The sequence below is a fragment of the Staurois parvus genome, unplaced genomic scaffold (genome assembly GCF_062004578.1).
Source record: "Staurois parvus isolate SC_StPar_1 unplaced genomic scaffold, SC_StPar_1.0 ptg000921l, whole genome shotgun sequence".
Classification (NCBI taxonomy): Eukaryota; Metazoa; Chordata; class Amphibia; order Anura; family Ranidae; genus Staurois; species Staurois parvus.
The window spans coordinates 17,980-90,068 of record NW_028318717.1 but is presented as its reverse complement, the minus strand read 5'-3'; the positions used below and the strand labels follow the sequence as shown (position 1 = coordinate 90,068).

The following is a 72,089-nucleotide window of genomic DNA, read 5'->3' as shown; positions in this document are numbered from 1 at the left end:
AAGAAGAAGAGGATGAGGATGAAGAAGAAGAAGATGATGAAGAAGAAGAGGATGAAGAAGAAGAAGAAGAAGAGGATGAGGATGAAGAAGAAGAGAGAGAGGATGAGGATGATGAAGAAGAGGATGAGGATGAAGAAGAAGAAGTAGGATGAAAATAAGAAGAATTCCAGTCCAGCAAAAAGTATCTCTGCAGAGAGCTCCGCTATTTCTGACAGTTCTCTGACAGTTCCTTCACATTTACAGCGGTTGAAACATTGTATCTATTTGTTTCCGAATAAAAACATCTGTATCCTAAATGGAAACAAATAGATACAATGTTTCAACCGCTGTAAATGTGAAGGAACTGTCAGAGAACTGTCAGAAATAGCGGAGCTCTCTGCAGGGACACTTTTTGCCGGCTCTAGACGGGATGAAAATCGGCCGATTTTTTTTACCATTGATGGTAACGTCGGCCGCTTGAACGACCGAATTTTCGTTTTTTAAAAGAAAAATCTGCCGTTTTTTCTCCCCATCTATGGCCTGCATTAGTCTGAGTCATATATAGCACTTTGATTTTCTAGTTTAGTCGTTAATTGTTACAAATCTCATGATCCCATCTCGTTATCCCATCCAGCTACTGCCGGCCATACGCGGGTCGAATTCCGAAGGAGTTTTCTTTCGAAAATGTTTTCTAAGAATTTTCGTTGGAATTTCACACCATTGGTGGGTCACAGAAACGGACGATTTTCGTGTGACCATCGAAGTTGAGTGATCGGGCATGTTGGAAATTTTATGAAAAATGAACGAATTTCAAATCAATGATGGGAGGATCGTGCGGGAAGTATAAATGAAAAAGAAATGAGTTGTGACCTGGAAATAAAAGAAAATTCTTGGCCACGAAAATTCTTTTCTGTAGCAACATGAGGGGGAATTGAAGGCTTGATTGGTTGAATTTTGAAATCAATGGTGGTGCCATCGGGTTATAAAACACACAAAATTTCAGATTTTCGAAAGAAAATTCGTTCGGAATTTGACCCGTGTATGGCCTGCATTATGCAGGCCATAGATGGGTCGAAAACCGGCCGTTTTCTTTATAAAAAAAAAAGAAAAATCGGTAGTTCGATCGGCCGACGTTACCGCAACGGTAAAAAAAAAAAAAAAATGGCCGATTTTCGTCCCGTCTACGGACGGCATTTAATTACTTCTGTCCCTGCAGAGAGCTCCAGTATTATATTTGACATGAAAAAGTATTGCGGTTGCAACAATGTATCCATTTTGGATATAGAGGTTTTTATTTGGATACAAATAGATACATTGTTGCAACTGCAATTTTTTCTTCCTCCTCCTTCATCCTCCTCCTTCCTTCTTCCTCCTCCTTTTTTTTTTCCAACTTTACCGATAAAAAAATGTGCCGAAACCCTGAAAAACAGAAAAAGAAGAAGAATTAGAATTCCAGTCCGCTATTATATTTGACATGAAAAAGTATTGCGGTTGCAACAATGTATCCATTTTGGATATAGAGGTTTTTATTTGGATACAAATAGATACATTGTTGCAACTGCAATTTCTTCTTCCTCCTCCTTCTTCCTCCTCCTTCTTCTTCCTCCTTCCTCTTCCTCCTTCTTCCTCTTCCTCCTTCTTCCTCCTTCCTCTTCCTCCATTTTTTTTTCCAACTTTACCGATTAAAAAAAATGTGCCAAAACCCCGAAAAACAGAAAAAGAAGAAGAATTAGAATTCCAGTCCGCTATTATATTCGACATGAAAAAGAAACGGCCGATTTTCGTGTGACCATCGAATTTGAGTGATCGGGCATGTTGGAAATTTTTTTTAAATCGAACGAATTTCGAATCAATGATGGGAGAATCGCGCAGGAAATATAAAGCTGTGACCTGGAAAGAAAAGACATTTCTTGGCCACGAAAATTCTTTTCTGTAGCAACACGAGGAGAAATTGAAGGCTTGGTTGGTTGGTGGCGCCATCGCATTACAAAACACACAGAATTTCCAATTTTCTAAAGAAAATTAGTTCGGAATTCGACCCGTGTATGGCCTCATAAGTCAAAGTTTATTGAGTTTCCACTTGGAGCCAGGAAACCACCTGAAATTCCAGGATTAGATGTGAGTCATTCCTAAATCCCTCCCGGTGTTTGATCTCCGGAGATGACATTTTTCCTCTTTAGGTGTTCAGTGTTCCTGGCCGACACAGGTAAGGGCTCTTCTCTTCCAGCTTGTAGGTTTATATTTTTTATTACTATACAGGATCTACTTCGTGCCAAACATAAAAGGAGACTGCACAGTTACAATAGAACTGAAAACAAGAGGGTCAGGAGGGCCCTTCTCATGGGAGCCCTCAGGAGGGGAGAAGGCAATGACTGTTGGGGATGAGTGGATGGAGAAGGTTCTTCCTTCAGTAGTTTCAGTTTCTAGAGGTAAGATAGGCTTCCATGAAGAGATGAGTTTTCAGAAATCACCTAAAGGTGGACACAGTGGCATAGCATGGTGGGGTGGGGACTGGGGTGGGGGGGGGGGGGGCAGCCGGTACGGTCGCCCCGGACACAACATTGTGAGGGACGCAGACTGTGCTAAAGCCTCCTGTCCCTCAGCATAGACCACATCCAGACATGCCAGGCCTTTCCCCCACACAGAATCAGCAGCACCCTGAAGTCCCACCATTGGCCGGGAGCAGGCTGGACAGAATGAAGGGTGAGCAGGGTTCGATTGTGACACCCGATGTCAGAATTTGCCGGAGTTGTTGTCCTGGAGGTGATCATGGGTGGAGGTGAAGAGGAAGCTAGAGAGCAAGGAGGTCTTGGGAGGAAAGGAGAAGAGATGAGGTTAGTATGTTATGATTAACTTTTGAAGCCTTTTTGTACAGCAGGTATACCATGGCCAACCCCGGCAATGGAACTCAGGGGAAATTTTTCTACAAAAAGTCCCCTTTGACAAACAAGTCTAAGCTGGCCAAAGCTTTGGTTAGATATCAGACCTTTCACAGCAGGGTTCGATTGTGACACTGGGTGTCAGAATTGGCCGGAGTTGTTGTCCTGGAGGTGATCATGGGAGGAGGTGAAGAGGAAGCTAGAGAACAAGGAGGTCTTGGGAGGAAAGGAGAACAGATGAGGTTGGTATGTTTTGATCAACTTTTGAAGCCTTTTTGTACAGCAGGTATACCATGGCCAACCCCGGCAATGGAACTCAGGGGAAATTTTTCTACAAAAAGTCCCCTTTGACAAACAAGTCTAAGCTGGCCAAAGCTTTGGTTAGATATCAGACCTTTCACAGCAGGGTTCGATTGTGACACTGGGTGTCAGAATTGGCCGGAGTTGTTGTCCTGGAGGTGATCATGGGAAGAGGAAGCTAGAGAACAAGAAGGTATTGGGAGAAAAGGAGAAGAGATGAGCTTGGTATGTTATGTTCAACTTTTGAAGCCTTTTTGTACAGCAGGTATACCATGGCCAACCCCGGCAACGGAGCTCAGGGGAAATTGTTCTACAAAAAGTCCCCTTTGACAAACAAGTCTAAGCTGGCCAAAGCTTTGGTTAGATATCAGGCCCTTCACAGTACAGGTATGGTTTGGATTGGTTGTCCTGGGAAAACGAAACAATTACTTTAAAGTGGACCCAACATCAGTCATATTTTTTATAATTCATGCCAGTAATGTGTGGGGGGCATTCACCAGCTACAGTAAAGGTCACGTCTTTTCCAGGTACGGAGCCGACCAATACCGCGCCACAACCGGGCTATTCACTACTATAAACAAATATGGCGTCCCATCGGAACTGTCCTGGCAACAATAAAGGCTTAAGTGCCTCCTCCAGACATGAGTTTGGAGGAGTCCAGATTCTAATGAGATCTTTATTGCTGTCTGTGACCCAATCAGGGAGATGTCCCCTCATGTCCTGTCCCTGTGACTACCTGCCCTGTGTAGGAAAAAGAAGGGTAGCAAGAAGTCTAACTCTATGTCGCTTTACCCAAGTTTGATTTTGTCTGCTTAATCCTTGGGGAGATTTCCCCTCATTTCCTGGCCTGACATGAATTGTGGTGACCTCCAAAGAGAGATTGGACCTTGGAGGGCATGTACCAGGTAGGGACAGTGGCGTAGCGTGGTGGTGGGGGCAGCCTGTGCAGGAGGTGTGATCAGAGTGGAGAGGTATCTGGGGGTACGATCAGGGTGGGGGGGGGTATCTGGGGGTGTGATCAGGGTGGGGGAATTGTGACAGACCCAACCTGTCCTGGTTGGGTCTGTCATAGGTATCTAAAAGTCCACGAGTAGTTATGGGGTGCAAATTTGCTTGCCTTGCACCGGGTGCTGACAACCCACGCTACACCAGTGGGTGGACCGAGTAGGAGAAATCCCAACAGAACGAGGTGGGGAATTCCAGAGGATGGGAGAAGCCCTGGAGGTGATCCTGGGAGGAAGTGAAGCGGAAACTAAAGAACAGGAGGTCTTGGGAGGAAAGGTGAAGAGATGAGGTTGGTATGTTATGATCTACTTTTGAAGCCTTTTTGTACAGCAGGTATACCATGGCCAACCCCGGCAATGGAACTCAGGAGAAATTGTTCTACAAAAAGTCCCCTTTGACAACCAAGTCTAAGCTGGCCAAAGCTTTGGTTAGATATCAGGCCCTTCACAGTACAGGAATGGTTTGGATTGGCTGTCCCGGGAAAACGAGACAATTACTTTAAAGTAGACCCAACATCAGTCATATTTTTTATAATTCATGCCAGTAATGTGAGGGTGGGGGGGGGGGAATACACCATCTACAGTATATTTGAAAGGGAGCAGCAAACCACAAAAAAAAAAAATACAGTAGTTTTCACCAGAACATGAATAGAAACTAAATCTTCCAATGGTAACTCTACTCTGGTGACAACTAAAAGGTGACTCACCTCACTTTGGAGAGATGGATCTCCTCTCACTTTTCATTGGGTCTTCATTAAGGGAAGCCCTTCAATGGGACACAGATATAGTAAAAACAAAATGCTAGGGGCTGGAACTCTTCCATCCATAATGTTTAAAAACAAAAAAAGCTAGTTTAATCTAAAATTTAAAAACACAAGTGGATCCTCGTAGTCACTCCCCTCTCTTCTTTTAGACAGTTCTGTTCGAAGATTCAATTAGAGATAGACTGTCTAAAAAGGAGACTTCTGTTGCGATGGCCCATGTTCTGGGATCATGAGCACCCCCAGCATTCGATGTTTAATAAACGTTTTATATAAACAATAAAGACTTTGAAACGGTTTCAAAATGTTTAAAGAAAGATACTTAAAATAAAACTCACCCCACACCGTGTAGCTTCACTTTAACCTCATCCTTGCCACAGAAACATGACTCTAAACCAGCAATGGGCAAACTACGGCCCGGCGGACCTTTTAATCCGGCCCGTGGAGCGTGATACTGTCAGGATGGCTGTCAGGATGTGTGTAGGCGGGGCAGCGTGACGAACGTGAGGGGAGCTAGGCTCCTCTCACAGTCCGCCCTGAAGACCGGAACGGCGCAGGAACACGGCGAGAGGAACGCGTGGAGCAAAGGTAAGTGAATTGACACAGGGGGGACTTGGCTTACTACTTGGGGGGGAATAGTACTATGGGGGATGAATTACTATATGAGGGATGAATTACTATGGGGGATGAATTACTATATGGGGGATGAAATACTATATGAGGGATGAATTAATATGGGGGATGAATTAATATGGGGAATTAAATAGTATAGGGGGGATGAATTACTATATGGGGGATGAATTACTATATGGAGGATGAATTACTATATGGGGGATGAATTACTATATGGGGGATGAATTACTATGGGGGATGAATTACTATATGGGGGATGAATTACTATATGGGGGATGAATTACTATAGGGGGGATGAATTACTATAGGGGGGATGAATTACTATAGGGGGGATGAATTACTATGAGGGATGAATTACTATATGGGGGATGAATTACTATATGGGAGATGAATTAATATGTGGAATGAATTACTATATGGGGGATGAATTACTATAGGGGGGATGAATTACTATAGGGGGGATGAATTACTATGGGGGATGAATTACTATATGGGGGATGAATTACTATGGGGGATGAATTACTATAGGGGGGATGAATTACTATATGGGGAATGAATTACTATATGGAGGATGAATTAATATGGGGAATGAATTACTATAGGGGGGAGAATTACTATATGGGGGATTAATTACTATGCTTACTATGGGGGAATATTACTATACTTACTATGGATGACACATACACATCATTCATCTACTCTTGGTCCGGCCCCCGGGTCCAATATATGAACCCATTGCGGCCCTCAAGTCAAAAAGTTTGCCCACCCCTGGTCTAAACCCAAGCCCAATAACGTGAATCTAGCCTCTACACCAAACCCATAAAGTGAAGATACTGTGAACCAGCCTTTCTCAATCTTTTTACCCCAAAGGAACCCTTTAAAAAAAAATCAGGACTCAGAGATCCCCTGCTAGGAGGTAGGTGAGAAGAATGGTCGTCAGTCCAACCTTACCGACAGCTAAAAAGATCATTGGTGTCATACCGTTGGCTCTTCCAAGGACCCAGAACTTTTCAGGCACCATCAGATGGGAGGTTGATCAGCCACAGCACTTGCTTCCACAGAACCCGGGTTGAGAATGGCTGCTGAAAACCCAAATGCTAGGTAGGCATGAGCCAAAATGTCAAGTCGCCAGAGTTTCACAACAAACTCTTCTATCAATGAAATTCATAGAAGTCAGTGAGAAAAAAAATTGCACCCACCGGTCACTTTTTTTTTAGGTCCACCTGTTCATTTGATTAGTAACACAAAAAGCTAATCAGCCAATCACACGGCAGCATCTCAATGCATTTAGGCATCTAGATGTGGTGAGGTCGACTTGCTGAAGTTCAAACCGAGCATCAGAACGGGGAAGAAAGGGGATTTCAGTGACTTTGAACATGGCATGGTTGTTGGTGCCAGACGGGCTGGTCTGAGTATTCCAAAAACTGCTCATCTACTGGGATCTTCACGCACAACCATCTCTAGGGAAATGAGGACTCGTCAGACCAGGCAACGTTTTTCCAATCTTCTATTGTCCAATGTTGGTGAGCCTGCGTGAATTGTAGCCTCCGTTTCCTGTTCTTAGCTGACAGGAGTGGCACCCGGTGTGGTCTTCTGCTGCTGTAGCCCATCTGCTTCAAGGTTCAACTTGTGAATTCAGAGATGGTATTCTGCATATCTTGGTGGTAATGAGTGGTTATTTGAGTTACTGTTGTCTTTCTATCATCTAGAACCAGTCTGTCCATTCTTCTCTGACATCCACAAGGCATTTTCCACCACACAACTGCCGCTCACTGGATATCTTTTCCTTTTCGGACCATTCTCTGTAACCCTGGAGATAGCTGAAAATCCCAGCAGATCAGCAGTTTTTGGAGTCCTCATTTCCCTAGAGATGGTTGTGCGTGAAGATCCCAGTAGATGAGCAGTTTTTGGAATACTCAGACCAGCCCGTCTGGCACCAACAACCATGCCACGTTCAAAGTCACTTAATCCCCTTTCATCCCCATTCTGATGCTCAGTTTGATCTTCAGCAAGTTGTCTTCACCACATCCAGATACCAAAATGCATTGAGTTGCTGCAATGGGATTGGCTGATTACCAATTTGTGTTACTAATCAATTGAACAGGTGCACCTCATAAAGTGGCTGGTCAGAGTACAGTCCTTTGAGGCATTTTTAAGATTTGTAATTTTTTTCCCATTTTCTCACTCCTTTAGTGGATTTTACTGTTGATTTTTGAAGCTTGTCACGGGCACAACTTCAAGTTACCAACTTTTTTTGCCAATTTTGGTAAACATTTTTTTGAACATAAATATACATTACAAATATCGCAAGAAAATCAAGTATGACAAACTGTAACACTCATCCCTAATCTTGCTGATATATGGCGCTCGGAGGTATCCACAGTTACCTGGTCAGAGTTGTCCACAGATCTGCCTGGTTGCCCGGTTTGTCTGTGGTGGGCTTCAGGCACCATCATTGGGCTTTGATCCAGGGGAAACAAGCATGTGCTGACCATCCCACCTCCCTTTACGGTTCTTGGCTTTTATTGGACCAGCTTTGGGCAGCTTAGACTTGTTTGTCAAAGGGGACATTTTGTAGAAAATTTTCCCCTGAGCTCCATTGCCGGGGTTTGCCATGGTATACCTGCTGTACAAAAAGGCTTCAAAAGTTGATCATAACATACCAAGCTCATCTCTTCTCCTTTCCTCCCAAGACCTCCTTGTTCTCTAGCTTCCTCTTCCCCTCCTCCCATGATCACCTCCAGGACAACAACTCCAGCCAATTCTGACACCTAGTGTCACAATCGGACCCTGCGGTGAAAGGTCTGATATCTAACCAAAGCTTTGGCCAGCTTAGACTTGGTTGTCAAAGGGGACTTTTTGTAGAAAAATTTCCCCTCAGCTCCGTTGCTGGGGTCGGCCATAGTATACCTGCTGTACAAAAAGGCTTCAAAAGTTGATCAAAACATACCAACCTCATCTCTTCTCCTTTCCTCCCAAGACCTGTTCTCCAGCTTCCTCTTCACCTCCACCCATGATCAACTCCAGGACTTCTCCAGAGATTCCCCCATCCAAGCACATTGCTCTTTTGCTTTCTTGTCTTTCTAGATCAGCCTACTTTCGTTTCAGTTTTCCTGTAGACCATAAGACGCTACAGTCAGTTTCCTTCAGGATCTCACGCTCCTCTAGTTCATCAATGGGCCGAAAAAAGGCCTCCCTGCCAACAAAACTCTGCAACCTTCTGGAACTATCTTTATCTGACTTGTGGATTGTGATAAGACACGACAGTATTAATGTTACTCATTTCTTTCCAAAATCATGTAACAATACAAACTTTGACTGCACACAATGGAGCACTGTTCTGTGATGAATGTGTCCTTTGTTCACAGGGAGGCAAAATTAAACCTTGACCATTGCTCATGCAATCAAAGTGCGTCATGTAGGCACAATTCTATCATCTTCCATGACTTTAATTACAATTATTTTGACAGAGTGAGATATTTTATCTAAAAGATTGCCTGTTCACAAAATTAGCAAAATGTGATTCAGAGTCATATCCGTGGTAGAAATGACCCGGCCCTTGACTGGCACCAGAGTTTTTGAACCCGGCTCTGCTCTTGACCCTCTCTCTACCTTTCTCATTACACCCACCACCGGGATATCACACCTTCCAACAGGACTCTCCATAAAGTAGAATAAACTCTGCTTCTGACTTTCTCTGTCCTTTCTGACTACACCCATCACTGGGATATCACACCTCCAATGTGACCCACCATTAGATAAAAAATACTCTGCTCCTGACCTTCTCTCTGTCTTCTGATTACACCCACCACCGGGATATCACACCTCCAATATGACCCACCATTAGATAAAAAATACTCTGCTCCTGACCTTCTCTCTATCTTCTGATAACACCCACCACCGGGATATCACATCTCCAATATGACCCACCATTAGATAAAAAATACTCTGCTCCTGACCTTCTCTCTGTCTTCTGATTACACCCACCACCGGGATATCACACTGCCAACATGACCCTCCATAAGGTAGTAAATACCCTGCTCCTGACCTCCTCTTTACCTTTCTGATTACACTCACTAACAGTATGTCACCCTCCAACATGTCCCTCCATAAGATAGAAAATACTCTCCTCCTGACCTTCTCACTGATTACACCCACCACCAGGATATCACACCTCCAATATGACCCTCCATAGGATAGAAAATACTCTGCTCCTGACCTTCTCTCTACTTCCTGATTACACCCACCACCGGAATATCACAGCTCCAATGTGACCCTCCATAGGATAGAAAATACTCTGCTCCTGACCTTCTCTCTATTCTCTGATTACACCCACCTCTGGAATGTCACACCTCCAATATGACCCTTCATAAGATAGTAAATACCCTGCTCCTGACCTTCTCTCTACTTTTCTGATTACACCCACCACCGGTATGTCACCCTCCAACATGTCCCTCCATATGCTGGAAAATACTCTCCTCCTGACCTTCTCAATACTTTCTAATTACACCCACCGCCATGATATCACACCTCCAATATGACCCTCTATTACATAAAAAATAAACTGCTCCTGACCTTCTCTATACTTCCTGATTACACCCACCACCAGGATATTATTATTATTATACAGTATTTATATAGCGCCAAAGGGTATGCTCAGCGCTGTACAGTAGCAAGGGGGACGGAACATGAGACAAGACAGTAACAATACAAAACACGAGGGGTTCGAGGGCCCTGCTCCTTGGAGCTTACAATCTAGGAGGGAGGAGAAAGTGGTACAGGAGGAGATGGCGGTGGTGGGAGGAGTGGTGGGTGGAGTGGAGGAGGTTAGTTGTTAGGTGAGGTCGGGTGTTAGGTGAGGTTGGGGTAGGCTTCCCTGAAGAGGAGGGTTTTCAGGGTGCGCCTGAAGGTGAGGAGGGTAGGTGACAGTCTGATGGATTGGGGTAGGGAGTTCCAGAGAATGGGGGAAGTCCTGAAGTCGGGTGTGGGAGGAGGAGACCAGGGAGCTAGAGAGCAGGAGGTCCTGTGAGGAGCGGAGGGCACGGGTAGGGTAGTATTTGGGTATCGGGTCAGTTATGTAGTTCGGGGCAGCATTGTGAATGGCTTTGTAGGTCAGAGTTAGCAGTTTGAATTTGATGCCTTGGGCAATCGGGAGCCAGTGAAGGGATTGGCAGAGGGTGGTGGAGCCAGTGAAGGGATTGGCAGAGGGGGGAGGCAGATGTGGAGCGGTTGGTGAGGTGGATGAGTCTAGCCGCTGAGTTTAGGATCGACTGGAGTGGGGATAGCGTTCATTTGGGTAGGCCGGTGAGGAGGGAGTTGCAGTAGTCCAGGCGTGAGATGATGAGGGAGGCCAGTGAGAAGGGAGTTGCAGTAGTCCAGGCGTGAGATGATGAGGGAGGGTACGAGTTGTTTGGTGGTGTCTGGGGTGAGGAATGTGCGTATCTTGGAGATGTTGCGGAGGTGGAGCCTGCATGATCTAGATAGCAGTTGGATGGGGTAGGAAGGAGAGGTGGGAGTCCAGGGTGACACCCAGGACTTTGGCGTGTGGGGTGGGAGAGATGGTGGCGTTGTTAGTAGTGATGGAGATATCACATTCTCCAATATCACCCTCTATTAGATAAAAAAAATACTCTGCTCCTGACCTTCTCTCTACTTCCTGATTACACCCACCACCGGGATATCACACCGCCAACATGACCCTCCATATGATACAAAATACTCTGCTCCTGACCTTCTCTCTGTCTTCTGATTACACCCACCACCGGGATATCACACCTCCAACATGACCCTCCATAGGATAGAAAATACTCTGCTCCTGACCTTCTCTCTATTCTCTGATCACACCTCCAACATGACCCTCCATAGGATAGAAATACTCTGCTCCTGACCTTCTCCCTGTCTTCTGATTACACCCACTACCGGGATATCACACCTCCAACGTGACCCCGCCTAAGATAGAAAATACTCTGCTCCTGACCTTCTCTCTATTCTCTGATTACACCCACCACCGGGATATCACACCTCCAACATGACCCTCCATAGGATAGAAAATACTCTGCTCCTGACCTTCTCTCTATTCTCTGATTACACCCACCACCGGGATATCACACCTCCAACATGACCCTCCATAGGATAGAAAATACTCTGCTCCTGACCTTCTCTCTATTCTCTGATTACACCCACCACTGGGATATTACACCTCCAACGTGACCCTCCATAGGATAGAAAATACTCTGCTCCTGACCTTCTCTCTACCTTCTGATCAGGGGCGGACTGACCATTTGAGCATTCGGGCACTGCCTGAGGGCTCGGGGTCAGTAGGGAGCCCCATGAGATGCCCCTGGTACCTTTTCATTGGCTTTTTTATAGGCTTTTTTGGGTGTGGGTGAGAACACAGGGACCCCATGATGCCCTATTGCCCGGGGGCCCCATGAGTTGTCAGTCCGCCCCTGCTTCTGATTACACCCACCACCAGGATAACACACCACCTCCATTTTTTATGTGTTTCTGGATGCATTCCAAATGGTTTTTTTCCTTTTTTTTTGTTCACTGTACTTGGGTCTAGAGCTTTTTTTGATGCTTTTTACTGTGCACTTTGCACTTTTTCAGTTCCAGAAAAAAAAAAAAAAAAAAAAAGGTACTAATAGTAAAGTTCACGCCAGCTCAGTGTGTTCCAATGCTTTTCAGTTCCAGAAAAAAAGTACACCATGCTGTGGTTTTTCCTGCACAGAACTGTACTGGAACGCAGTAAAAAGCACCGGACAGTGAACTGGAATGTACTGTGCTGGTGTGAACTATACCATTAATACCCATATAACCTACTTTTCATTCTTTTTCTGCATCAAAAAAGCATGGAAAAGTAGGATATATGGACTCCAATGACATAGTTCACACCAGCACAATGCATTCCAGTGCTTTTCAGTTCCAGAAAAAAAAGTACAACATGCTGTTGTTTTTCCTGCACAGAACTGTACTGGAACACAAAAATAAGCACCGGACCCAAGTAGAGTGAAAGAAAAAAAAAAAAAGAAACAAGGAGGAAAAAAAAGCATCTGGCATGCATTCGGAAACGCACCAAAAACGCGTTAAAAAACGCAAGCAGAAAAGCATCCGGAACGGATCTGGAGGACTTTTTTGTGGCCCTTTAGTGCTTGTTCACGCTGGAGCACCGCATTCCGATCACAATGCCCTTGCGATCTGCCGCGGGGGTCGGTTAAAGTTGACATCCCTAACACGGGTCACAAACGCGTTCCTGTGCGATTCATATCGGCACACAGTGTGATCCGGCCCTTAGAGTCTCTGCTGGGGATCTGGATGACCTCCAAACTCCGGTATTTATTGCCCCTCCAGGCACCACAGCATTTCCCAGAAAGAGAAAGTTGTAGCAGAGAAAACAAGAACTGAGAACCTGCATCTTGTGTAATCGTGGAGGAGGAGGATGAACTATTTACCTGTTTTGTACCCTCAGGAACTTTGTGTTTTTTTGCTTTGCATAGAAAAAGTACGGATACTTTGTTGGAGAACCTCATGATAAACCTACTACTTGAATCTCCCTTAAAGTGCCCCCTTGTCTCTTCACTAACTAGGCAATCACTGGACTCCAAGTGTGTAAGAACTTACCTCCAGACTCACCCGTGCCACCAAACTTCTCACTGCTCTTGGTGGGAAACTGACCCCAGGTGGGAAACCGACCCCAGGTGGGAAACCAGTACTTCCGGGAGTGTCCATCTCTTAGGTGCACCACCACTCTCAATGGTTCCTCCTGCTGACCTCCACCTCATTAGGGAAGAGGGCAGTGATGTGGGAGGAACCAAGTACAGGAAAGGTCAGTTTCCCAGAAGACTTTAGCAGATGATTTCTCCATCTGCATCCACAGAGTCCTGACCTCAACCCCATAGAACACCTTTGGGATGAATTAGAGCGGAGACTGTGAGCCAGGCCTCCTCCCCCGACATCAGTGCCTGACCTGACAAATGTGCTTCTGGAAGAATGGTCCAACCTTCCCATAGACACCCTCCTAAACCTTGTGGACGGCCTTCCCAGAAGAGTTGAAGCTGTTATAGGTGCAAAGGGCGGGGCCAACTCAATATTGAACCCTACGGACTAAGACTGGGGGACCATTAAAGGTCATGTGCATGGAAAGGGTGGGGCCAACTCAATATTGACCCCTACGGACTAAGACCGGGGGGCCATTAAAGGTCATGTGCGTGGAAAGGGCGGGGCCAACTCAATATTGACCCCTACGGACTAAGACTGGGGGGCCATTAAAGGTCATGTGTGTGGAAAGGGCGGGGCCAACTCAATACTGAACCCTACAGACTAAGACTGGGAGGCCATTAAAGGTCATGTGTGTGGGAAGGCCGGCTGGCCAAATTCTTGGGGCAATATAGTGTATATGTAATAATCAGGGGCGGACTGACAACTCATGGGGCCCCTGTGTCCTTGCCCAAACTCAAAAAAGCCTATGCAAAAGGGTACCAGGGGCATCTCATGGGGCCCCCTACTGACCCCGGGCCCTCGGGCAGTGCCCGAGTTTCCAAATGGTCAGTCCGCCCCTGGTAATAATAGTGTTTGACTGTGGGGGGAGGGGACATTAGAGTGTAAGCTCCTCTGATACAGAGACCTATGGGACTGGCTCAGTGTTCTCTGTACAGCGCTGCGGTATATGTCAGAGCTATATACATGTATAATAATAATACTGTGTGACTGTGGGGGAGGGGACAGTAAAGTGTAAGCTCCTCTGGTGCAAAGACTGATGTGACTGTGGGGGAGGGAACATTAGAGTGTAAGCTCCTCTGGTACAGAGACTGATGTGACTGTGGGGGGAGGGGACATTAGAGCGTAAGCTCCTCTGGTACAGAGACTGATGGGATTGTGGGGGAGGGGACATTAAAGAGTAAGCTCCTCTGGTACAGAGACTGATTGGACTGTGGGGGAGGGGACATTAGAGCGTAAGCTCCTCTGGTACAGAGACTGACGGGACTGTGGGGGGAGGGGACATTAGAGTGTAAGCTCCTCTGGTACAGAGACTGACGGGACTGTGGGGGCAGGGGACATTAGAGCGTAAGCTCCTCTGGTACAGAGACTGATGTGACTGTGGGGGAGGGGACATTAGAGCGTAAGCTCCTCTGGTACAGAGACTGACGGGACTGTGGGGGAGGGGACATTAGAGCGTAAGCTCCTCTGTACAGAGACTGACGGGACTGTGAGGGAGGGGACATTAGAGCGTAAGCTCCTCTGGTACAGAGACTGACGTGACTGTGGGGGAGGGGACATTAGAGCGTAAGCTCCTCTGGTACAGAGACTGACGGGACTGTGGGGGGAGGGGACATTAGAGCGTAAGCTCCTCTGGTACAGAGACTGATGTGACTGTGGGGGAGGGGACATTAGAGCGTAAGCTCCTCTGGTACAGAGACTGATGGGACTGTGGGGGGAGGGGACATTAAAGAGTAAGCTCCTCTGGTACAGAGACTGATGGGACTGTGGGGGAGGGGACATTAGAGCGTAAGCTCCTCTGGTACAGAGACTGACGGGACTGTGGGGGGAGGGGACATTAGAGCGTAAGCTCCTCTGGTACAGAGACTGACGGGACTGTGGGGGGAGGGGACATTAGAGCGTAAGCTCCTCTGGTACAGAGACTGATGTGACTGCGGGGGAGGGGACATTAGAGCGTAAGCTCCTCTGGTACAGAGACTGACGGGACTGGCTCAGTGTTCTCTGTACAGAATGCACTGAAACGCAGTGCAGTGCACATAAAAGATCAAAGAAGGAGGAAGGGTCCTCGAAGGAAACGCAAGCTTAGGAAAAATGTACTGTAAATGAGTGTTAAAAACCCACATATGAATGTGCGCTGCAACAGCACACGCAAGAATGCACAGTCTGGTGTGAAGGGGCCCTAAGTCTAGGTTCACACCTATGCAGGTTGTGTTTGAGCCGTTTCTGCGTTGCGTTTTGCGCTTGCTTTTTTTTATGCGTTTTTTAAATTTTTCTTGTTGCTAGGCAGATTTAAAATGCAAAACGCATTAAAAAAAAATGCAGCAAAAACGCAACACATGCTTTTCTGCAGTGTTTCCATTGAAGTCTATAGAACCAAAAAACGCAACATGTTGCATTCAAAAAAGTCCCCGAGCCTTGCCAAAAAACGCACCGGGTGAAAACGCACAGGTGTGAACGTGTCCCATAGTCAATGGACTGTACTGCGTTTCTGCAAAACGCTGCAAAAAAAAAAACCGCCTAGGTGTGAACCCGGGGTAGATCCGCTAGAGCAACGCTGCATGGCTCTGGTTTATGAATTCTTCAGTTGTGTCCAGGGGCGGACTGACAACTCATGGGGCCCCCAGGCAATAGGGGATCATGGGGCCCCTGTGTCCTTGCCCAAACTCAAAAAAGCCTATGAAAAAGGTACCAGGGGCATCTCAAGGGGCCCCCTACCAGGGGCGGACTGACAACTCATGGGGCCCCCGGGCAATAGGGGATCATGGGGCCCCTGTGTCCTTGCCCAAACTCAAAAAAGCCTATGAAAAAGGTACCAGGGGCATATCATGGGGCCCCCTACTGACCCCGGGCCCTCCAAATGCTCAGTCCGCCCCTGGTTGTGTCCGATGGGTTACAAAGATGAGACGCTCACACATACAATCGTCATTTGTGTGAAGAGAAAGCAAAGCAAACAATATGGAAGAAAACGGAACAATGTATAAAAAAAACAAAAAAAAAACATCAAAACAAAACACAAAAAGAAAACTTTTTTTTCATTTACAGGATCTGGGAAAGTTTTAAAAAAAAACCTTCTGAATAATTACCTTTTACTCCCCAGATTCTTCCTGCTTCTCTGACAGAAAAGCCCATTTTCCTCTCTAATGCTGACGTGACATTCAGGAAGCAGCTTTCAGGATGTTCTAATGTGAATCTTGGAACAAAAAGGTATTTCTAAAGAAAAAAAGAGGCTGCAGCACCTTGAAAAAGTCTTCTTCCCCCTTGAAATGTTCCCCGTGTTGTCATGTGACAACCAGAACCGTCAGTGTATCTATTGGGATTGGATGTGATGGACCGACACAAAGTGGCTCATCATTGTGAAGTGGAAGGAAAATGGGAAATGGTTTCCAACATTTGTGACCGATAAACCTGTGAAATAGATGTCTCCGGAGAAAGTTCCAATCAGACACATCTGCTCTGCCATCTCATCAGCTAACCCATAGTCCTCTGGGGATCCTTTGTCATGGGTTCACTCTGTATTGTGCAAATAGAAAACAAACATGGCATATTTAGCCCATTTTTTTGCCTTCCTCTGGATCAACTCTGGGTGTAGGATTATAACTTTTTTTTTTTTCTATGGCTGAACTGGATGGACTTTTGTCTTTTTTCTTTTTTCAGCCAGACTAACTATGTAACTATGTAGAAGGGAAGGCTTTTAGGAGTGGCCCTCCCAAAACAGGATTTTGAACGAAACCTGTAGGTAAATAAGAAACCAGAACCTTCGCTGAGCGGGTTTCATAATAAAGTTGGCGTTGCCCCCCCCCCCCCCACCTCCAGTCCAGAGGGGATTCCCTTTCTGGGAAATGAATCAGTCATTTGATCAAAGTAATTGGAAGCAGAAGAACTACTGCAACCAGCATGCGACATTAACCATAGGTGTATACAGTGCAGGAAATGTGTATTTGCTCCCCGGCTGATGTTGAATGTTCTCCCCTCACACAGAAATGATCGGTCTAACAATGGAATGTTCGCCCCTCACACAGAAATGATCGGTCTAACAATGGAACATTCACCCCTCACACAGAAATGATCGGTCTAACAATGGAATGTTCGGTGTAACACTGAGAGACAGAATACAACAACAAATTCAGCAGAAATGCGTCTAACAAATGATGACTGATCTGCATGTTCATGAGGGAAAGAAGGATTTGATCCCCTATCATTCAGCAGGATTTCTGGCTCCCAGGTGTCTCTCATACAGGTAACAAGCTGAGATTAGAAGCAGTCTCTTAAAGGGAGTGCTGCTAATCTCATTGTGTTACCTGTATAAAAGACACCTGTCCACAGGAGCCATCAAACCATCAGATTCCAAACTCTCCACCATGGCAAAGACCAAAGAGCTGTCCAAGGATGTCAGGGACAAGATTGTAGACCTACACAAGGCTGGACTGGGCTACCAAACTATGGCCAAGCAGCTTGGTGAGAAGGTGACAACAGTTGGTGCAATCATTCGCAAATGGAAGAAACACAAAACAAGTGTCAGTCTCCCTAGGTCTGGTGCACTATGCAAGATCTCACCTCGTGGAGTGTCAATGATCATGAGAACAGTGAGGAATCATCCCAGAACTACACGTGAGGATCTTGTCAATGATCTCCAGGCAGCTGGGACCACAGTCACCAAGAAAACAATTGGTAACGCACTACGCTGACAAGGACTGAAATCCTGCAGTGCCCGCAAGGTCCCTCTGCTCAAGAAAGCCCATGTCCAGGCCCGTCTGAAGTCTGCCACTGAACATCTGAATGATGCAGAGGAGGACTGGTGGGAAGTGTTGTGGTCAGATGAGACCAAAACTGAGCTCTTTGGCATCAACTCAACTCGCCGTGTTTGGAGGAGGAGGAATGCTGCTATGACCCCAAGAACACCATCCCAACTGTGAAACATGGTGGTGGAAACATTCTGCTTTGGGGGTGTTTTTTTGCTAAGGGGACAGGACAACTGCACCACATCAAAGGGACGATGGACGGGGCACTGTACCCTCAAATCTTGGGTGAGAACCTTCTTCCCTCAGCCAGGGCATTGAAAATGGGTGGTGGATGGGTGTTCCAGCATGACAATGACCCAAAACACACGGCCAAGGCAACAAAGGAGCGGCTCAAGAAGAAGCACATTAAGGTCCTGGAGTGGCCTAGCCAGTCTCCAGACCTTAATTCGATTGAAAATCTGTGGAGGGAGCTGAAAGTTCACATTGCCAAACGTCAGCCACCAAACCTTAATGACTTGGAGAGGATCTGCCAAGAGGAGTGGGCCAAAATCCCTCCTGAGATGTGTGCGAACCTGGGGGCCAACTCCAGGAAACGTCTGACCTCTGTGATTGCCAACAAGGGATTTGCCACCAAGTACTAAGTCATGTTTTGTGAAGGGGATCAAATCCTTCTTTCCCTCATGAACATGCAGATCAGTCATCATTTGTTAGACACATTTCTGCTGAATTTGTTGTTGTATTCTGTCTCTCGGTGTTACACCGAACATTCCATTGTTAGACCGATCATTTCTGTGTGAGGGGCGAACATTCCATTGTTAGACCGATCGTTTCTGTGTGAGGGGCGAACATTCCATTGTTAGACCGATCGTTTCTGTGTGAGGGGCGAACATTCAACATCAGCCGGGGAGCAAATACACATTTCCTTCACTGTATATAGTGGTATAACATTGTCTTCTTGTCACTGGGAGGGTGCCTACCATTACAATGCCGTGTCCCCCTCACTGGGTGTGTCTATACATAACACCATGACCACCCTTCCAGAACCCATCGAGGGCAACCTATAGACCACACTAGACCCCGAAGGTATGCTGTGGTATCTGGCACCAGGCAGTCAGATGCAGATTAAGTCCTGTAAATTGGGAGGTGGAGCCTCCAAGAATTGGACTTGTTTTTCCAGCACATCCCAGAGATTGGATTGAGATGCTGAGAATTTAAAGGCCAAGACAACACCATAAACTCGTTGTGTTCCTCAAACCATTCTTGACCGTTTTCATGAAGGGGTATTCTTGACCACCAAAAATGTTTAAGTAGGTGGTAACATCTACATGAATGGCAGGATCCAAGGGTTCCTAGCAGAACATTGCCCAAAGCATCACACTGCTTCCACCAGCTGCCTTCTTCCCATACTGCAACCTGACACCAGGTAAGTGACACACCCGGCCATCCACGTGATGTAAAAGAAAACATAATTCACCAGACCAGGTCACCTTCTTCCATCAGTGGCCATCAGTAGCAGATCCTTTAAATCCTGTAAGTAGTGAGGTGGGACCTCCATGTATCAAACTTGTTTTTTCGGCACATCCAACAAATGCTTGGATTGAGATCAGGGGGATTTGTGCTAGAAGGGGGGATAGGAGCCACCCCTCTTCCAGTATAACACATCCACCGCCACCCCTCTGTCCAAGTATACCACGTCCACCCCTCTGTCCAAGTATACCATGTCCACCGCCACCCCTCTGTCCAAGTATACCACATCCACAGCCACCCCTCTGTCCAAGTATACCACGTCCACAGCCACTCCTCTTTCCAAGTATACCACGTCCACAGCCACTCCTCTGTCCAAGTATACCACGTCCACAGCCACCCCTCTGTCCAAGTACACCACATCCACCCCTCTGTCCAAGTATACCACGTCCACAGCCACCCCTCTGTCCAAGAATACCACGTCCACTGCCACCCTTCTATCCAAGTATACCATGTCCACCGCCACCCCTCTGTCCAAGTATACCACATCCACAGCCACCCCTCTGTCCAAGTATACCACGTCCACAGCCACTCCTCTTTCCAAGTATACCACGTCCACAGCCACTCCTCTGTCCAAGTATACCACGTCCACAGCCACCCCTCTGTCCAAGTACACCACATCCACCCCTCTGTCCAAGTATACCACGTCCACAGCCACCCCTCTGTCCAAGAATACCACGTCCACCACCACCCCTCTATCCAAGTATACCACGTCCACCACCACCCCTCTGTCCAAGTGTACCAAGTCCACAGCCACCCCTCTGTCCAAGTATACCATGTCCACCGTCACCCCTCTGTCCAAGTGTACCACGTCCACATCCACCACCACCCCTCTATCCAAGTATACCACGTCCACCACCACCCCTCTGTCCAAGTATACCACATCCACCACCACCCCTCTATCCAAGTATACCACGTCCACCACCACCCCTCTGTCCAAGGTTTTGTTCACCTCATAAAAAGAAATCAGATTGGTTTGACAACTTCTGTCTTTCATGAATCCACGCTGTCTGATACTTAAAATATCTTTTTCCAGCAAGAACTCCTCTATGTGGTCTTTTATTAAACTCTCCAGTATCTTCCCAACTATAGAAGTTACACTAACAGGTCTATAATTACTTGGGAAAGATTTTGACCCTTTATAAATATTGGCCCCACATTGGCCTTACACCAATCCAGTGGTACTATGCCAGTCATTAAAGAGTCCCTAAAATTAGAAACTATGGCTGTGAAATGACAGAGCTCAAATCTTGAAGGCCCCGTGGGTGTATGTCATCCGGTCCAGGGGCTTCATTCACCTTTATTCTGCTAGGAGGGGGGATGGGGGAAACTTGTACTAGGAGAAGGTGAGGGAATTTGGGCTGAGAGGAGGGACTGGGGGGGTTTATGTTAAGAAGGAGAATTTTGGGGAGATTTGTGATTGGATGGGAAATTTGAGGAGAAAGGGGATGTGTGCATGGAGGGGTGATGTTTTGGGTGAGGGAGATTTGTGCTGGGAGGGGAGGGGGGCACTGAAGGCGGGATTGGGGGGCAAAGACTTGTGCTGGGAGGGGGGGTTTACACTGGGAGGGGGGGATTTTTGCATTCTTGAGCATTTTTGCTTACAATTTATGCTTGGGGGGAGTGCTGTTTTTTTTAAATTTTCTATATTTTTTTGGGGGGGGGTTATGCTTAGACGGGATGCTCACACATGGGGGGGGGGGGGGTTCGCCCTTGGATCTAGCTGACCTTGTCCTGGCACCACACACAGGGCAGTTAATAGATCTCCTCCTCCCCACACAGCACAGAACAGATCCAATTCCCTTACAGACACAGCCTCATCCTCCAGTGTATAGCTGGCTGCTATGTTGAAGATCTGACCCTGCCCTGCTGACCCTCGTAACCTGCCCTGCTGACCCCTGTCGTCTACCCTGCTGACCCTCTGTAACCTGCCCTGCTGACCCCTGTCGTCTACCCTGCTGACCCTCCGTAACCTGCCCTGCTGACCCCTGTCGTCTACCCTGCTGACCCTCCGTAACCTGCCCTGCTAACCCCTGGCATCTACCCTGCTGACCCTCTGTAACCTGCCCTGCTGACCCCTGTCGTCTACCCTGCTGACCCTCCGTAACCTGCCCTGCTAACCCCTGTCGTCTACCCTGTTGACCCTCCGTAACCTGCCCTGCTGACCCCCTTTACACTGCCCTACTGACTTCTATACACTGCCCTGCTGACCTCGCATCCTCTGCCCCCCCTGCCGTTTTTTTACTGCACCCCCACATCAGACAGGCCAGATCTGATGGAGCGCGATGTGTTCTGTTAGCTTCAATAAAGCTAACCAATGATGGGGCACTATTCCTCCCACTGACACCAATGATGGGGCACTATTCCTCCCACTGACACCAATGATGGGGCACTATTCCTCCCACTGACACCAATGATGGGGCACTATTCCTCCCCCTGACACCAATGATGGGGCACTATTCCTCCCACTGACACCAATGATGGGGCACTATTCCTCCCACTGACACCAATGATGGGGCACTATTCCTCCCACTGACACCAATGATGGGGCACTATTCCTCTCACTGACACCAATGATGGGGCACTATTCCTCCCCCTGACACCAATGATGGGGCACTATTCCTCCCACTGACACCAATGATGGGGCACTATTCCTCCCACTGACACCAATGATGGGGCACTATTCCTCCCACTGACACCAATGATGTGGCACTATTCCTCCCACTGACACCAATGATGGGGCACTATTCCTCCCACTGACACCAATGATGGGGCACTATTCCTCCCACTGACACCAATGATGGGGCACTATTCCTCCCACTGACACCAATGATGGGGCACTATTCCCCCCACTGACACCAATGATGGGGCACTATTCCTCCCACTGATACCAATGATGGGGCACTATTCCTCCCACTGATACCAATGATGTGGCACTATTCCCCCCACTGATACCAATGATGGGGCACTATTCCTCCCACTGACACCAATGATGGGGCACTATTCCTCCCACTGACACCAATGATGGGGCACTATTCCTCCCACTGACACCAATGATGGGGCACTATTCCTCCCACTGACACCAATGATGGGGGCACTATTCCTCCCACTGACACCAATGATGGGGCACTATTCCTCCCACTGACACCAATGATGGGGCACTATTCCTCCCACTGACACCAATGATGGGGCACTATTCCTCCCACTGACACCAATGATGGGGCACTATTCCTCCCACTGACACCAATGATGGGGCACTATTCCTCCCACTGACACCAATGATGGGGCACTATTCCTCCCACTGACACCAATGATGGGGCACTATTCCTCTCACTGACACCAATGATGGGGCACTATTCCTCCCACTGACACCAATGATGGGGCACTATTCCTCCCATTGACACCAATGATGGGGCACTATTCCTCCCACTGACACCAATGATGGGGCACTATTCCTCTCACTGACACCAATGATGGGGCACTATTCCTCCCACTGACACCAATGATGGGGCACTATTCCTCCCACTGACACCAATGATGGGGCACTATTCCTCCCACTGACACCAATTATGGGGCACTATTCCTTCCACTGACACCAATGATGGGGCACTATTCCTCCCACTGACACCAATGATGAGGCACTATTCCTCCCACTGACACCAATGATGGGGCACTATTCCTCCCAATGAGACCAATCGATGGGGCACAATTCCTCCCACTGACACCAATGATGGGGCACTATTCTTCCCACTGACACCAATGATGGGACACTATTCCCCCCACTGACACCAATGATGGGGCACTATTCCTTCCACTGACATCAATAATGGGGCACTATTCCTCCCACTGACACCAATGATGGGGCAATATTCCTCCCACTGACACCAATGATGGGGCACTATTCCTCCCACTGACACCAATGATGGGGCACTATTCCTCCCCCTGACACCAATGATGGGGCACTATTCCTCCCACTGACACCAATGATGGGGCACTATTCCTCCCACTGACACCAATGATGGGGCACTATTCCTCCCACTGACACCAATGATGGGGCACTATTCCTCCCACTGACACCAATGATGGGGCACTATTCCTCCCACTGACACCAATGATGTGGCACTATTCCTCCCACTGACACCAATGATGGGGCACTATTCCTCCCACTGACACCAATGATGGGGCACTATTCCTCCCACTGACACCAATGATGGGGCACTATTCCTCCCACTGACACCAATGATGGGGCACTATTCCTCCCACTGACACCAATGATGGGGCACTATTCCTCCCACTGACACCAATGATGGGGCACTATTCCTCCCACTGACACCAATGATGGGGCACTATTCCTCCCACTGACACCAATGATGGGGCACTATTCCCCCCACTGACACCAATGATGGGGCACTATTCCTCCCACTGATACCAATGATGGGGCACTATTCCTCCCACTGACACCAATGATGGGACACTATTCCTCCCACTGACACCAATGATGGGGCACTATTCCTCCCACTGACACCAATGATGGGGCACTATTCCTTCCACTGACACCAATGATGGGGCACTCTTCCTCCCACTGACACCAATGATGGGGCACTATTCCTTTCACTGACACCAATGATGGGGCACTATTCCTCCCACTGACACCAATTATGGGGCACTATTCCTTCCACTGACACCAATGATGGGGCACTATTCCTCCCACTGACACCAATGATGGGGCACTATTCCTCCCACTGACACCAATGATGGGGGACTATTCCTCAACCTGACTCCAATGATGGGGCACAATTCCTCCCAATGAGACCAATCGATGGGGCACAATTCCTCCCACTGACACCAATGATGGGGCACTATTCTTCCCACTGACACCAATGATGGGACACTATTCTTCCCACTGACAACAATGATAGGGCACTATTCCCCCCACTGACACCAATGATGGGGCACTATTCCTTCCACTGACATCAATAATGGGGCACTATTCCTCCCACTGACACCAATGATGGGGCAATATTCCTCCCACTGACACCAATGATGGGGCACTATTCCTCCCACTGGCACCAATGATGGGGCACTATTCCTCCCAGTGACACCAATGATGGGGCACTATTCCTCCCAGTGACACCGATGATGGGGCACTATTCCTCCCACTGACACCAAAGATGGGGCACTATTCCTCCCACTGACACCGATGATGGGGCACTATTCCTCCCACTGACACCAATGATGGGACACTATTCCTCCCAGTGACACCAATGATGGGACACTATTCCTCCCACTGACACCAATGATGGGACACTATTCCTCCCAGTGACACCAATGATGGGGCACTATTCCTCCCACTGACACCAATGATGGGGCACTATTCCTCCCACTGATACCAATGATGGGGCACTATTCCTCCCACTGACACCAATGATGGAGCACTATTCCTTCCACTGACACCAATGATGGGGCAATCTTCCTCCCACTGATACCAATGATGGGGCACTATTCCTTTCACTGACACCAATGATGGGGCACTATTCCTCCCACTGACACCAATTATGGGGCACTATTCCTCCCACTGACACCAATGATGGGGAACTATTCCTCCCACTGACACCAATGATGGGGCACTATTCCTCCCACTGACACCAATGATGGGGCACTATTCCTCCCACTGACACCAATGATGGGGGACTATTCCTCAACCTGACTCCAATGATGGGGCACAATTCCTCCCAATGAGACCAATCGATGGGGCACAATTCCTCCCACTGACACCAATGATGGGGCACTATTCTTCCCACTGACACCAATGATGGGACACTATTCCCCCCACTGACACCAATGATGGGGCACTATTCCTTCCACTGACATCAATAATGGGGCACTATTCCTCCCACTGACACCAATGATGGGACACTATTCCTCCCACTGACACCAATGATGGGGCACTATACCTCCCACTGACACCAATGATGGGACACTATTCCTTCCACTGACACCAATGATGGGGCACTATTCCTCCCACTGACACCAATGATGGGACACTATTCCTTCCACTGACACCAATGATGGGGCACTATTCCTCCCACTGACACCAATGATGGGACACTATTCCCCCTACTGACACCAATGATGGGGCACTATTCCTCCCACTGACACCAATGATGGGGCACTATTCCTCCCACTGGCACCAATGATGGGGCACTATTCCTCCCAGTGACACCAATGACGGGGCACTATTCCTCCCACTGACACCAATGATGGGGCACTATTCCCCCCACTGACACCAATGATGGGGCACTATTCCTCCCACTGATACCAATGATGGGACACTATTCCTCCCACTGACACCAATGATGGGGCACTATTCCTCCCAGTGACACCAATGATGGGGCACTATTCCTCCCACTGACACCAATGATGGGGCACTATTCCCCCCACTGACACCAATGCTGGGATGCCTCATTTGTTTTTCTTGTTGCTAGGCAGATTTTAAAATGCAAAACGCAGCAAAAGCGCAATCCATGCTTTTCTGCAGGGTTCCCATTGAAATCTATAGAACCAAAAATGCAACGTTTTGCATTCAAATACAGTTCCTGACCCTTTCCAAAAAACGCACCGGGTGAAAACGCGGAAACATGAACCTGTCCCATAGGAAATCATATTAAACGGACTGTACTGCATTTCGGCAAAATGCCTGGGTGTGACCCCGGGGTAAAACTGAAAGGATTCGTGAAACAGTCGGGAAAATAAATTCCCATCTGAAATGTCTAACAAAAAAAAAAAATGGAAGAGTCGAATTTCCATGGCGCCGTCTGCAAGCTAGGACTTGCAGGGACTAACCCCCCCCCCCCCCCCCCCCGGAGAACTCACCCGTCATTACTCTTCTATGTCTCCCGCGAAGCGTGGAATCTTTGCGTCATCACGTCACGTAGACGCCACCTGAATCATCGCAGACGAAGCGTGACGGTTCAACATAGAAATTGCTACTCAAAATCTGCTAATCCGATGTCGTTCATTGTTCCATTGATTTCAAATATATTTTAAAAATGTTCTTCCCAAATATATTGACATATATTTGAAATACTACAATTTTTGCCATATTAAATATATTTCAATAAAAAAAATAAAAAATTATATATATATATATATATATATATATACTGTATATATATATATATATAAAACAAATATATTTTTAAAAATGTATATTCTTCTGATTTTTTTTTAACGGATAAAAATGTCATTTTAACATATACAGTTGCAAGAAAAAGTATGTGAACCCCTTGGGATTACGTGGAGTTTTGCATGAATTGGGCATAAAATGTGCTCTGAACGTCATCTAAGTCACAACAATAGAAGAACACAGTCTGCTGAACATAATACTACACAAACATTAGATGTTGCCATGGTTTAATTGCACATAACATGTAAACATTCACGGTGCAGGGAGGAAAAAGTATGTGAGGCCCTAGCTTAATGACTTCTCCCAGAGCTAATTGGAGCCAGGAGTGAGCCAACCTTGACTCCAATCAGTGTGATGATATTGGATGTGTTGCTGACAGCTGTCCTGCCCTTAAAAAACACACACCTGTTTTGGGTTTACTGGTTTCAAGAAGCACTGTCTGATGTGAACCATGCCTTGCAGAAAAGAGCTCTCAGAAGACCTACGATCAAGAATTGTTGACTTGCATGAAGCTGGAAAGGGTTACAAAAGTATCTCCAAAAGCCTTGATGTTCATGTGTCCACGGTAAGACAGACTGTCTACAAATGGAGAAAGTTTAGCACTGCTGCTACTCTCCCTAGGCGTGGTCATCCTGTAAAAATGACTGCAAGAGCACAGCGCAGAATGCTGCATGAGGTAAAGAAGAATCCCAGAGTGTCAGCTAAAGACCTACAGAAATCTCTGGCACATGCTAACATTTTTGTTGACACATCTACAATAAGGAAAACATTAAACAAGAATAGAGTACATGGGAGGACACCACGGAGGAAGCCATTGCTGTCCAAAAAGAAGATTGCAGCACGTTTGAAGTTTGCAAAAGAGCACCTGGATGTTCCACAGCACTACTGGCAAAATATACTGTGGACAGATGAAACCAAGATTGAGTTGTTTGGGAAGAACACACAACACTATGTGTGGAGAAAAAAAGGCACAGCACACCAACATCAAAACCTCATCCCCACTGTGAAACATGGCGGAGGGAGCATCATGGTTTGGGGCTGCTTTGCTGCCTCAGGGCTGGACGGATTGTTGTCATTGATGGGAAAATGAATTCCAGAGTTTATCAAGACATTTTGCAGGAAAACGTACGACCATCTGTCCGCCAACTGAAGCTCCGCAGAGGATGGGTGATGCAACAGGACAATGACCCAAAGCATAGAAGTAATTCAACAAAACAATGGCTGCAACAGCACAGAATACGCCTTCTGGAGTGGCCCAGTCAGAGTCCTGACCTCAACCCCATTGAAATGCTGTGGCATGACCTTAAGAGAGCGATTCACACCAGACATCCCAAGAATATTGCTACACTGAAACAGTTTTGTGAAGAGGAGTGGTCCAAAATGACTCCAGATGGTTGTGCAGGTCTGATCTGCAACTACAGGAAACGTTTGGTTGAGGTTATTGCTGCCAAAGGAGGGTCAACCAGTTATTAAGTCCAAAGGTTCACATACTTTTTCCTCCCTGCACTGTGAATGTTTACATGTTATGTGCAATTAAACCATGGCAACATCTAATGTTTGTGTAGTATTATGTTCAGCAGACTGTGTTCTTCTATTGTTGTGACTTAGATGACGTTCAGAGCACATTTTATGCCCAATTCATGCAAAACTCCACGTAATCCCAAGGGGTTCACATACTTTTTCTTGCAACTGTATATAACAAAGTATTGAGATGAACTTTTCATATTGACCAAATACTTATTTTCCACCATAATTTGCAAATAAATTCTTTCCAGATCAGCCAATGTGATTGTCTGGATTTGTTTTCTCATTTTGTCTCCCATAGTTGAGGTCTCCCTATGATGCCAATTACAGGCCTCTCTCATCTCTGTAAGTGGGAGAACTTGCACAATTGGTGGAGGACTAAATACTTTTTTGCTCCACTGTATATATGGAATCCACCGGTCACAGCTGTCGGTTCTCCCTCTGAAGAAGTGCCATTGCACGAACGGCCTCAGGAGGAACCAGACAGCACGTGACATCGCCGCCGCCGGCGGCCATTTTAACTAAGGGTTAGTGCTTCCTATTTATGTCACTATACCCTGCTTGCTGTATTGTGATTTCAATAAATACTCATTGAACATACTACACTCTGGGCACCTGTTTTGTGGCTCCTTTATGGAGTTATTAAGCCCACAGGTTACCCCAGAGGTTCAAGTGTGTCCAGAGGAAAAGGAGCCCCGTACTCAGGCTGAGCACCTAATACAACCTTAAGGGGACCTCTGCATCCAGCAGATCTTTTCACTACTCCTAACGGCTTGATGACTGCACCATACAGGAAAAGTCCACCGGATTATCCAGTTATATCTTGAGGGTTTAAATGTATGCACATTATCCATGCGCTTCTGGTGAGTGCGCACTATTACTATTGGCTGGAGTCACACGTCATATCTGCTGCAGTGTCGTATCCTGGGATATATCACATATTTATTATTTATATGCTCTTATGGGAACTTTACACGTGGACATTCATTTCATCTTATCCATATGAGTTTTATGTCAGTTTATTATCATTTTATATTATTCATTTAGTAGCGCTACACCTTTATTTTGTTTTGTATAGGAGAGAGATAAAAAGGTACAACTTATGTAGGAGGATTTAATTCCACCTGAGGCCGGTCACTTCATTGGGGATATATGAGAGGATGCAACCGCTTTAAGTGTTTCTTTTTCCATAACGGCATTGAGTTATTTGAACCCCAAATCCGTATCTCAGGCAGCGTCAAAGTTCCCTTTTTCCATTTGTTTTCGATATTCCAAGACCAGCAACGTCCGGTGATGAAATCTCTTCTGAGAAAGGACGCCCGCAGCTACACAAACAGCGATTCCCGTCCATCTCCTGTACAAATATTTACATCGGAATGTTCCAGGGTGAATCGCAATTCCTGCAGGTCATGGTCCAAAATCAACAAAAAAAAAAAAAACCCTGCGGGAGCTTTCGCCCGGAACACGCACACACAGCAGGAAAAGCTATACCACCTCCGCCTGCAACACGGAAAATTGTATTCTGCTGTCCCGTTTGGGGTTATTTTTAAATACATTTTTAATTATTTTTATTTTTTTGCTTTTTTTTTTTTTTTTTTTTTACTTTTTTTAATATATATTTTTTTGTATATGACAAGCGAAAGAAAATAAAAATAAATAAAGTACACATACAATACAAAACAAAAATAAAATCATACTAAAAAATATTGCAAAAAAAAAAACATACATAAGAAAAGGGGAGAAGAACTTTGAAACTGTTTTCTTTTTTTTTTTTTACTTAATATTGCAGATTTGCTGAATCTGATATTGCGTGTCGGTCAGAGGGGGGTCAATTTTTTTTTTTCAATCTCATGTACAGTATATCCCTCATATTACCGCAAACTTTAGTAAGTCCTAAGTAGCAATGATTAGCTTTCTTCTCTTCTCCCTTTAGAAAATTGTTTTGCTTTTCTTTTTTTTTTTTTTATAAATAAACGTTTTATTTTCTTTGCTCATTTTTGAAACTTCGATTAAAAAAAAAAAATGTAAATATAAAATCACCTTTATATCATTTGTAAATAACTTAGCTATGACTTGTTCCAGAAATGTAATGTACGCGTCTTTATAACTGGGACAAATCACAGTATAAAATTGCTTTTTTTTTTTTTTTTTTTATTTGCAGTATAGTTGCATTCACACCTGAGCGTCACATTTTTTGAGACGTTTTTCTGCACATTTTGAGCATTTTTGGCCGGTGTTTTTAAAGCGTTTTTGAGCTTTGGCATTTATTAACCAATAGGGATAAAAATCATCTGCTTCATCATTTGTTGCCATGTTTTCATCTTTTTCATCTGCTTTGATTCAATATTTTTGTTATTTTTCATTAATTTTTTTTTCTTTTGTTAGGATTAGGGGTTTGTTTATTTTATTATTCATTTATTTATGTTAGGGATTCATTTATTTTATATATATGTATGATTATAGTTATTGATTGATTTTTTTGTTAGGGGTTACTTTATTTTATTTATTTATTATACGCATGATTATAGTTGTTTTTTTATTATTTTTATTTGGATCCGACATGGGGACTAGTCGCAAGGTCCGAAGGTCGCACATCAACGTTGTCCTCAAGTTGCCACGACTAGTGTGAACCGAGCCTAACGTGTAAAAGGGGCTGTGAGGACTTCTCCAGGCTGGCCCATTGGCTTGTGATCGCTGCATGCCGAGTCCGGATTGGTTCCTGTGAGAGGTGTTGTGCTACCATTGGTTTAGCAGGCAACAAGGGAGCGGGATATAGGAACCAGAAAAAAAAAAAAAAGGCGCCTAGACCGACACCCAAACCATCGACTTATCACTGGTACTGCCAAATCGATAGATCAACAGCCATTCACGGGGCACATACACCGCGGGCTTCTTCCTCAGCCAGGCCAGGGCAGCCCCATCCTACCGGGAAGGCATAAGGACTTAGCAGGCTTAGGGAGAGCCTTGCCTATGACCGGGGACAAGCCGGGTGCACCGGGCCAGAATCAACCCGGGAGGGAAAGGCTCCACCATTCTCACCATTCCCACCGAATTACATCCAGGATTACTAACCGACTCCTTAATGGTAACCCCAACTTCAATCCGAATGGTGACCCTAACCTCAATCCTAATGGTAACCCTAACCTTAATCCTAATGGTGACCCTAACCTCAATTCGAATGGTATCCCTAACCTCGATCCGAATGGTATCCCTAACCTCGATCCTAATGGTATCCCTAACCTCGATCCGAATGGTATCCCTAACCTCGATCCGAATGGTATCCCTAACCTCGATCCGAATGGTATCCCTAACCTCGATCCGAATGGTATCCCTAACCTCGATCCGAATGGTATCCCTAACCTCGATCCAAATGGTGACCCTAACCTCGATCCTAATAGTATCCCTAACCTCGATCCTAATGGTGACCCTAACCTCACTCCTAATGGTGACCCTAACCTCAATCCTAATGGTATCCCAAACCTCACTCCTAATGGTGACCCTAACCTCAATCCTAATAGTATCCCTAACCTCACTCCTAATAGTGACCCTAACCTCAATCCTAACAGTATCCCTAACCTCAATCCTAATAGTATCCCTAACCTCAATCTTAATGGTGACCCTAACCTCAATCCTAATGGTATCCCTAACCTCGATCCTAATGGTGACCCTAACCTCAATCCTAATGGTATTCCTAACCTCGATTCTAATGGTGACCCTAACCTCACTCCTAATGGTGACCCTAACCTCAATCCTAATGGTGACCCTAACCTCAATCCTAATGGTGACCCTAACCTCAATCCTAATAGTATCCCTAACCTCAATCCTAATGGTGACCCTAACCTCAGTCCTAATGGTGACCCTAACCTCAATCCTAATAGTATCCCTAACCTCAATCCTAATGATGACCCTAAACTCGATCCTAATGGTGACCCTAACCTCGATCCTAATGGTATCCCTAACCTCGATCCTAATGGTATCCCTAACCTCGATCCTAATGGTGACCCTAACCTCAATCCCAATGGTGACCCTAACCTCAATCCTAATGGTGACCCTAACCTCAATCCTAATGGTATCCGTAACCTCGATCCTAATGGTATCCCTAACCTCAATCCTAATGGTATCCCTAACCTCGATCCTAATGGTGACCCTAACCTCGATCCTAATGGTATCCCTAACCTCAATCCTAATGGTGACCCTAACCTCGATCCTAATGGTATCCCTAACCTCAATCCTAATGGTGACCCTAACCTCAATCCTAATGGTATCCCTAACCTCGATCCTAATGGTGACCCTAACCTCGATCCTAATGGTATCCCTAACCTCAATCCTAATGGTGACCCTAACCTCAATCCTAATGGTATCCCTAACCTCGATCCTAATGGTATCCCTAACCTCAATCCTAATGGTATCCCTAACCTCGATCCTAATGGTGACCCTAACCTCGATCCTAATGGTATCCCTAACCTCAATCCTAATGGTGACCCTAACCTCAATCCTAATAGTATCTATAACCTCAATCCTAATGGTATCCCTAACCTCAATCCTAATGGTGACCCTAACCTCAATCCTAATGGTGACCCTAACCTCAATCCTAATAGTATCCCTAACCTCAGTCCTAATGGTGACCCTAACCTCAATCCTAATGGTGACCCGAATACTAATCCTAACTCTAATCGTCATGGTAACCCTAACATTACTCCGAATGTTAGCAATAGGGTTAGAATTCGATCTCGGATTAATATCAGGTTGATGTTAAGGATTAGGCCTCCTCTGTTCCCCCCATATCTAACATCATGTGTCCCGCCAATGAGGAGACATTTGTAGTAGATCAGATTCAGGATAGTTCCAAAAAACCTCTTTAACCCCCCCTTCCCAGCAGCCAATTAGAAACTGCCTTCATTTACCCGTTCCCACTGACTCGATTGCATTTCACCAGAATGTTACTTTGTGTCTTTTTTTTTATTTAATGAAGTTCTGCAAAGCAAAAACGTTCATTTTCTTCATCCTCGGGTCCAATCTATGGAATAGATCAACAAAAGAAATCTCTAGGATTACCTACACTAATACCACGGCAGTCGCTTGGATACCACAAATAAAAGGCGTCTGTCTGACGTTGTGAACACCTCGCCTCACGTGATTTTCAGCAAAAAATACACAATTTTCAGATTCCTGAATCCACAATCACACCTGCAAGTCGATGGTCAAAGTAGAAGCTTTCAGTTTTCCAAATGAGTCAACAAAGAAAGTGAAAGTACAGGGAGGTATATCACCCGAGAGATCAGACATTGCAGGGACACAATGACACGCAGCACTGACAGAGGTAAGACGTGTATGGAGAGCTGTCCGTTCATAGAGGATCCCAGATCATATCATGGGGAGAAGAGGCCTAAGAATGAAGCATGAGGATGAGCTTGACTAGCTGTTCATGTCTGGGGGGGATAGTTGAGGTTGCAGAGTGACCCTTGTTTGAGGTTCTCCATGCTGTTTGTTACTTTGTATCTGTGTTGGGATGTTTGTTGGGTGATTTTTGTTGGAGACATTCCATGCTGTATAATTGTTACTTTGTATCTATGTTGGGAAGTTTGTTGGGTGACCCTTGTTGGAGGTATCCCATGCTGTATAAATGTTACATTGTATCTCTGTCAAGGACTTTGTTTAGGTGACCCTTGTTGGGGGTATCCCATTCTGTGTAAGTGTTACATTGTATCATTGTTGGGAAGGTTGTTGGGTGACCCTTGTTGGGAGGTATCCCATTCTGTGAAAGTGTTACATTGTATCATTGTTGGGAAGTTTGTTGGGTGACCCGTGTTGGGGGTATCCCATTCTGTGAAAGTGTTACATTCTATAATTGTTGGGAAGGTTGTTGGGTGACCCTTGTTGGGAGGTATCCCATGCTATATGTTACATTGTATCAGTGTCGGAACTTTGTTTCGGTGACCCTTGATGGAGGTATCCCAAGCTGTATAAATGTTACATTGAATCTATGTCAAGGACTTTGATTAGGTGATCCTTTTTGCAGGTATCCCATTCTGTGTAAGTGTTTCATTGTTGGGAAGGTTGTTGGGTGACCATTGTTAGAGGTATCTCATGCTATATAAATGTTGCATTGTATCTGTGTCAAGGACTTTATTTCAGAAATCTTTTTTGGAGGTATCCCATTCTGTGTGTTACATTGTATCAATGTTGGAAAGTTTGTTGGGTGACCCTTGTTGGAGGTATCTCATTCTGTGTGTTACATTGTATCAGTGTTGGAAAGTTTGTTGGGTGCCCCTTGTTGGAGGTATCCCATTCTGTGTGTTACATTGTATCATTGTTGGGTGACCGTTGTTGGAGGTATCCCATGCTGTATAAGTGTTACATTGTATCTATGTTGGGAACTTTGTTTCAGTGACCCTAGATGGAGGTATCCCATGCTGTATAAATGTTATTTTTATGTATGTTGGTAAGTTTGTTGGGTGGCCCTTGTTGGAGGCATTCTATGCTGTATAAGTGTTACATTGTAACCGTGTTGGGAAGTTTGTTGGGTGGCCCTCGTTGGGAGCATTCTATGCTGTGTGTTACTTTGTAACCGTGTTGGGAGGTTTGTTGGGTGACCCTTGTTGGAGGTATCCCATGCTATATAAATGTTACATTGTATGTGTGTCGGGAACTTTGTTTCAGTGACCCTTGTTGGTGGTATTGCATGATGTATAAGTGCTAATTTGTATCTTTGTTTGAGACTTTCCATTCTGTGTAAGTGTTACATTGTATCAATATTGGGAAGTTTGTTGGGTGACCTTTGTCGGAGGTATCCCATGATAGATAAATGTTACATTGTATCTGTGTTGGGAACTTTGTTTAAATAACCCTTGATGTAGGTATCCCAAGTTTGTTAGATGACCCTTGTTGGAAGAATTCCATTCTGTATAAGTGTTACATTGTATAAATATTTGGAATTTTGTTGGGTGATCCTTGTTGGTGGTATCGAATGCTGTATAAGTGTTACTTTGCATTTTTGTTGGAGACTTTCCATTCTGTGTGTTACATTGTATCTGTGTTGGGACGTTTGTTGGGTGATCCTTGCTGGAGGCATACCATGCTACAGTATATAAATGTTACATTGTATCTGTGTTGGGACGTTTGTTGGGTGATCCTTGCTGGAGGCATACCATGCTACAGTATATAAATGTTACATTGTATCTGTGTTGAGAACTTTGTTTCCCTTGATGGAGGTATCCCATGCGGTATAAATGTTATTTGTATCTTTGTTGGGAAGTTTGTCGGATGACCATTGTTGGAGGTATCTGATGCTGTATAATTGTTACTTTGTACCTTTGTTGGAGACATTCCATTCTGTGTAAGTGTTACATTGTGTCCGTGTTGGGAAGTTTGTTGTGTGACCCTTGGAGGAATACTCTGCTGTATAAATGTTACATTGTATCTGTGTTTGGAACGTTGTTACAGTGACCCTTGTTGGAGGTATCCCATGCTGTATAAATGTTACATTGTATCAATGATTGGAAGGTTGTTGGGTGACCCTTGATGGAGGTATCCCATGCTATATAAATGTTACATTGTATCTGTGTGGGGAACTTTGTTTCAGTGACCCTTCTTGGTGGTATTGCATGCTGTATAAGTGTTACTTTGTATCTTTGCTTGAGACATTCCATTCTGTCTGTTACATTGTATCAATATTGGGAAGTTTGTTGGGTGACCATTGTTGGAGGTATCCAATGCTAGATAAATGTTACATTGTATCTGTGTCGGGAACTTTGTTTCAATGACCCTTGATGTAGGTATCCCAAGTTTGTTAGGTGACCCTTGTTGGAGGTATCTGATGTTGTATAATTGTTACTTTGTATCTTTGTTGGAGACATTCCATTCTGTATAAGAATTACATTGTATCTGTGTTGGGAAGTTTGTTAGGTGGCCCTCATTGGAGGCATTCTATGCTGTACAAGTGTTACATTGGGAAGTTTGTTGCCTGACCCTGGATGGAGGTATCCCATGCTATATAAAAGTTACATTGTATCAATGATTGGAAGGTTGTTGGGTGACCCTAGATGGAGGTATCCCATGCTGTATAAATGTTACATTGTAACCGTGTTGAGAGGTTTGTTGGGTGGCCCTCGTTGGGGGCATTCTATGCTGTGTGTTACTTTGTAACAGCGTTGGGAAGTTTGTTGGGTGACCCTTGATGAAGGTATCCCATGCTATATAAATGTTACATTGTATCTTTGTTGGGAACTTTGTTTCAGTGACCCCTGATGGAGGTATCCCATGCTGTTTAAAATATTACATTGTATCAATGATGGGAAGGTTGTTGGGTGACCCTAGATGGAGGTATCCCATGCTGTATAAATGTTACATTGTATCTGTGTTGGGAACTTTGTTTCAGTCACCCTAGATGGAGGTATCCCATGCTATATGTTACATTGTATCTGGGTCGGGAATTTTGTTTCAGTGACCCCTGATGAAGGGATCCCATGCTGTATAAATGCTACGTTGTATCTATGTTGGTAAGTTTGTTGGGTGGGCCTCATTGGGGGCATTCTATGCTGTATAAGTGTTACATTGTAACCATGTTGAGAGGTTTGTGGCGTGGCCCTTGTTGGAGGCATTCTATGCTGTATAAGTGTTACATTGTAACCGTGTTGGGAGGTTTGTGGCGTGGCCCTTGTTGGAGGCATTCTATGCTGTGTGTTACATTGTAACCGTGTTGGGAGGTTTGTGGCGTGGCCCTTGTTGGAGGCATTCTATGCTGTGTGTTACATTGTAACCGTGTTGGGAGGTTTGTGGCGTGGCCCTTGTTGGAGGCATTCTATGCTGTGTGTTACATTGTAACCGTGTTGGGAGGTTTGTGGCGTGGCCCTTGTTGGAGGCATTCTATGCTGTGTGTTACATTGTAACCGTGTTGGGAGGTTTGTGGCGTGGCCCTTGTTGGAGGCATTCTATGCTGTGTGTTACATTGTAACCGTGTTGGGAGGTTTGTGGCGTGGCCCTTGTTGGAGGCATTCTATGCTGTGTGTTACATTGTAACCGTGTTGGGAGGTTTGTGGCGTGGCCCTTGTTGGAGGCATTCTATGCTGTGTGTTACATTGTAACCGTGTTGAGAGGTTTGTGGCGTGGCCCTTGTTGGAGGCATTCCATGCTGTGTGTTACATTGTAACCGTGTTGGGAGGTTTGTTGGGTGACCCTTGTTGGAGGCATTCCATGCTGTCTAGGTGTGTTGGGAAGACTCCGATTGGCCTAATTATTACCTGCTCACTTGGCAGCACACGGCCTCTTTCTGATGTTCTCGACGTCGAGGGTCGCCCCATGCTGTGATACAACTCCAGAGTAGCCCAATCAGATTGGATCACACAATTCCTGCCGCCAGGGAGGTCACCTCTGTGTCCCCATCTCTTTCAGGTCAGAGGAGCCTCTTCACGGTTGTCACCGGTGGTCTCCTCATCACCATGGCTGGTAAGGAGAAAACCTCACTCCACGTATAGCATTTGTATCGCCTGGAATTCGATTTTTGCACAATCCTCTTTTATTTGTGATGTTTATCGATACATTGTTACTTGGTCTGTTGTTATAGAATTACTTGTATTAGCATTAGTCAAAAAAACTGCATATAAACCAGATCTGACCTCTCTCTAGTTGCAGTCATAGATCCTCCGAAGATCCTCCGCCCCACAGATGACACAATCAGCACAACGGAAGGTAAATCCTTTATTTCAAAGTTTACCCCTCGCCTGCCGGGCACTTCTACCCCCTTCCTGCCTACAGGGCACTTCTACCCCCTTCCTGCTTGCCGGGCACTTCTACCCCCTTCCTGCCTACAGGACACTTCTACCCCCTTCCTGCCTACAGGGCACTTCTACCCCCTTCCTGCCTACAGGGCACTTCTACCCCCTTCCTGCCTACCGGGCACTTCTACCCCTTTCCTGCCTGCCGGGCACTTCTACCCCCTTCCTGCCTACAGGACACTTCTACCCCCTTCCTGCCTACCGGGCACTTCTACCCCTTTCCTGCCTGCCGGGCACTTCTACCCCCTTCCTGCCTACAGGACACTTCTACCCCCTTCCTGCCTACAGGACACTTCTACCCCCTTCCTGCCTGCCGGGCACTTCTACCCCTTTCCTGCCTACAGGGCACTTCTACCCCCTTCCTGCCTACAGGGCACTTCTACCCCCTTCCTGCCTACAGGACACTTCTACCCCCTTCCTGCCTACAGGGCACTTCTACCCCCTTCCCGCCTACCGGGCACTCCTACCCCCTTCCCGCCTACCGGGCACTCCTACCCCCTTCCCGCCTACCGGGCACTTCTACCCCCTTCCCGCCTACAGGGCACTTCTACCCCCTTCCCGCCTGCCGGGCAATTCTACCCCCTTCCTGCCTACAGGACACTTCTACCCCCTTCCTGCCTACAGGGCACTTCTACCCCCTTCCTGCCTACAGGGCACTTCTACCCCCTTCCTGCCTACCGGGCACTTCTACCCCTTTCCTGCCTGCCGGGCACTTCTACCCCCTTCCTGCCTACAGGACACTTCTACCCCCTTCCTGCCTACAGGACACTTCTACCCCCTTCCTGCCTGCCGGGCACTTCTACCCCTTTCCTGCCTACAGGGCACTTCTACCCCCTTCCTGCCTACAGGACACTTCTACCCCCTTCCTGCCTACAGGGCACTTCTACCCCCTTCCCGCCTACCGGGCACTCCTACCCCCTTCCCGCCTACCGGGCACTTCTACCCCCTTCCCGCCTACAGGGCACTTCTACCCCCTTCCCGCCTGCCGGGCAATTCTACCCCCTTCCTGCCTACAGGACACTTCTACCCCCTTCCCGCCTACCGGGCACTTCTACCCCCTTCCCGCCTACAGGGCACTTCTACCCCCTTCCTGCCTGCCGGGCACTCCTACCCCCTTCCCGCCTACAGGGCACTCCTACCCCCTTCCTGCCTGCCGGGCACTTCTACCCCCTTCCTGCCTACAGGGCACTTCTACCCCCTTCCTGCCTACCGGGCACTTCTACCCCCTTCCTGCCTACCGGACACTTCTACCCCCTTCCTGCCTACAGAGCACTTCTACCCCCTTCCTGCCTACAGGACACTTCTACCCCCTTCCTGCCTACAGGACACTTCTACCCTCTTCCTGCCTACAGGGCACCTCTACCCCCTTCCTGCCTACAGGACACTTCTACCCCCTTCCTGCCTACCGGGCACTTCTACCCCCTTCCTGCCTACCGGGCACTTCTACCTCCTTCCTGCCTACAGGACACTTCTACCCCCTTCCTGCCTACAGGACACTTCTACCCTCTTCCTGCCTACAGGGCACCTCTACCCCCTTCCTGCCTACAGGACACTTCTACCCCCTTCCTGCCCCCCGGGCACTTCTACCCCCTTCCTGCCTACAGGACACTTCTACCCCCTTCCTGCCTACCGGGCACTTCTACCCCCTTCCTGCCTACAGGACACTTCTACCCCCTTCCTGCCTACAGGGCATGTCTACCCCCTTCCTGCCTACCGGGCACTTCTACCCCCTTCCTGCCTACAGGACACTTCTACCCCCTTCCTGCCTACAGGACACTTCTACCCCCTTCCTGCCTACAGGACACTTCTACCCCCTTCCTGCCTACAGGGCACTTCTACCCCCTTCCTGCCTACCGGGCACTTCTACCCCCTTCCTGCCTACCGGGCACTTCTACCCCCTTCCTGCCTACAGGACACTTCTACCCCCTTCCTGCCTACCGGGCACTTCTACCCCCTTCCTGCCCGCCGGGCACTTCTACCCCCTTCCTGCCTGCCGGGCACTTCTACCCCCTTCCTGCCTACAGGACACTTCTACCCCCTTCCTGCCTGCCGGGCACTTCTACCCCTTTCCTGCCACAGGGTCAATTCTCAGCTTTCAGCGTTGTCGCACTTTGAATGACAATTGCGCGGTCATGCAACACTTTAACCATATGACATTTGTATCTTTATTTCACGCAAAGAGATTTCTTTTGGTGGCATTTAATCACCACTTGGGGGAGGGGGGGGGGGGTTATTTTCTGTGCTATAAACAAAAAAAGAGCAAAAAATTTGGGGGAAAATTTTTTTTCTTTGTTTCTATTATTACATTTTGCAAACAGGTAATTTTTCTGAGGTGGCATAGATAGGTGGCACTGATAAGCAGCAATGATAGGCACTGGTGAGGTGGCATGGATAGGCGGCACTGATAGAAAGCAATGATGGGCACTGATGAGGTAGCATGGATAGGCGGCACTGATAAGCAGCAATGATAGGCACTGTTGAGGTGGCATGGATAGGCGGCACTGATAAGCAGCAATGATAGGCACTGTTGAGGTGGCATGGATAGGCGGCACTGATAGGCAGCAATGATGAGCACTGATGAGGTGGCATGGATAGGCGGCACTGATAGGCAGCAATGATGGGCACTGATGAGGTGGCATGGATAGGTGGCACTGATAGGCAGCAATGATAGGCACTGATGAGGCGGCATGGATAGGCGGCACTGATAGGCAGCATTGATGGGCACTGATGAGGCGGCATGGATAGGCGGCATGGATAGGCGGCACTGATAGGCAGCATTGATGGGCACTGAGGTGGCATGGATAGGCGGCACTGATAAGCAGCAATGATAGGCACTGATGAGGTAGCATGGATAGGCGGCACTGATAAGCAGCAATGATAGGCACTGATGAGGTAGCATGGATAGGCGGCACTGATAGGCAGCAATGATGGGCACTGATGAGGTGGCATGGATAGGCGGCACTGATAGGCAGCAATGATGGGCACTGATGAGGTGGCATGGATAGGTGGCACTGATAGGCAGCAATGATAGGCACTGATGAGGCGGCATGGATAGGCGGCACTGATAGGCAGCATTGATGGGCACTGAGGTGGCATGGATAGGCAGCACTGATAGGCAGCAATGATAGGCACTGGTGAGGTGGCATGGATAGGCAGCACTGATAGGCAGCAATGATGGGCACTGATGAGGCGGCACGGATAGGCGGCACTGATAGGCAGCAATGATTGGCACTGGTGAGGTGGCATGGATAGGTGGCACTGATAGGCAGCAATGATGGGCACTGATGAGGTGGCATGGATAGGTGGCACTGATAGGCAGCAATGATAGGCACTGGTGAGGTGGCATGGATAGGCGGCACTGATAGGCAGCAATGATAGGCACTGGTGAGGTGGCATGGATAGGCAGCAATGATGGGCACTGATGAGGTGGCATGGATAGGTGGCACGGATAGGCGGCACTGATAGGCAGCAATGATGGGCACTGATGAGGCGACACGGATAGGCGGCACTGATAGGCAGCAATGATGGGCACTGAGGTGGCATGGATAGGCGGCACTGATAGGCAGCAATGATTGGCACTGGTGAGGTGGCATGGATAGGTGGCACTGATAGGCAGCAAATATGGGCACTGATGAGGTGGCATGGATAGGTGGCACTGATAGGCAGCAATGATAGGCACTGGTGAGGTGGCATGGATAGGCAGCAATGATGGGCACTGATGAGGTGGCACGGATAGGTGGCACGGATAGGCGGCACTGATAGGCAGCAATGATGGGCACTGATAAGGCGACACGGATAGGCGGCACTGATAGGCAGCAATGATGGGCACTGAGGTGGCATGGATAGGCGGCACTGATAGGCAGCAATGATAGGCACTGGTGAGGTGGCATGGATAGGCGGCACTGATAGGCAGCAATGATGGGCACTGATGAGGTGGCACGGATAGGCGGCACTGATGAGGCGGCACGGATAGGCGGCACTGATAGGCAGCAATGATTGGCACTGGTGAGGTGGCATGGATAGGTGGCACTGATAGGCAGCAATGATAGGCACTGGTGAGGTGGCATGGATAGGTGGCACTGATAGGCAGCAATGATGGGCACTGATGAGGTGGCATGGATAGGTGGCACTGATAGGCAGCAATGATAGGCACTGGTGAGGTGGCATGGATAGGCGGCACTGATAGGCAGCAATGATAGGCACTGGTGAGGTGGCATGGATAGGCAGCAATGATGGGCACTGATGAGGTGGCACGGATAGGCGGCACTGATAGGCAGCAATGATGGGCACAGATGAGGCGGCACGGATAAGCGGCACTGATAGGCAGCAATGATGGGCACTGAGGTGGCATGGATAGGCAGCAATGATGGGCACTGATGAGGTGGCATGGATAGGCGGCACTGATAGGCAGCAATGATGGGCACTGATGAGGTGGCATGGATAGGTGGCACTGATAGGCAGCAATGATAGGCACTGATGAGGCGGCATGGATATGCGGCACTGATAGGCAGCATTGATGGGCACTGATGAGGCGGCATGGATAGGCGGCACTGATAGGCAGCATTGATGGGCACTGAGGTGGCATGGATAGGCGGCACTGATAAGCAGCAATGATAGGCACTGATGAGGTAGCATGGATAGGCGGCACTGATAAGCAGCAATGATAGGCACTGTTGAGGTGGCATGGATAGGTGGCACTGATTGGCAGCAATGATAGGCACTGATGAGGCGGCATGGATAGGCGGCACTGATAGGCAGCATTGATGGGCACTGAGGTGGCATGGATAGGCAGCACTGATAGGCAGCAATGATAGGCACTGGTGAGGTGGCATGGATAGGCAGCACTGATAGGCAGCAATGATGGGCACTGATGAGGCGGCACGGATAGGCGGCACTGATAGGCAGCAATGATTGGCACTGGTGAGGTGGCATGGATAGGTGGCACTGATAGGCAGCAATGATAGGCACTGGTGAGGTGGCATGGATAGGCAGCAATGATGGGCACTGATGAGGTGGCATGGATAGGTGGCACGGATAGGCAGCACTGATAGGCAGCAATGATGGGCACTGATGAGGCGACACGGATAGGCGGCACTGATAGGCAGCAATGATGGGCACTGAGGTGGCATGGATAGGCGGCACTGATAGGCAGCAATGATAGGCACTGGTGAGGTGGCATGGATAGGCAGCACTGATAGGCAGCAATGATGGGCACTGATGAGGTGGCACGGATAGGCGGCACTAATGAGGCGGCACGGATAGGCGGCACTGATAGGCAGCAATGATTGGCACTGGTGAGATGGCATGGATAGGTGGCACTGATAGGCAGCAATGATAGGCACTGGTGAGGTGGCATGGATAGGTGGCACTGATAGGCAGCAATGATGGGCACTGATGAGGTGGCATGGATAGGTGGCACTGATAGGCAGCAATGATAGGCACTGGTGAGGTGGCATGGATAGGCGGCACTGATAGGCAGCAATGATAGGCACTGGTGAGGTGGCATGGATAGGCAGCAATGATGGGCACTGATGAGGTGGCACGGATAGGCGGCACTGATAGGCAGCAATGATGGGCACAGATGAGGCGGCACGGATAAGCGGCACTGATAGGCAGCAATGATGGGCACTGAGGTGGCATGGATAGGCAGCAATGATGGGCACTGATGAGGTGGCATGGATAGGCGGCACTGATAGGCAGCAGTGATGGGCACTGATGAGGTGGCATGGATAGGCAGCACCGATAGGCAGCAATGATGGGCACTGATGAGGTGGCATGGATAGGCGGCACTGATAGGCAGCAATGATGGGCACTGATGAGGTGGCATGGATAGGCAGCACCAATAGGCAGCAATGATGGGCACTGATGAGGTGGCATGGATAGGCAGCAATGATGGGCACTGATGAGGTGGCATGGATAGGCAGCACTGATAGGCAGCAATGATGGGCACTGAAGAGGTGGCATGGATAGGCGGCACTGATAGGCAGCAATGATGGGCACTGATGAGGTGGCATGGATAGGCAGCACCAATAGGTAGCAATGATGGACTCTGATAGGCAGCAATGATGGCTGGGCACAGGTGGGCAGCACTGATCATCAGTGCCGATTTCTTCGCTGACAATTGCCGGTTATCGGCAGGACCTCCTCACACTGTGACAGCACGAGGAAAGTGCAGCCGATAATCGGCAACTGTATTTACCTGGTGATCTGCTGTCATTGGACATGGCTGATCACATGGTAAAAGGCCGCTGTGATTGGCTTTTTACCACATCACGCAATCAACTGTGTCCATAGGACACAGCGATCATGGAAATCGCCGGGTGTGTGCCCCTCAGGGAGCGCGGGAGGACGTCATATGATGCCCTCCCAGAACTGGACAACAGCGCTGTAGCATTCATTCAACTATAGAGCGGTTGCCAAGGAGTTAATCTGCTTCTATTTTACCTCCCCTCCCCATCTCATCAGCTTGCTAACGTCATTTTTGCATTTTTTTTTAGACCCGGTGATGTCATCACTGGGTCTCTGTGCTTCTTTATGTAATGCAGGCAGATCATGGCTGGTGGGAGGGATCGGCAGGGTGCTGTACATAGCTTCCTGACTCAGGATTCCTCTCAAGAGCCCTCAGTCCTGATGCAAGCAGTGGGTTGGCTCTTGGGAGGAGTTATGCAAATATCAAAATGCCTTGATGAGTGATGTCGGTCTGCAGGAGTGGGCTTTCCTAGGCAGACTGTGTCAGCATGCGGACCACCCTGGGTAATGCCTAAGTATCCACAATGAAAAGAAATGGAGTCCAATGACTGAAATGGGTGGGCCAGGGCAGGGCCGGGCCGTCTTTACATCATCATGGGCCCCTGGGTGAAGTATTGCACTGGGGCCCTTACCAGCCTGCCCCCATGTACACACCTACTCTCAAGAATTAAAGGATAAATAGCTGATAGAAATAAACATCATTATTAGTACTTTCAATAAAATTGATAATAAACAATAAGAGAACATGCCATAAATCAAAGACTAATCAACACCGAGGGCAAAGTACGGGGGGTGGGGGTTGTAGGCAGGAGGGCACAGTACTGGGATCAGGAGGGCACAATACTGGGGTCAGGAGGGCACAATGCTGGGGTCAGGAGGGCACAATACTGGGATCAGGAGGGCACAGTACTGGGATCAGGAGGGCACAATACTGGGATCAGGAGGGCACAATACTGGGATCAGGAGGACACAGTACTGGGATCAGGAGGGCACAATACAGGGGGAGTCAGGAGGGTACAGTACTGGGATCAGGAGGACACAGTACAAGGGGAGTCAGGAGGGCACAATACTGGGATCAGGAGGACACAGTACAAGGGGAGTCAGGAGGGCACAGTACAGGGGGAGTCAGGAGAGCACAGTACAGGGGGAGTCAGGAGAGCACAGTACAGGGGGAGTCAGGAGAGCACAGTACAGGGGGAGTCAGGAGGGCACAGTACAGGGGGATTCAGGGTTGGCACAGTACAGGGGGAGTCAGGAGGGCACAATACTGGGATCAGGAGGGCACAGTACAGGGAGGAGTCAGGAGGGCACAATACTGGGATCAGGAGGGCACAGTACAGGGAGGAATCAGGAGGGCACAATACTGGGATCAGGAGGGCACAGTAAAGGGGGAGTCAGGAGGGCACAATACTGGGATCAGGGGGGCACAGTAAAGGGGGAGTCAGGAGGGCACAATTCTGGGATCAGGTGGGCACAGTACAGGGGGAGTCAGGAGGGCACAGTACAGGGGGGTCAGGAGGGCACAATACTGGGATCAGGAGGGCACAGTACAGGGGGGTCAGGAGGGCACAATACTGGGATCAGGGGGGCACAGTACAGGGGGAGTCAGGAGGGCACAATTCTGGGATCAGGTGGGCACAATTCTGGGATCAGGTGGGCACAGAACATTATCTGGGGTTCTGCCTGTGCCATCCTGGGACAGTTTAGTGAAAACTGTGTCTGTCCCAGCAATTCGGGACAGTTGGCAAGTATGATGTTCGTGATGCAAGATTATCATGGGGCCCCTATGCACCTGGGGCCCCTGGGCAGTGCCCATGCATTAAGACCAGGGACAGTCAGGCTGATGAGAAATGGGTGGTCCAACTGGGGGTAGGCCCAGCAAAGCTTACATAGTTACAAAGAGGAAAGATCTATAAATGGGAATGTGGATGGAAGTGCAGGAACAATGGATCCAGGTGCTTCATGTCGCAATGAAGGTGGAACATCGGTTGTAAAGCTGGGCTGTCCGTTCTTCCATTCTCATGATCTTGTTACGTTCTTCACACCCTTTCCTATAAATATTATTCCTTCCTTCCTCTATAATATGCTAAAACAGTGGACAACTCAAGGAATGGTCAATTCCCTAATGAAACCCCTTCCTCCTTGCATGTTACAGCCCTCTCTTCCTCTAAGAGTGTCTAATTCCTCTCTCCGCTGGCCCAGCTCCTCCACCTCTCCCTTTAATGTGGTGGCTAGTGGAGGAGTGAAGGGGAATACCTACTTGGCTAACCCAATGCTGTATGGTGAAATTAGAGTTTTCAGTGCTAAGCCAAATTTGGTGCAATGACTCGCCCCTCGTCTACATCTCGATGAATCAGTGGTGCTCCAGATAAACAGAGACAGGGAGGAAGAGGAAAAAAAAAAAAAAAGAGGAGGTGGGGGAATTGTGTGGTATTCAGTTAAACATTTGGGAAAAGAAAGTTGAAACGTGTATAGTCACATTCATGAGGTTGCTGGATACTCGTCCTACGGTCAAGCAACCAATTTTGACCCATGTGGAGAACATGACTGTCTCCACGCAGAGTGTGGGTGGTCGCACATGATGCTTGTCAGGGTTTTCCGGGAAATTCTTGCACCACGCTAGGTTGCGATCAGATCCGGTGACCAGGTCCATCATGGTAGATAGAATAAGGCTCTAAAATGAAACCAGCGTGTTGTCAACAGAAGCGCCCATTCAGACCACGGTTTTACTTTGCCACCTTGATATTGTCAAAGCAGTATGTCCACCATGATCTTCTCTACTGGGCCAAGATGTAGATGAGGTAGATAGAATAAGGCCCTAAATTGGAACCAGTGTGTGGTCACCAGAGGCGCCCATTCAGACCACGGTTTTACTTTGCCACCTTGATATTGTCAAAGCAGTATGTCCACCATGATCGTCTCTACTAGGCCAAGATATAGACGAGGTAGACAGAATAAGGCCCTAAAATGGAACCAGCGTGTGGTCACCAGAGACGTCCTTTCAATAAAAAGGTGCTTCCAAGTGGATTCTTCAGGAAGGTTGGTATTTATTGATCGTAAAAACAAGTTAAAACATCATCAATGCGCTTCGTGGTTCTTTAGTGGCCACTTCATCAGGAAAAAGTGTACAGAGTATACTTATGGCTGAAGGAATGCACACAGGTCCCACACACTAAAGTGTACTGTGCCCACCATGGGGGAGGCTGTCATCAAACGATCATCCTGTATTCATATTAAAGTGATATCATCGCTGTGGTTGGGCGATACTCAGAACCAGTATCCAATCAGTGGTTTCGAACATACAGACCACTATTTTACTTTGTCACCCTGATATTGTCAAAGCGCCATGTCCGCCATGATCTTCTCCTCTATTGGGCCAAGATGTAGACTAGGTAGATAGAATAAGGCCCTAAATTGGAACCAACGTATGGTCAGCAGAGGCGCCCATTCAATAAAAAGGTGCGTCCAAATGGATTCTTCAGGAAGGTTGGTATTTATTGATCATGAAAACAAGTTAAAACACCATCAATGCGCTTCGTGGTCTTTAGTGGCCACTTTATCGGGAAAAGGTGTACAATACATTTTAGTGCATTGGATCTGTGTGCATTCCTTCATCAGGAAAAGGTGTACAGAGTATACTTACAGTTGCAAGAAAAAGTATGTGAACCCCTTGGGATTACGTGGAGTTTTGCATGAATTGGGCATAAAATGTGCTCTGAACGTCATCTAAGTCACAACAATAGAAGAACACAGTCTGCTGAACATAATACTACACAAACATTAGATGTTGCCATGGTTTAATTGCACATAACATGTAAACATTCACAGTGCAGGGAGGAAAAAGTATGTGAACCTTTGGACTTAATAACTGGTTGACCCTCCTTTGGCAGCAATAACCTCAACCAAACGTTTCCTGTAGTTGCAGATCAGACCTGCACAACGATCTGGAGTCATTTTGGACCACTCCTCTTCACAAAACTGTTTCAGTGTAGCAATATTCTTGGGATTTCTGGTGTGAATCGCTCTCTTAAGGTCAAGCCACAGCATTTCAATCGGGTTGAGGTCAGGACTCTGACTGGGCCACTCCAGAAGGCGTATTCTGTGCTGTTGCAGCCATTGTTTTGTTGAATGACTTGTATGCTTTGGGTCATTGTCCTGTTGCATCACCCATCCTCTGCGGAGCTTCAGTTGGCGGACAGATGGTCGTACGTTTTCCTGAAAAATGTCTTGATAAACTCTGGAATTCATTTTCCCATCAATGACAACAATCTGTCCAGGCCCTGAGGCAGCAAAGCAGCCCCAAACCATGATGCTCCCTCCGCCATGTTTCACAGTGGGGATGAGGTTTTGATGTTGGTGTGCTGTGCCTTTTTTTCTCCACACATAGTGTTGTGTGTTCTTCCAAACAACTCAATCTTGGTTTCATCTGTCCACAGTATATTTTGCCAGTAGTGCTGTGGAACATCCAGGTGCTCTTTTGCAAACTTCAAACGTGCTGCAATATTCTTTTTGGACAGCAATGGCTTCCCCCGTGGTGTCCTCCCATGTACTCCATTCTTGTTTCATGTTTTCCTTATTGTAGATGTGTCAACAAAAATGTTAGCATGTGCCAGAGATTTCTGTAGGTCTTTAGCTGACACTCTGGGATTCTTCTTTACCTCATGCAGCATTCTGCGCTGTGCTCTTGCAGTCATTTTTACAGGACGACCACGCCTAGGGAGAGTAGCAACAGTGCTAAACTTTCTCCATTTGTAGACAGTCTGTCTTACCGTGGACACATGAACATCAAGGCTTTTGGAGGTACCTTTGTAACCCTTTCCAGCTTCATGCAAGTCAACAATTCTTGATCGTAGGTCTTCTGAGAGCTCTTTTCTGTGAGGCATGGTTCACATCAGACAGTGCTTCTTGAAACCAGTAAACCCAAAACAGGTGTGTGTTTTTTAAGGGCAGGACAGCTGTCAGCAACACATCCAATATCATCACACTGATTGGAGTCAAGGTTGGCTCACTCCTGGCTCCAATTAGCTCTGGGAGAAGTCATTAAGCTAGGGGCTCACATACTTTTTCCTCCCTGCACTGTGAATGTTTACATGTTATGTGCAATTAAACCATGGCAACATCTAATGTTTGTGTAGTATAATGTTCAGCAGACTGTGTTCTTCTATTGTTGTGACTTAGATGACGTTCAGAGCACATTTTATGCCCAATTCATGCAAAACTCCACGTAATCCCAAGGGGTTCACATACTTTTTCTTGCAACTGTATGGCTGAAGTGGCCACTAAAGAGCCACGAAATGCATTGATGGTGTTTTAAATTATTATTTATTTATTACATCGAGTTTATATAGCGCCAAAGGGTTTGCTTAGCGCTGTACAATAGGGGGGACAATACATAGCACAGTACTACAAAGACAGACAGCGTACGAGGGGTAAGAGGGCCCTACTCTTTCAAGCTTACAATCTAGGAGGGAGGGGGTAGTGGAACAATAGGAAGTGGCTGAGGGGAATGAAGTGGCTGAGGGGGATGAAGTGGTGGGAGGAATGAGGGAGAAAGGCCGTTAGGTGAGGGTGGGGTAGGCTTCCCTGAAAAGATGGGTTTTGAGGGAGCGCCTGAATGTGGGGAGGGAAGGCGACAGTCGGATGGATTGGGGCAGTGAGTTCCAGAGGATAGGGGAGGACCTGGAGAAGTCCTGCAGTCGTGCATGAGAGGAGACCAGGGAGCAGGATAGAAGGAGGTCCTGTGAGGAGCGAAGGGTACGGGTAGGGCGGTACTTGGGGATCAGGTTGGTGAGGTAGTTAGGGGCAGTGTTATGAACGGCTTTGTAGGTCAAGATTAGAAGTTTAAATTTGATGCGTTGGGCAATCGGGAGCCAGTGGAGGGAGAGGCAGAGGGGGGTGGCAGAGGTGGAGCGGGTGGTGAGGTGGATGAGTCTGGCCGCTGAGTTCAGGATGGTCTGGAGCGGGGAGAGCCTGCACTTGGGTAGGCCAGTGAGAAGAGAGTTGCAGTAGTCAAGGCGTGAGATGATGAGGGAGTGTACAAGAAGTTTGGTGGTGTCTGGGGTGAGGAAGGAGCGTATCTTGGCAATATTGCGGAGATGGAGCCTGCAGGTGTTTGCAAGTGATTTGACATGAGGGAGGAAGGAGAGGTTCGAGTCAAGAATGACGCCAAGGACTGGCTTGCGTGGCGGGAGTGATAGTGGTGTTGGTGGTGGTGATGGATAGGCTGGGGGGGGGGGTGTGGGCAGGGGGAAAGACGAGGAGTTCGGTTTTGGAGAGGTTAAGCTTGAGGAAATGGAGCGACATCCAGTCTGAGATGTCGTTTAGGAGGTGAGTGATGCGGGCGGAGATAGTGGGGGTGAGGAGAGGGGTGGAGAGGTAGATTTGGGTGTCGTCCGCGTAGAGGTGATAATTGAAGCCGTGGGAGTGTATGAGTGTGCCCAGGGAGGAGATGTAGATGGAGAAGAGAAGGGGTCCAAGGACAGAGCCTTGGGGGACCCCAACAGAGAGGGGGAGGGAGGGGGAGGTGGCGCCATTGTAGGTGACGCTGAAGGAGCGTCGGGATAGGTAGGATGAGAACCAGGAGAGAGCGGTATCTCTGATGCCAAGGGAGAGTAGTTTATTAAGGAGGAGGGGGTGGTCGACTGTGTCGAAGGCCGCAGAGAGGTCCAGGAGAAGGAGGACAGAGTAGTCGCCCTTGGCTTTGGCGTTTAGTAGGTCGTTAGTGATTTTGAGGAGGGCAGTTTCGGTGGAGTGTAGGGGACGGAAGCCGGACTGTAGTGGGTCAAGGAGGTTGTTGTCAATAAGGTGGGAGCTTAGGCGATCATAGACTATGCGCTCAAGGAGCTTGGAGGTGAGTGGCAGCAGGGAGATGGGTCTGAGGTTGTTGGGGTCCGCGGGATCCAGGGAGGGCTTTTTGAGGATGGGGGTGATATGTGCGTGCTTTAGGGGGGAGGGGAATGCGCCAGTAGAGAGGGAGAGATTGAAGATGTGGGTGAGGGAGCGGATGAGGGAAGAGGGGGGTGACCGGAGGAGTTGAGAGGGGATAGGGTCCAGGGGGCAGGTAGTGAGGCGGGCTTCTGAGAGGACCTTGACGATTTCCTCAGTAGTGACAGGGCTGAGGGAGTGCAGTGCAGGGGGGGTTACGGTGGGCGGGGCCTCGGGAGAGGTGGAGGGCAGTGCGGTTGTGAGGGCAGAGGAGGAGGAGAAGAAGGGGTGACGGGGGTGGGGAGGTAGATTGCGAGTCGACAATGTCCTTGCGGATTGCGTCAATCTTGTTACGGAAATGGGTGGCAATCTCGTGGGCGGTGAGTGAGGTACTGAGTGGAGGAGGGGGGGGAGAGAGCAGGGAGTTGAAGGTGGAGAAGAGTCGGCGAGGGCAGGAGGAGAGGGTGTTGATCAGGTTAACAAAGTAGGCCTGCTTGGCGGCGTGGAGGGAGGAGGTGTAAGTGAGGAAGGCAGATTTGTAGAGGGAGAATGCGTGAGGGGACCTGGTTTTGCGCCACAGTCTCTCCAGTGCGCGACTGCGACGTTTGAGGCGTTTAGTGCTGTCATTCTGCCATGGTTGAAGCGGTCTGGGTTTGATGATGCGTGTGGTTAGGGGTGCCAGAGAGTCTAGGGCAGCTGACAGTGAGTCGTTGTACAAGGTGGTGGCTATGTCAGGACATGACAGTGGGAGGATGCTGTCGTGTAGGCAGTCGGCGGCAGAGTGGAGGAGGGCCGGGTTCAGGTTGCGGCTGGTAATGGTTTGGCGTTTTAGGGGGGGGGAGTTGGGGGAAGGGGAGATGGAGAACGTGATGAGGTGGTGGTCAGAGAGAGGGAAGGGGGTGTTAGAGAACTGGTTGAGGGTACAGAGGTGGGAGAAGACGAGATCCAGGGTGTTCCCTCCGATGTGGGTGGAGGATTGCGTGTGCTGTGTGAGCGCGAAGGAGGAGGTTAGGTGGAGGAATTGGGAAGTGGCCGGGTTGTTGTCGTTGATGGGGATGTTGAAGTCCCCGAGGATGATGGTCGGTAGCTCAGAGGAGAGGAAGAAGGGGAGCCAGGCGGCGAAGTTGTCCAGGAAGTGGGGTATGGACCCAGGAGGTCTGTAGATCACTGCGATCCTTAGGGGGGTGGGTGAGAAGAGTCGGATGCAGTGCGCCTCAAAGGAGGGGAAGGATAGAGAGGGTGGGTTAGGGAGGACCTGGAAGGTGCTCAGTGGTGAAAGGAGCAAGCTGACACCACCACCTCTGCGATCGCTCAGTCTTGGCGAATGGGACCAGATGAGACCTCCATGAGTGAGTGCCGCAAGGGAAGTGGAGTCAGTGGCCTGTACCCAGGTTTCGGTGACTGCTAGGAGGTTTAGGGAGCGGGAGATGAAGAGGTCATGGATGGCGGTAAGTTTGTTGCAAACCGAACGGGCATTCAGGAGTGCAACCGAGAGAGGGGGGATAGGTATGGGGAGGAGGGGTATATGTATGAGATTGAGGGGGTCGCGTCGGCTGGCGTGAGCAGGGGGGGCTCTAGGGGGGCCAGGGTTCGGGGAGATGTCCCCAGCTGATATGAGAAGGAGGAGGGTGAGGAAGGTGGCATGGGAACGGGAGGTGTGGGTCTGGAAGTGGTGGCAAGTGGGTCAACGGGGAAGTGGAGTAGCAGGAGGAGGTGGTGGGTGCCGTAATGGGGAGAGGAGAGAAGCAAAGGGGCGATATAGAGCTGCTTAGTGGGGGTGGGCGGGTAGAGGGAGGCAGTTTTAGGGATGGAGGAGAGGAGGACGAGGAGGAGGAGTGCGGGCGGCATGTTGGGGTGAGCGGGGTGCTGGAAAGGTCAGGGGGGTGAAGGGGTGCTGGTCAGGGATGGCAAAGCAGAGTGTCCGAAATGCCGTGGGAGGTGAGGGGGTGCAGGTCCGGGATGGTGAAGCAGAGCGTCTGTAGCGCTGTGGAGGAGACTATTGAGTTCTTCTGTGAGGGGAGAGGGAGAGTGAAGGGCAGCAAGGATAGTAGCTGGTTGGTAGTAGTCTGTGGGTGAAGTATCTTAGTGTCCGTGGGTGCGGCGGCACATCATCAGTGGGTGCGGTGGTTCGGTGAGCGGAGGGGTCGTTTTAAATTGTTTTCATGATCAATAAATACCAACCTTCCTAAAGAATCCACTTGGAAGCACCTTTTTATTGAATGGGCGCCTCTGGTGACCATACGCTGGTTCCATTTTGGGGTCTTATTCTATCTACCTAGTCTACATCTTGGCCCAGTAGAGGAGATCATGGCGGACATGATGCTTTGACAATATCAAGGTGGCAAAGTAAAACCGTGGTCTGTAAGTTCTAAACCACTGATTGGATACTGGTTCTGAGTATCGCCCCAACCACAGCGATGATATCACTTTAATATGAATACAGGATGATCGTTTGATGATAGGCTCCCCAATGGTGGGCACAGTACACTTTAGTGTGTTGGATCTGTGTGCATTCCTTCAGCCATAAGTATACTCTGCACACCTTTTCCTGATGAAGTGGCCACTAAAGAACCACGAAATGCATCGATGGTGTTTTAAATTGTTTTCATGATCAATAAATACCAACCTTCCTGAAGAATCCACTTGGACGCACATTTTTATTGAATGGACGCCTCTGCTAACCACACGCTGGTTCCATTTTGGGGTCTTATTCTACATCTTGGTTCAGTAAAGAAGACCATGGCAGACACGGTGCTTTGACAATATCAGGGTGGCAAAGTAAAACAGTGGTCTGTATGTTCTAAACCACCGATTGGATACTGGTTCTTTGTTTTCATGATCAATACCAACCTTTCTGAAAACCACATGCTGGTTTCATTTTGGGGCCTTATTCTATCTACCTAGTCTACATCTTGGCCCAGTAGAGGAGAAGATCATGGCGGACATGGCGCTTTGACAATATCAGGGTGGCAAAGTAAAACAGTGGTCTGTATGTTCTAAACCACTGATTGGTTTCTGGTTCTGAGTATCGCCCAACCACAGCGATGACATCACTTCAATATAATTACAGGATAATCGTTTGATGATAGGTTCCCCAATGGTGGGCATGGAGAAGCTATATGTACATCTAATAATCGGCCCCAGGGAATCACCGCCATCACAAATATTTCAGTAGCGTTGAAAGAAATATTGTCAGTGTGAGTTCTGATTGGTTGTCATTTTTTTCCTCCCATGCCCAGGCGACAGCTGTACAATAAATTGCACCGCGCGCACAATGTTTCCAAAATTCTACATCATCTACTGGTTGGTCAACAACACCTTCATTGAAGACATGTACCCAGATGGAAGGGTGAAGGAGGAGGAGGATAGGTGAGGATCGGCTCCTTTTCCATACAACACAATCGGCACGTTCTAATGTTTTTGTATCATTTCACAAAAAATTGTACGTTCTGTTGCCTGGAAGTGGCTGACCTAACAAAAAAGTGATAAGGAGGCTTCCATTGTTGGTCTCCTTCTGAGAGTGCCAATTTCTTGGCTGTCTCCAGCCTAAGTACTTCCAGTGTCCCTGATCCTGAACAAGCATTCTTGTTCCAGGTCTGTGACTCCCATTTAGATCAGGACAGCAGCTGGGCAAATGGCATTTTCAACAGAAGAAATCATCAATGATAGTGCATCTACTGTGTTGATAAATCTCTACTTTAATGCTGTCTATTCACCTGTACGTACATTCTGCTGCCTGGATGTGACCCAACACCCAGCATGGTCTCCAAAGGTAATATGGAGGCTTCCATTGCTGGTCTCCTTGTGGTAATGCTAGTTTCTTGGCTGTCTCTAGCCTAGGTCTAGCCTAGGAGAGAAGACGAATTTGTGCATTACACGTGCAGACTCCGCTTCCTCCTTGGTAATGCTGCATGGTGAATGGACTTTGCTGCTCCTCTCTCTCAGGGGCAGTCGATCTGCTTGCTCAGACTGCTTGAAAAGGCACACTTCCTCTGAATTTGGTTGAGTGGTTGATTTTGGGACAGAGTGTGTGGTAAATTCCACCATGGCAATGGTGGACTAGGAGTAGTTTCCCTGGAGAAGATGTGGTTCCAGTTTCCCTCTAGTGCTGCTCACACCTCTGGAGACCTGGGAGTTTGGTTATGTAGTATCTGCTGAACGACCAACAAAGTTGACCTGACCAGCACTGTGAGGAGCATTTTCTCCAGGTATGGTAAACATTTGTGATGTAACACATTTGAAGCCCTTCTATTACTGTTAATAAAACTCTGCCAGACTGTTGGACTATGGCTAAATACGGGAAGGAGGGGTTATCTAAAGATATTATCTGATTGGCTCCATTTTTTTGCAGCATCATTAATAACGGCAAGTCCTATGACGTGACCAAGACTCTTGTGTTCACATCCACTCAACCCGATGACTTCACTCGGACTTTCACCTGCATCGTCCAGGACCCAGCCGGGGGTGACTCCAGAAACCTCACACTAAAAGCTGAGGAGGTGACCACTCAAAAACCAGAAGACCATAATAAAACACAATAAAAAAAAAAGAGGTCCAACAAGAGAAAAAATACAAGAAGCTAAATGCAGGACACAGGAAAATTAACACACTATGATTTCTAATCACCAAAAGCATATGACCCAATGGCCACCAAAACACCGGTGAGGAATCATCACCCTGCACCACGAGATTTGGAAGTTGCTTCTTCATTGGAGCACAGATTAGTGTTCTCTGAGGCCTTTATGACTTGGAGAAGTCGGTGGTAGTTCAGAAATTGGACTGTAATACGGACACAAGTGATAAAATATTACAAGTCTTCAGTCGTTCTTCTGAGGTAACGTCTGTCGAGTTCCAGACTATCAATCACCGCATGGAACCAACATTGTAAACGTGTTTAGCAGCCCGTAATATACGGGAGAAATATTGTACTGTAAAAGGAATAGCACTTTACTATTTACTATATTTAGTACTTTTTATTCTATATAAATGAGTGAAATGTCATTGGTGTTGTTCATCTTCTAATAATGGGAAAAAAAAAAAAATGTTTACTCCATATTACCCTCCGATTGCCTACAGGCTCTGGCCACCTCCTGTAGTATAGCTGCACTCTCTGACCATCTCCTGTACCATACCCATAAGCCTTGACCATCTCCAGAAGTATGTTTAAAGTCTGGGAAGACCTCTAGCATGCAGATAGTCTCTGACCATTTCCTGTAGGATGTCTGCAGTCTCTGACCATCTCCTGTAGGGTGTCTGCAGTCTCTGACTATCTCCCGTAGTGTGTCTGCAGTCTCTGACCATCTCCCGTAGGATGTCTGCAGTCTCTGATTATCTCCCATAGTGTGTCTACAGTCTCTGACCATCTCCCGTAGGATGTCTGCAGTCTCTGACCATCTCCCGTAGGATGTCTGCAGTCTCTGACCATCTCCCGTAGGATGTCTGCAGTCTCTGACCATCTCCCGTAGGATGTCTGCAGTCTCTGACTATCTCCCGTAGGGTGTCTGCAGTCTCTGACCATCTCCCGTAGGATGTCTGCAGTCTCTGATTATCTCCCGTAGTGTGTCTGCAGTCTCTGACCATCTCCCGTAGGGTGGCTGCAGTCTCTGATTATCTCCCGTAGTGTGTCTGCAGTCTCTGACCATCTCCCGTAGTGTGTCTGCAGTCTCTGACCATCTCCCGTAGAATGGCTGCAGTCTCTGACCATCTCCCGTAGGATGGCTGCAGTCTCTGACCATCTCCCGTAGGATGGCTGCAGTCTCTGACCATCTCCCGTCGGAGGTCTGCAGTCTCTGACCATCTCCCGTCGGATGTCTGCAGTCTCTGATTATCTCCTGTAGTGTGTCTGCAGTCTCTGACCATCTCCTGTAGGATGTCTGCAGTCTCTGATTATCTACTATAGTGTGTCTGCAGTCTCTGGCCATCTCCCCTAGGATGTCTGCAGTCTCTGACCATCTCCCGTAGGGTGTCTGCAGTCTCTGACCATCTCCCGTAGGGTGTCTGCAGTCTCTGACCATCTCCCGTATGGTGTCTGCAGTCTCTGATTATCTCCCGTAGTGTGTCTGCAGTCTCTGACCATCTCCTATAGGATGTCTGCAGTCTCTGATTATCTCCCGTAGTGTGTCTGCAGTCTCTGACCATCTCCTGTAAGATGTCTGCAGTCTCTGATTATCTCCCGTAGTGTGTCTGCAGTCTCTGACCATCTCCCGTAGGATGTCTGCAGTCTCTGACCATCACCAGTAGGATGTCTGCAGTCTCTGACCATCACCAGTAGGATGTCTGCAGTCTCTGACCATCACCAGTAGGATGTCTGCAGTCTCTGACCATCACCAGTAGGATGTCTGCAGTCTCTGACAATCTCCTGTAGGATGTCCAAAATCTCCGATCATACAGGCTCCACCTCTGCAACATCTCCAAAATACGTACATTCCTAACCCCAGACACTACTAAACAATTCATTCACTCCCTTATTATCTCACGACTCGGCTACTGCAACTCCCTCCTCACAGACTATCCCCGCTTCAGTCTATCCTGCACTCAGCGGCCAGACTCACCCACCTTACCAACCGCTCCACTTCTGCCACCCCCGTCTGTCATTCCCTCCACTGGCTCCACCCCCCTCTGTCATTCCTTCCACTGGCCTCCACCCCCGTCATTCCCTCCACTGGCTCCCGATTGTCCAGCGCATCAAATTCAAACTACTAACATTGACGTACAAAGCTGTTCATAACGCTGCCCCAAACTACCTCACCGACCCGATACCCAAATACCACCCAACCCGTAATCTTCGCTCCTCACAAGACCTCCTACTTTCTAGCTCCCTGGTTTCCTCCTCCCACGCCTGACTGCAGGACTTCCCCCATCCTCTGGAACTCAGTACCCCAATCCATCAGACTGTCACCTACCCTCATCTTTAGGCGCAGCCTAAAAACCCACCTCTTCAGGGAAGCCTACCCCACCCTCACCTAACAGCTGATCTCCTCCACTCCTCCATCCCCCACAGCCACTTCCTCCTGTGCCACTATCCCCTCCCTCCTAGATTGTAAGCTCGAAAGAGCAGGGCCCTCGATCCCCTCATGTATTGTTTGGTTACTGTATTGAGCAAACCTTTTGGCACTATATAAATACTGTATAATAATAATAGTCTCCTGTACAATTTCTGCAATCTCGACCATCTCCTATAGTTTGTCTGCAGTCTTTGATCAGCATTTGGACACTATTGCGTGAGTTACCTGCAGATCCCACAATGAAGTTTTGATGTTCTTGGCGACTTTAGATGTCAGATGATCAGCTCTTTTACTGAATTTTCAGGACTGACCATTTCTGAACAAATTAGCAATCGTTTGGAACCTACACCCCTTGTAGACTATTTCCCTTACAGTGGAAGGATTGATTTCAAACCATTTGGTGATCTTTTTGAATTCCTTACCCGACTCACCCACCCACAACCTTCTTTATGAGGGCTTCAGAGAGACAGGATGACTTCACACACATCAATACCAGATCCTAGATCAGAGTTTCTGCACCATCGTTCTGTGTAGCCCCAGGTTTTCTCCAGAAGTTGCTAGGAGTTCCTTGAGCAATTTCTGACTTTCAGATACAGTCAGGTCCATAAATATTGGGACATGGACACAATTCTAACATTTTTGGCTCTATACACCACCACAATGGATTTGAAATGAAACAAACAAGATGTACTTTAACTGCAGACTGTCAGCTTTAATTTGAAGGTATTTACATCCAAATCAGGTGAACGGTGTAGGAATTACAACAGTTTGCATATGTGCCTCCCACTTGTTAAGGGACCAAAAGTAATGGGACAGAATAATAATCACAAATCAAACTTTCACTTTTTAATACGTAGTTGCAAATCCTTTGCAGTCAATTACAGCCTGAAGTGTGGAACGCATAGACATCACCAGACGCTGGGTTTCATCCCTGGTGATGCTCTGCCAGGCCTCTACTGCAACTGTCTTCAGTTCCTGCTTGTTCTTGGGGCATTTTCCCTTCAGTTTTGTCTTCAGCAAGTGAAATGCTCAATCGGATTCAGGTCAGGTGATGGACTTGGCCATTGCAGAACATTCCACTTCTTTGGTTGCTTTTGCAGTCTGCTTTGGGTCATTGTCCATCTGCACTGTGAAGCGTCCAATGAGTTGTGAAGCATTTGGCTGAATATGAGCCGATAATATTCCCGAAACACTTCAGAATTCATCCGGCTGCTTCTGTCAGCAGTCACATCATCAATAAATACAAGAGAAGCAGTTCCATTGGCAGCCATACATGCCCACGCCATGACACTACCACCACCATGCTTCACTGATGAGGTGGTATGCTTAGGATCATGAGCAGTTCCTTCTCCATACTCTTCTCTTCCCATCACTCTGGTACAAGTTGATGTCGGTCTCATCTGTCCATAGGATGTTGTTCCAGAACTGTGAATGCTTTTTTACATGTCGTTTGGCAAACTCTAATCTGGCCTTCCTGTTTTTGAGGCTCACCAATGGTTTACATCTTGTGGTGAACCCTCTGTATTTACTCTGGTGAAGTCTTCTCTTGATTGGTGACTTTGACACACATACACCTACCTCCTGGAGAGTGTTCTTGATCTGGCCAACTGTTGTGAAGGCTGTTTTCTTCACCAGGGAAAGAATTCTTCGCTCATCCACCACAGTTGTCTTCCGTGGTCTTCCAGGTCTTTTGGTGTTGCTGAGCTCACCGGTGCGTTCCTTCTTTTTAAGAATGTTCCAAACAGTTGTTTTGGCCACGCCTAATGTTTTTGCTATCTCTCTGACGGGTTTGTTTTGTTTTTTCAGCCTAATGATGGCTTCACTAATAGTGACAGCTCTTTGGATCTCATCTTGAGAGTTGACAGCAACAGATTCCAAATGCAAATAGCACACTTGAAATGAACTCTGGACCTTTTATCTGCTCATTGTAATTGGGATAATGAGGGAATAACACACACCTGGCCATGGAACAGCTGAGAAGCCAATTGTCCCATTACTTTTGGTCCCTTAACAAGTGGGAGGCACATATGCAAACTGTTGTAATTCCTACACCGTTCACCTGATTTGGATGTATATACCCTCAAAATAAAGCTGACAGTCAGCAGTTAATGTACATCTTGTTCGTTTCATTTCAAATTCATTGTGGTGGTGTATAGAGCCAAAAATGTGAGAATTGTGTCGATGTCCCAATATTTATGGACTTGATTGTATGTTCCCACTGACACCATTGATATTTTTCACTATCTGTAAGGTGGTAATTCTTCACAAGGACCACAAGCGTAAGGAGCATTCTTCCCAATGACCATCAGACTAGTGTATCATGAGTTGTAGATATAGTCATTATTAGAAGGGGTTCTCCGAGACCCAAAAGTTATTTCAAGGGTTCCTCTGTGTTGATTAGGTTTATAAAAAGTAGGTTCCATGATGAGGGTTGAATCATTGGCACCTAATCTAGAACACAGGATTCTAAATCAATGGTTGGTAAATGGCAGTGATGAAAAAAGTGGTGGCAAATGTAGGTGTGCTTACTCTTTTTCCATGTGACAAATTTGCAATTTCATTCATTTAGATTAGAACACACCATGTCAGGTTTACATTTTATTTGTCCAGACTTTAGCTGTAGTCACTGAAGAGTGAACATTTGTCTGTCCAAAGATGTTGAAAATCAACAATTTCCATTGGGTTGTACTTACTACTGACATAATCGTTACAATCTTTGAACTCTGGGAATCCTTTAACACAGGCGTTCGCAATTTTGTTAAGCTCTGGCCATGTGCAACAAAGGTTATGTGGCAGTCTATGGTTTCTTCAGATGTTGCAGGGGGTTCTTTGACCTGTGGATGATTGACCTTCCATCTGATGGCGTTTTCACAGTTCTGGGACCAACACCACTTAGCAGAACCAGAAGGACACATGTTCATTTTAGTTGTCTGTGAGGGTGGCATTCTTCCCCATGCCCTCCAATGAATTGCTCTTAGTGGGACTTCCCCAAGACCTGAAAGTTATTTTTAGGGTTCCTTTGGGGGAAAAATATTGAGGAAGGCTGCCATCATCAGATGGTGTCTACATATTTCTGGGACCAACAACGCCTGCCAGAGCCAAAAGGACGACACTGATGATGTTTTTAGTTGTCTGTGAGGGTGGCATTCATTCCCTATGACCTCCGACGAATTGTTCTTAGTAGGAGTTTTCCTTTAGAACAAATCATCGGAGGTCATGGGGAAGAATGCCACCCTTACAGACAACTAAAACCATCATCCATGTCCTCCTGTCTGCTCAGCCAAGCGCTGTTGGTCGCAGAATTATGAAGACACCATCAGATAACAGCAGCCTTCCTCAATATCGTTCTACCAAAGGAGCCCTTGAAATAACTTTCAGGTCTCAGGGAACTCCCACTAAGAACAATTCATCATAGGTCATAGGGAAGAATTCTACCCTTACAGACAATTAAAAACATCATCTGTGTCCTCCTTTTGGCTCTGCCAGGCGGTATTGGTCCCAGAACTATGGAGATACTATCAGATGTTAGCGGCTTTCCTCAATACTTTTCCCCCAAAGGAAACCAAGAAATAACTTTCAGGTCACAACACTGATGTTTTTAGTTGTCTGTGAGGGTGGCATTCTTCCCCATGACCTCCGATGATTTGTTCTTAAGGGGAAACTCCTGAGGTCATGGGGAAGAATGCCACCCTCACAGACAACTAAAAACATCATCAGTATTGTGACCTGAAAGTTATTTCTTGGTTTCCTTTGGGGGAAAAGTATTGAGGAAAGCCGCTAACATCTGATAGTATCTCCATAGTTCTGGGACCAACACCGCCTGGCAGAGCCAAGAGGAGGACACAGATGATGTTTTTAGTTGTCTGTAAGGGTAGAATTCTTCCCTATGACCTACGATGAATTGTTCTTAGTGGGAGTTCCCTGAGACCTGAAAGTTATTTCAAGGGTTCCTTTGTGGGAAAAATATTGAGGAAAGCTGCTATCATCTAATGGTGTTTCCATAGTTCTGGGACCAACACTGCCTGGCAGATAAAGCAGGACACTGATGATCTCTTTAGTTGTCTGTGAGGGTGGCATTCTTCCCCATGACCCCCAATGAATTCATCTTAGTGGGAGTTCCCCGAGACCTGAAAGTTATTTCAAGGGCTCCTTTGGTAGAACGATATTGAGGAAGGCTGCTATCATCTGATGGTGTGTTCATAATTCTGCGACCAACAGCGCTTGGCCGAGCAGACAGGAGGACACTGATGATGGTTTTAGTTGTCTGTAAGGGTGGCATTCTTCCCCATGATCCCAGATGAATTGTTCTTAGTGGGAGTTCCCTGAGACCTGAAAGTTATTTCAAGGGCTCCTTTGAGGGAAAAATATTGAGGAAAGCTGCTATCATCTGATGGTGTCTCCATAGTTCTGGGACCAACACTGCCTGCCACAGCCAAAAGGAGGACACGGATGATGTTTTTAGTTGTCTGTAAGGGTGGCAATTCTTCCCCATGGCCCCCAATAAATTGTTCGCAATGGGAGTTCCCTGAGACCTGAAAGTTATTGCAAGGGCTCCTTTAGTAGAACAATATTGAGGAAGGCTGCTATCATCTGATGGTGTCTGCATAGTTCTGGGAACAACATCGACTTGGCAGAACCAGCAGGAAGTCACTGATGTTTAGTCGTTTTTCAGGTCTCAGGGAATTCCCACTAAGAGCAATTCACTGGAGGTCATTGGGAAGAAAGTCACTCATAGAGACAACGAAAGATCAGTGACTTCCTGCTGGTTCTGCCAAGTCAATGCTGTTCCCAGAACTATGGCGACACCACCAGATGACAGCAGACTTCCTCAATATTGTTCCACCAAAGAGGCCCTTGAAATAACTTTCATGTCTTGGGGAACTCCCCTTTAGAACAATTCATGGGGGGTAATAGAGAAGAATTCCACCCTTACAGACAACTAAAAACATCATCAGTGTCCTCCTCTCTGCTCTGCCAAGCACTATTGGTCCCAGTATTATAGAGACACCATCAGATGATAGCAGCCTTTCTCAACATTTTCCCCCCAAAGGAATCTTTGAAATAACTTTCAGGTGTCAGGAAACTCCCACTAAGAGCAATTCATTGGAGGTCATTGGGAAGAAAGTCACCCCTACAGTTATTTCAAAGATTACTTTGGGGGAAAAATGTTGAGGAAGGCTCCTATCATCGGATGGCGTCTCCATAATTCTGGGACCAACAGCGCTTGGCAGAGCAGACAGGACAACACTGATGATGTTTTTAATTGTCTGCAAGGGTGGCAATTCTTCTCTATGACCCCAGATGAATTGTTCTTAGAGGGAGTTCCTGGAGACCTGAAAGTTATTTCTAGGGTTCCTTTGGTGGAACAATATTGAGGAAGGCTGCTATCATCTGATGGTGTCTCCATAGTTCTGGGAACAACACTGACTTGGCAAAACCAGCAGGAAAACACTGATCTTTAGTTGTCTGCAAGGGTAACTTTCTTCCCAATGGCCTCCGATGAATTGGTCTTAGTGGGAGTTCCCCGAGACCTGAAAAGTTATTTCAAAGATTCCTTTGGGGGAAAAATGTTGAGGAAGTTTGCTATCGTCTATACCAAGGGTCTCCAAACTGCAGCCCGTAGGCCAGATTGGGCCCTTGGGACACAATTTCACCCTCTGACGATGAGGCACTATATCTCCCATCTTAGTGTTAGTGGAAGGATAAGTGCTTCATCATTGGTGACGGTGGAAGGAATAGTACCACATCTTTGGTGTCAGAGTTAGGACACTAGTGATGAAGCACTTCTCCTTCCAGCTCGGACACCAAAGATGTGGTACTATTCCTTTCACTGACACCAAAGATGAGGTACTATTCCTTTCACTGACACTAGCAATGGGGCACTATTCCTTCCACCGACACCAATGATGAAGCACTAATCTTCCACTGGCACCATGATGGGACATTATTCTTCTCAAGGACATCATTGATAGGGCACTATTCTTTTACCATTTTCTACTACCACTGGTCGCAGTCCAGCCCTCCCTCAAGTCTACAGGGCAAAAAACTGTCCCTTTGTTTAGAATGTTTGGAGACCCCCAATCTATTTTCCCCCAGATAAATAATATCACTCCTCAAGGAACCCCTACTAAAAATTCATGGGGAAGAATGAACCCTGCACAGGCACCAAAAAAGATCATTGGTGTCATGTTGTTGGCCCTGGAACTACCGATGGGAGGTCAGTTGGCCATAGCTCAAGGAACCCACAACAGCTTACGGAGAAGCCCTGGTTTAGAATGGCTGCCAGTTCTGGGGACATCAGGGGTGTCCAGTGAACACAGCAGTTGATACAAACAGGAAAGCAGAGAGAGAGGGTAGAGATAATGGGCTGAGATCTCTGTTTCTCATACAAAAAAGCAGGAAAGAGAAAACCCCTGCGGTGGTACTCTTGTTTGATGCTGAAAAGGCATTCGATAGAGTAGATTGGGGATATATGATGGACACATTGGAAGTATTGGGGATAGGACATAGAATGAGAGAATGGATAAGGAAATTATATAATCAACCCTCTGCAGCAATCATGGTTAACAGGGAATTATCAGAGTATTTTGGGATGCTAAATGGAACAAGACAAGGATGCCCTCTGTCTCCACTTCTATATGTTTTGTCACTGGAATCTCTAGTGGCTACAATAAAGGAATAATACAGATATAAAGGGAATATGGATAGGAGACAGAGCATAACGTGGCAGCTTATACAGATGATATGCTGTTTTATGTGGGAAATACAATAACATAGCCAAAATTAATGAGATCACTAAAAGAGTATGGGGAGATATCAAATCTAAAAATGAATCCAACAAAAACAGAAATTTTGAACATAAATCTTCCAAATAGAGAGAAAAATAGGTTACAGATAGAATTTCCCTTTGTTTGGAGAGAAAAAGAATTGAAATATCTAGGAATAAAATTAACTGTATCCTCCAAGAACTTGTATAAATTGAATAATATCCTATTGTTAAATGAGATCAGGGATGAATTAAGGAAATTAGGAGGGGGAACCTCGTCATGGATAGGTCGTATAAATCTGTTAAAAATGGTGATCGTTCCAAAAATATTATATAAAATTAAAACAAAAAAACAAACAAACAGGAAAGCAGGCAGAGAAGGACACAATGAGGAGAATGGCAGCGATGAAGTTGGGGACAAAGGCTGACTGGAGAGCCTGATCCAATCCACCACAGAGGTGGTCACATGCCCACTGCTGGTCCAATTACACCAGATTTACATTGCACATGGAATCCCCTTTAAGAGCCGTCCAACCCCGGTCATCACTCTGCTCTCAGGTTTACATTTTTCAAACAGATCTCCAGCATGGAACACTCTGATTGGGTACATAGATTTTATTTTAGAACAATGAATAAAAAGGTGGAATATTCACATTGCACACAAGCGCATTATGAAGCTTCATTTCAGCAAAATTTCCAGAAAGAAAAAAAAAAACACACAAAAAAGGTGCAAACTAATGTACATATCTCTCACATTCTCCAGCCTGGGCCATTACAGGGGACTACAAGCCTAAAAAGGGAAATAAAGAGGGCCGGGGCACTGTGAAAAAGCTGCTTAGAAAGAAGAGAACACAGCAAGCTTATTGTACTGGTAAGAACTGCTCACCCAGGGCTGACACTTCAGTTATAGGTGGAGCTAAATGTGCTGCATTCCCAACCGACGTCTTTCATTCTGCAGATACTCTTAGTGGTGACACCCCCCCATTAATAAACACTGACTGGCCTAACAGCGCCAGGTCCAGGGGTCAAATGTACAATCCAAACACACACATTCCTGCATTAAAAATGGCGGTATGTGTATGAGTGGGTGCTACAGCGACCGTCGGCTGGAACCGAACAGAACCAGCGAGGGAGAATGTCACCAAAACACCGAGGATCCAATATGGGGCCAAACGTTTTAATGAACGATCACATAGGTACAGCAAGGCAACGTTTCGGAGTCTCGCAGGACCCCTTCATCAGGCATGTGACACACTCTAATGTCCCCTCCCCCATAGTCCCATCAGTCTCTGTACCAGAGGAGCTTACACTCTAATGTCCCCTCCCCCATAGTCACATCAGTCTCTGTACCAGAGGAGCTTACGCTCTAATGTCCCCTCCCCCACAGTCACATCAGTCTGTACCAGAGGAGCTTACACTCTAATGTCCCCTCCCCCCACAGTCACATCAGTCTGTACCAGAGGAGCTTACACTCTAATGTCCCCTCCCCCCACAGTCACATCAGTCTATGTATCAGAGGAGGTTAGTGTTCTCTGTACAGCGCTGCGGTATATGTCATTGCTATATACATATATAATAATAATAGTGTGTGACTGTACCAGAGGAGCTTACACTCTAATGTCCCCTCCCCCACAGAGACTGATGTGACTGTGGGGGAGGGGACATTAGAGTGTAAGCTCCTCTGTACAGAGACCGATGTGACCGTGAGGGAGGGGACATTAGAGTGTAAGCTCCTCTGGTGCAGAGGGGGGAGGGGACATTAGAGCGTAAGCTCCTCTGGTACAGAGACTGATGGGACTGTGGGGGAGGGGACATTAGAGGGTAAGCTCCTCTGGTACAGAGACTGATGGGACTGCGGGGGAGGGGACATTAGAGTGTAAGCTCCTCTGTACAGAGACTGATGTGACTGTGGGGGGAGGGGACATTAGAGTGTAAGCACCTCTGGTACAGAGACTGATGGGACTGTGGGGGAGGGGACATTAGAGTGTAAGCTCCTCTGGTACAGAGACTGATGTGACTGTGGGGGGAGGGGACATTAGAGTGTAAGCACCTCTGGTACAGAGACTGATGTGACTGTGGGGGGAGGGGACATTAGTGTGGCTACTATACAGCAGGCAGATGCTTGGCATGGGAACCAGAAGACTGTGGCAACCACTGTAGTAGTTGAAGTTACAATGATCTACAGCTTCCATAGATATATATCTATACTTACATCGGTCCAAGGTGTCTAAATGTACCTATGCCATAAGATTCACCTGTGCCAAGCACATTTGGCCACCTTGGACCTGTGGCTACTATACAGCAGGGCAGATGTTTGGCATGAGATCCACAAGATGGTGACTACCACTGTAGTAGTTGAAATGACGACAATGGTCTCTACAGCTTCCATAGGTATGGCATACGTATATTCTTACATCGGTCCAAGGTGGCCAAATGTGCTTGGCACAGGTGGATCTTATGGCATAGGTACATTTGGACACCTTGGACCGATGTAAGTATAGATATGCCATACCTATGGAAGCTGTAGATCGTTGTAATTTCAACTACTACAGTGGTAGCCAGTCTTCTGGATCCCATACCAAGCATCGGCCCTGCCGTATAGTAGCCATAGGGGGTCATTTGCTTGGCACAGGTGGATTTTATAGCATGGGTAAACGACCCCCTGTGGCTACTATACAGCAGGGCAGATGCTTGGTATGGGATCCAGAAGACGGTGGCAACCACTGTAGTAGTTGAAATTACAACGATCTACAGCTTCCATAGGTATGGCATATCTATACTTACATCGGTCCAAGGTGGCCAAATGTACCTATGCTGTAAGATCCACCTGTGCCAAGCAAACAACCCACTGTGGCTACTATGCAGCAGGGCAGATGTTGGCATGGGATACACAAGATGGTGGCAACCACTGTAGTAGTGGAAATTACCACATTGTTCTACAGCTTCCATAGGTTTGGCATGAGTAGATCCTTACATCGGTCCAAGGTGGCCAAATGTACCTATGTTATAAGTTACACCTGTGTCAAGCGAGCGACCCACTGTGGCTACTATGTAGCAGGGCAGATGCTTGGCATGTGATCCACAAGATGGCGGCAAGCACTGTAGTAGTAGAAATTACTACAATGGTCTACAGCTTCCATAGGTTTGGCATGAGTAGATCCTTACATCGGTCCAAGGTGGCCAAATGTACCTATTCTATCAGATCCACCTGTGTCAAGCGAGCGACCCACTGTGGCTACTAAGCAGCAGGGCAGATGCTTGGCATGTGATCCACAAGATGGTGGCAAGCACTCTAGTAGTGGAAATTACTACAATGGTCTACAGCTTCCATAGGTATGGCATGAATATATCCTTACATTGGTCCAAGGTGGCCAAATGTACCTATGCTATAAAATCCATACCTGGAGTCTAGCTTTAATTCCTTACCACCAGCTAGCACTGGCCCTTTAAAGGGGTCTAAAGCCTGGAGGTCGGCAGATGGGGATGGGGCGCTGATCATGTGATTGGTCTAGATTATGACCAAGTCTAGCAAATACCACACATCCGGAACCTTGCACTTGATTTAAGTCAGTGGCTCAAAGTACTGAAGGGGGAGGAATAGCCCAACAGCCAGGAAACTAGCATCCGAAATTAAAGAGGCTCTAGCTAGCCAGTGTGGTCACATGGCCAGAGCGGAGCAATGAACACTGGCCTTTGCAAGCAATAAACAGCTTAACAGCCTCCAGTACATTTTGGTGAAATTTTAAAATGCCAGATTGGTATACCAGCTGGAAGGGTGCTGGAATAGGGGATCAGATGAGATTCATACTCCGAGGACTGGAGAGGGAGAGGAGGATGTTGTGCGTTAGTTCACCTTTTCACAAAAAAATAAAAAGGTGAACTGACCTTTTAAGGACTTGGGCTGGACATACAACCTGAGGTGCCTTAAGTGCTGTTGGCAGCTTGAGGAATTTGGGCCGTCACGTGTTGGAGCAGAAGCAATCCTGGAGGTCAGCAGAACCTGAGGGACATTCAAGAGTTGGCTCCACAGAACAGATGACATTGCTGGAAGGGAGGAGCAGAGAATCTGCAGCGAAGGAAGGTTGGCATCAACAGGAAATAAGGGACATTCAAGAGTTAGTTTCACAGAGCCGATGACTTTGTTGGACGGGAAGCAGAGACAACCCACAGCAAGGAAAGGTTGGCGTCAACAAGATGAGAGACATTGATGAGTTAGTTCCACAGAACTGATGACTTTGCTGGATGGGAGGAGGAGAGACAATCCTCAGCAAGGGAAGGTTGGCGTCAACAAGATATGAGGGACATTCATGAGTTAGTTCCACAGAACTGATGACTTTGCTGGATGGGAGGAGAGACAATCCTCAGCAAGGGAAGGTTGGCGTCAACAAGATATGAGGGACATTCATGAGTTAGTTCCACAGAACTGATGACTTTGTTGGATGGGAGGAGGAGAGACAATCTGCAGCTAGAGAAGGTTGGCGTCAACAAGATATGAGGGACATTCATGAGTTCGTTCCACAGAACTGATGACTTTGTTGGATGGGAGGAGGAGAGACAACCCACAGCAAGGGAAGGTTGGCGTCAACAAGATATGAGGGACATTCATGAGTTAGTTCCACAGAACTGATGACTTTGCTGGATGGGAGGAGGAGAGATAATCTGCAGCTAGAGAAGGTTGGCGTTAACAAGATGAGACACATTCATGAGTTAGTTCCACAGAACTGATGACTTTGCTGGATGGGAGGGGGAGAGACAATCCTCAGCAAGGGAAGGTTGGTGTCAACAAGATATGAGGGACATTCATGCGTTCGTTCCACAGAACTGATGACTCTGTTGGACGGAAGGAGCAGAGGCAATCCACAGTGAAGGAAGGTTGGCATCAACAGGATATGAAGGACATCCAAGAGTTAGTTCCACAGAATAGATGACTTTGTTGGGACGGCTGTCTTTTAAATGGTGAAAACACTGCAGCCAGAAGCAGATGGCAACATTACACTGGTGCTAATCCAGGACATGTCAAACCCAACAATGGACTTCTCCCTCCAAGGTACTATGGGGCTTTGAGAGGAAATGATGGCCTTTCTCCTACCATCGGGGAATTGTGAAGGGCTCAAAAGCAGGGTTTGTGAACCAAAATTCCATGCAACCCTTGGTTTCCTCCAGAGTTAACAAGGGCTTCCTAGAGAAAGGAGTAATTTTTTCCTCTCAGATTGGTTCCAACTGACATCATCATCTTTTTCGCTATCTGTAAGGATGTAATTCTTCCCAATGACCACAGATGTAAGGAACGAAAAAAAAAACAAACCTCTCGAGACTCCGTGAGGTCATCACTGAATCCTAGCTCTTTATTTGATCAAGTTTGGAGGGAAAGGGCAGTAGGCGCCTGTAAACATCACAGCACCCTGCCTTAGATCTTCTTTTCAAACGTGTTCTATAAAAGAACACAACTCCAACATCCCTTTAGACAGGCATGCTCCTCTCTGCTGGCCACTAGGTACCTGAAAGACTTCTGCGGTGCAATCTGCTGATCAGTTACTCACCATTACACTCATGTAATCAAGCAACTGATGAGCAGATTTTACAGTTGAAGTCTACAGAACACCAAAGCAACTGATCATCAGATCGCGCAGCTAAAGTCTACAGAACCCCAAGCAACTGATCATCAGATCGTGCAGCTAAAGTCTACAGAACCCCAAGCAACTGATCATCAGATCGCGCAGCTAAAGTCTACAGAACCCCAAGCAACTGATCATCAAATTGCGCAGCTAAAGTCTACAGAACCCCAAGCAACTGATCATCAGATCACGCAGCTAAAATCTACAGAACCCCAAGCAACTGATCATCAGATCGCGCAGCTAAAGTCTACAGAACCCCAAGCAACTGATCATCAGATTGCGCAGCTAAAGTCTACAGAACCCAGGGGCCATAAGGAAAGCTCATGCACTTCTTACAGGGAGCCGGGGCTGTGTGCTTTCATAAAGTGCTCTGGAAAAAGCTGTACAGTGACGGACGCCAGCCCTTAAGATCGCTTCCACACATGACACAGACTAAAAAATGATTGACAGCAGAGAAAACCAACAGCTATGAGAGATTGACCAAGGAAGTTTGTGTTAAAATGGATAATGTTCAATTACCAAGATGACCTGCACCAAAAAAAAAAAAAAAAAAGTAAGGCTGGAGTTCAGCTTTAAATGTGGCCATGTAACAAACCTCAAACTAAAAAGAAAAAAAAAAAGAAAAAGAAAAACAATGTTTCGATTAAGTTCTCTATCAGGCCGAGTGTGCGGGAAAAGTTTTCATGATTCTTGCTGGCACACAGCCAAAATCTCCCACACCCCTATCATGGCCCAGCCCCCCCCCCATACACATCAATGACAGCTTCCGTTTATGCACGATTCAAGAATAAATCTGTCCATGACCTGGCAGGCCGGTCTCCTCCAACTTCTGTACCTAGGGCGGGCAAGTCGGCTGTCCCAGCATTCCCTGCGTCGTAACAGGACGATCTTTTCGTTGACACACACACACAAGCGGACGATCGAAGTAACAACGGCTATACAAGCACAGGGGACGAGCCCGCTTGGCGGAGGATGGATATATGTTTAATAAATAGAAAAAAAAAAAAAAAAAAAAGCTAAATTACATCGCCACGGCAATAAGGCACTAAAAGAGATTAGCTTCATATCCTGCAAACAAAAAAATAAAAACTGCCCTGCAAATGACAAATACAAAAAATAACAGGCGAGCGTGATACATAGGCAACGATTCCCGAATTCCCACGGCGTATCACTCTTTTAGATCGGAAAACAAAAAAAAAAAGGTAATGATTTAAAAAGGACTCCCAGGCCGGGTCAGCGAGATTGTCCGGGAATTCGGTGCCTCTTATACACAGCGAGTCTACCTGCACAAAGCATCGATGATTCTTGGGTAAGCTGCCGCAGAGAGAGCGCGAGGACGTGTGATTAGTGACGTCACCGCGGGGGGAGACGTTGGAGTATAGCAGTCCGGAAAGTTTAAAGCTGCGCGCCTTCCAAATTAAAAAAAAGAATTGAGTCCTTACTTGTTCCGGGATTGCTTCCGCTCAAAGAACTGCAACAAACAGACAAAACAAAAAACACAATTTCAGTTGCA

General features: G+C 47.3%; 2 protein-coding genes across 2 annotated transcripts in view; one reads left to right on the top strand and one right to left on the bottom strand.

Moving 5' to 3' along the window:
- Positions 1-33,397: 33,397 nt before the first annotated feature.
- LOC149442018 (interleukin-18-binding protein-like) lies at positions 33,398-58,329 on the top strand. The gene is made up of 5 exons (XM_089656622.1): positions 33,398-33,565; positions 37,636-37,689; positions 37,870-37,932; positions 54,431-54,560; positions 55,543-58,329. The coding sequence occupies exons 1-5, from the start codon at positions 33,544-33,546 to the stop codon at positions 55,730-55,732; spliced, it is 459 nt and encodes a 152-aa protein (XP_089512748.1). The 5' UTR covers positions 33,398-33,543; the 3' UTR covers positions 55,733-58,329.
- Positions 58,330-71,538: 13,209 nt separating this feature from the next.
- LOC149442017 (nuclear mitotic apparatus protein 1-like) overlaps positions 71,539-72,089 on the bottom strand; it is an 18,131-nt gene continuing 17,580 nt past the window's right edge. The window contains exon 4 of the mRNA XM_089656620.1: positions 71,539-72,047. Within this exon, the coding sequence (XP_089512746.1) occupies positions 72,015-72,047 (33 nt within the window). The 3' untranslated portion in view covers positions 71,539-72,014. The remainder of the gene's footprint in view (positions 72,048-72,089) is intronic.

Coding starts and splice junctions, on each gene's coding strand:
- LOC149442018 (XM_089656622.1), top strand. CDS start 33,544: ATGACACGCAGCACTGACAGAG. Junction 33,566..37,635: donor GACACGCAGCACTGACAGAG/GTAAGACGTGTA, acceptor CATCTCTTTCAG/GTCAGAGGAGCCTCTTCACG. Junction 37,933..54,430: donor CACAATCAGCACAACGGAAG/GTAAATCCTTTA, acceptor TCCCATGCCCAG/GCGACAGCTGTACAATAAAT.